Source organism: Castor canadensis, chromosome 6, assembly GCF_047511655.1.
Source record: "Castor canadensis chromosome 6, mCasCan1.hap1v2, whole genome shotgun sequence".
NCBI classification, from domain to species: domain Eukaryota; kingdom Metazoa; phylum Chordata; class Mammalia; order Rodentia; family Castoridae; genus Castor; species Castor canadensis.
In genome coordinates, this window is record NC_133391.1 from 77,126,719 (window position 1) to 77,198,807 (window position 72,089).

Here is a 72,089-nt window from a genome sequence, read left to right on the forward strand (position 1 = left end):
AGGCTGGTGATGAAGACAGGTGATGAGCAGGGAAAGTGGCAGAGAATTTAAGGCAAGCGCAGAAAGAAACAAGCAGAGGATAAAAAGTTCAAAGGATGCTTTGAAGACCTAAATCCACACAAAGACAGTGTGTGGCAAATCTTGTAATATAATACAAACAGCCTAAGGAAAAAAAAAAGGAGGCCGCAGTTTCAGCCTATAGAACTTAGGAAAGGAAATGAGAATCAGAGTTTATTGGATTTGTAGTGTTTTGATGTGACTGAGAGTTGAAAACTTATTTGCCAGGGGAAGAGGGGCTTTGGTTGTTTGGTGGTAAAGAATTCGAAATAATCCCTTTTATAGTAATCTGTGAGGATCAAATGAGTATGTACACGAGTTCCTATATAAACACATGATGGTCTTACTAGAAAAGCAAGAGTAACTCATACTCATAGGTGCTGCAGGGATTCAGGAGGAAAAGAATGGTTTGATTTATCAGGGATGGTCTAATGACAGCCTGTAGGCAGAAGGAATGAGTAAAAGGCAAGGCTTATGAAAGCTACATGACATGGTCCTGGGAAGGAAATGAATGCCCTGGGTTTGAATTGTAGGTTTGGGCCTTTAATGTCCTGGCCTTAGATTTAATGCTGTAGTCAGTTAGAGGGCTGCAAAGAGCTGTCTTCTATGTCCAGGCACTTTCACCTGCATTATCCTCTGTACAACTCAAAATGGCCCTGTGAGAAAATATACTGGCACACAGATTGGAAAATTTATAAGTGGAGAAGTGAGGGTCTGAGCCCCGACTTGCGGGCTCTTGCTCGTAACTACCCTCAGCTGCTAGTTTTCAGCTCTCAGACTCACAACCATGAGATGTTTCCTTTTCCATTCTTTTTCTGGGGTGGCCTCTCCAGGTAGCAATAACCTCTCCCTTTTTTGAGGGACTGAGAGTTGAAAAATTATTTGCAACTGGCAAAAACTAAATTGCCAGCAGGTAATCATAACCGGAAAAGTAAAAGGCTTCTTCTATCACTAGTCAAATAAGGCAGAGAAATATGATGACATGTTAAGATTTCTTAGGCAGGAAAGTACTTTATGCCCTGTCCACCCTCTCTACCCAGATCACAACTTCCTTGTGGCCAGAGGTTGTTTTAAACAAACCTTTGTGTACACTATATCCAACATAAGGTAATACACATCCTAATGGGTTAATAAATATTTATTGAACTGGGGGTTTGTAGCTCAGTAGTAGAGTACTTGTCTAACACATGCAAGGTTCTAGGTTCCATCTCCAGCAATACATGCCCACACATATTAATATTTACCAAATGGAGGCCCAAAACAACTATATTCAAGAAGTCACAAGCTAGATGTGATGATTCATGCCTATAATCCGTTACTCAGGAGGTGGAGGTAGGAGAATCACTGAGGCAAAAGCATGAGCACCAAACTGAAAAACAAACTAAACCAAAAAGGACCTGGCAAAGGGCTGGGTGAAGTGGTAGGGTGATCACCGAGAAAACCCAGGGTCCTGAAATCAATCCTCATTACTGCCTACCCTCAAAAGAAGCCAGAATGTAAACGTTTATATTTTTCAAAATTAGAACTTTATCACTACTAACACAAGTTAATTATCCAAATTTCACTTTTAATTCTTTCTAAAGGTGAAAATATACCACAGATGGAAGCAAAGCCAAGGCAACTTGGAATTTGAAGATGTAGGGAACATTTCTTGGCCTCTCCTCAGCTTTCTAATGTCACCAATGAAGTGCTCTCGAGAGTCGGCTTGGATAAACTTATGACCTCTATTTGTCCCTGGGTTCCGAAGAATTTTATGGGAAGGTCACTAATAAATTAAGTGTGTAAATGCTCCGCCATCTAGTTAAAAAATAATAACTGCTACTGGTGCTTACACTACATATTTTCTGCAAAACACATTTGTTTACCTTTCCCTCCAATAAAATACACCCAGCAATAAATAAAAGGCAGTAAAAATATCCATGGCTTGCTATTAAACTTGATATGTTTTTAATGACGTTTCAGTGTAATGTTTTTGGATGGATCAGGTATTATGTGAAAACAGGCACCAAATAAGGACATGACTGAGATTAGCACCAAGTTACAAACACAATAATTTGTCCCAAGCACAGTGTCTACACTGAGAATTTAAATGTCTCCCCCTAAAAAGATCAGATTGCACTTTAAAATGGTCAATATACTTCTAGCACTGAGTCACTCATATAAAAATGCCACCATAAAACACATTAGACTTTGGGGGTTTTGTTTTATTAAGTTTAAACTACAGTCTGGTGAATTTAGTTTATCACGCTCTCTTGCAAGAACCACAGTGGCAGAGTCTCTTTGGAATTTCAGAAACATTTTTTTTCTTCATTTTTTGTGAAGAAAACCCCTCAAGTAGGTATCCAACCACTTCTTGGAGACATAAGCATGTGTAAAGAAAAGTAATGGGAATAAAGGAAAAAATTAAACAAAAATCCTTACTCTTTCTTCAGTTTATGCTGGCTCCCTTTTATAGGTGGTTCCTAGCAGTCAGTGGGTAGTCTTATCCTGTGGGTCTACAGGATCACAGCAGGAGCAAGGAACAAAAGAAGCCCAATTTGCTGTCCTCTCCAGTCAGTTCCCCTTTCTCAGCCAATCAGGCTTCATTTCCTTGGTGCCCTCCTGGCCCACTTCATCTTTGCAACACTACTAAGGTGGGGACTTAGAAGGATACCATTGTAAAGCTCTTTTTTTCTTTTCTTTTTTGGGAGCAGTACTGGGATTTGAACTTAGGGCCTCATGCTTGCTAGGCAGGTGCTCTACCACTTGAGCCACTCTACCAGCCCTCCCACCTCAACTTTGTTTTCTCTATTCATAGTCCCTTAGGGGAAGAATTCTTAAGATAACATTAGGGAATCCATCTAAATAAAATTCCTTTAGAATCAACAAAGGCTTGAAATGGTTTTGCTTTGTCAATTTAGAATTCTGGGCAAAGCACAATCTTTTTGGATCATTGGGTCTTCTCAAAACAAAGTAGCAGTAGGTAATAAGTCACCCAAATTAGGTTTACCAGAAGCTTAGCTATACTCCTTTTACCTCTTGCAGACAACTTAGGACAATACTCCCAGAAGGTCACCACACTACAGGAAGCACAGCCTGGGAAAGGCAGACCTCACATCTGTTGATCTTACTGTCCAGTCTGTCACTGACTTTGGCCACACACAAACCTCTAGAACTCCTGGTGTCTTGAAAGGGCCTGCTAATCCATTCCTTCTTCTTTACCCTTAAACCATTCCAAACAGAGGAGGATATACCCTGTTTTTAAAGACCTCCAAGGAAGAATCCACAATTAGTTTTAGCCAAATATTTAGAAATTATTTCCCCGTGGCCTTTCCCCGTTGCTCTGGACCCACATTCCTTCTCCCCATAGTGCTGCCACTAAGTAGAGGAAATGTAGTCATGAGTTTGAGAAGACCTACAGAAAGCCCAAAACAACTTTTTCATTTATTTTCTATGGCGCTGGGGAACAAACCCAGGGCCTCTGAGCTATATTCCCATCCATGAGACAAAACAATTCTTGCTCTTACTCAACAATTAATGGCATAAAAATATTTTAATGGAAAGTTAACTCATAATTTATTAAGTATAGGTATACATGTTCTGCAAGTTTTTTCTATTCAACCTTCCATGGAACTGGAGATTAAAGATGATGGCTATGGCATTATTCACAATAGTTAAGCTATGGAAACAGCCAAAATGCCCCATAACTGATAAACGGATTAAGGAAATGTAGTATTTATACACAATGGAATTTTATTCAGCCACACAGAAGAATGAAATTTTGCTGTTTGCAGGTAAATGGATGGAACTAGAGAACATCATCTTAAGTGAACTTAGCCAGGTTAGAAGGCCAAAGGCCGCATGTTTTCTCTCATATGTGGAATATATACCCAATACAAATACAAGCAGTATTATGAAAAACAGGTCATGCTAAGAGGAGGTCACTAATGGGAGAAGTAAAAGAAGGAAGTTAAGAAAGTGAATACAGTTGATGTACTTTCTATACAAGAGTACCTATAGAATTTTTTTCCTTTTTTTTTGGTAGTACTGGAGTTTGAACTCAGGGCTTACACCTTGAACTACTCCGCCAGCCCAATTTTTTGTGGTGTTTTTCTCTGAGATAGGGTCTCGTGAACTATTTGCCTGGGCTGGGTTTGAACCTCAATCCTCCTGATCTCTGCCACCTGAGTAGCTAGGATTATAGGCGTGAGCTATCAGCATCCAGGACAAGAATGAATACAGAATTTTTAAGTCTGTTGAAATCATTATAAGAAGGGGCTAAGGCAGAAAAGAAAAATAGAGGGGATGGATGAACGAATTCAGGTTATAATACATACCTACATGGAAATGTCACAAGGAAACTCCCTGTATAGCTATCTTAAACAAAAATGTCCTTTCTCAAACATGATTGAACAGGAAGGTAAAACAGGTCCTGTCTGGAGGTTGTCACCAGTGGGACAGGGGAGGGTATAAGGAAAGGGTATAGGTGGGTGAATATGGTAGAAATATTATGTACTCATGTATGAAAATGGAAAAATAAGACCAGAAATGGGGAGAAGGGGAATAAAGGAGAATGATGGAGGGGGTAAATTCAACTATGATATATTGTAAGAACTTAGGTAAATGTCACAATATACCCTCAGTAAAACAATAAAGAATTTTTAAAAAAATCAAAAGAAATATCAAAACAAAAAAAAAATAAAGACTGCTATAGAAACTATGTCTGACATTCATAATTCAATTGGATGGGCATTCAAAAAACATAAATTTAATTTGAATACCTAAATCTAGGCACTGCTAAGTCACCAAAGAGGTGACCTATTATATATGGATTAAACCCCATTTCACACCCATCGCTTCAGAGATGAAATAGATGACTAACCAAAAAAAAAAAAAAAAAAACTACTATTGTTATGCATGTGACCACAGGTACACCAATCCAGGGCTTGAGAGTCACTGGGTCAAACCTAGAAAAAAAATTAACCACTACTTTTGTTTCGTTAGGCCACCAATGACAACCACATAAGTACCAACCATGCTAGCAATAAAAGGTTTGGTGAAAATGTTGATCTAGGGGCTCAAATTATATATAATGCCAGTTAAAATATAAACTGAAATGAATCATTATATGTAAAGCTCCTCAATGTTGACAATCAGGGAAAAAAAGCAACATACCAAAAATGACCACAATAACATCTAAATACAGTGCCTGCTGAATACTGACTGTCAAAATAAAGATGTGAAACCAGGATGCAGATGGCAAAATTCTAAAACCTCACGTAAGGAACAGTTTAGGCATTTCTGACTTCTGCATATGAAGAGGGGTGTTCCTTGAGAGGTAACTGGCTGGGCTGCTCCATTCCTCTCTACTGGGCTCAGGAAGAACTGGCTCCAAGGATGCAAACCCCAAGTGTGCAAGGTGAAATCGGCTGCAGTCAGCCTGGCATTCTGGATGAATTTGAGAGGGGCCAGGCTGGGTTTCATAGTTACAAAGGCAGTAGCACATTTTTGGTTCTACTTTTTCTAATAATGCTTTGTCAGGCAAGCACTTTCTTTCTGCTATTCTTTTAGGTTTGTGTTCCACTTTCTTGTTTCCTAGGCTGTGTATATCACTCTGGAACCCTCCAGACAAATGAAGAATAACAATGTACACTGCCTTTTTCCCAGACCTCCAGCACCAGTCTTCCTAAGACTTTAAGGAAGCTATTTTCCTCAGTTTTGGTATGAATAAACCTGTGATCACTAACAGTGGCAGAAAGTTCATTTTCCACATAAATGACTGGGTTTTTATTTTTTGGGGGTGCTGGGTATCGAACCCAAGGCCTCACAAATGCTAAGCATGTGCTGTATCACAGAGCTACATCCCCATCTCATACATGATTTTGATTGCTTTTAGAGCAGGATGAGCAGTTTACAAGGCAGGTTGAGTAATGTGGATTTCATCAGAAACTACCTCAGTTTCTGACCTATGTGAATGCAAGAAAACCCTCTATATTTCATGTATTCTGTATTTAGTTTCACAAATTAATTTTATTGTCAATTGATGAACTTAGAATTAAAACTCTCAAAACCAGATAAAGGAAAAAAAACAGGCTTTTAAGTAAAAAAAAAGGTATCTAATTAAACTGAAACCTTTGAGTAAAGTATTTATTCTACAAGTGGCCAACTGAGAATAAGTGGACGTGTGAGTGGGTTAGAACACTATGCAGTAGATGGACTATCTCCAGTCTTAGACAGGAAAGTGGCCTCAGGAGGACAGCTCTCCTTTCGTCTATGTTACACAAAAGCAGTCCTTGCTACAGACCATAAAGTTGGAGGTGATACAATCTGCTGGGCTATAAAATCGTCTCTTCTTAGAATGGGGATGATGCAAAATCAGTTTTTGTAAGTACCTTTTCTTTTGAAAACCTTTGCTTTCAACCTGAACTTCCTCTCCCCTTCAGGAATTTCTGGTATATTTCTCTGAGATGCTTCCAATTTAGTAGTTGAGCCTCCAAAGAACCAATATTCAGAGCACACTTATTCAAGAGCACTTTAACATGGCTTAATAAATGTTCGCACTCAATCTACCTACAGACCATAAAATATGCAAGACAAAATTTAAATAAACCATCTATGGAAACACATTTTACATGTTGTTAACCACCCTCATCATTCCTCCAACTCTCTTCAGAAAAGCCTGCAAGGTAAAATCTAACTAGCTGAAAAATAAGGACCAATTAAACACCAGCAGAAACTACAAATTATTAATCTACATTTTGCACATGGCTTACTTCATCACTGAAGTTTAACCAAGAAGCAGATCCAATAGATAGTAGGAGCCACAATGATTTTTTCTGAAAGTATACTCCTCTCATACTTTATATAGATGCAGTTTTATGTCTATTCTTGGCATGCATTAAGTTAAAATTTGATTATAGATGTTTACAAAAGTCAGGGCCAAGTACGTTTTCATTTCATGTCGATATCTGCCGTGCCAAACCTCAAGAAGATGGGGACAGTGGGAAGAGGGGTGGAGTTGGATTCAAAGTGAGGTCAGGGCTGGGGTCTATTTTTGTTGATTCTCATCCCAAATTCTGTTGCCTCAGGTGACCACTCAAATTGAATTATCACTTTTATTGGCTCTGATACTCCATGTCAGTAGTTATTTCTTGATTTATTTCTTCCATTAAATATAAACAACTTACAGCAATTTATAACTAAGTAGAGTAGATTTTAGTGTAAGACCATGGTGAAAGCCAAAAGCAATTTCATCTGTGCTACTAATGACTTAAGTGGGCCAGAGCATAAATTGAATACTTACTCTTAACAAGAAAATATAAAGGAAGAAAGGAAGAAAAAGAATATTATCATTTTTTTCATTAAAAGTTTAGTTATTTCTGGGTTAAGGATGTAGCTCAGAGGTAAAGTGTTTGCCCAGGACCTGGGTTCAATCCCTAGCACTGTATAACAAACAAAAAAACTTGAGATTTCTTTAGAAAAACTCTAAATAAGATTAGAAAAGATATTCATTCTTTTTTTTTTTTTTTTGGTGGTACTTGCTAGTACTGTGTCCCTTGAGCCATGACTCCAGCCTTTTTTTTTGCTTTTTAGGTTAGTTTTTTGATAGGGTCTTGAATTTTTGCCTGGGGCAGGCCTGGACCACAACCTTACCCACAAACTCCCTCCTTTCTCCCACAGCTGGACCACAGGGGCATGCCACCATGCTCAGCTTATTAGCTGAGATGGGGTCAAGAAGCAACTGCAGTGAAAACATTCTAACCCTGAGTAGGAAGGACTCTAGAAAACATATCATACAAATTTTATGTACCTCAAAAGACTTTAAGAATAAGGCACAAGGACCTAAAGAATAAATGTAAGGCTGGTCTACAATATTTGATTTAATGAGATTTCAGACTCTTCTGTTTTGTTCTGCAAGATAATTTAAATAGTTTTCTCTGCAATGCATCCAATTTATTCAGATTTTTAGAGATCTTCGCATTCTGGAACTTAGAACATTACAGCCTATAAAAATTTCTAAACTCTAGTGGTATTATCTGATTCAAAATTTTAAAAGTCTTCAGAGATTTTCATAAACCTCATCTTTATTTCAAAATACAGCTTTCCCTTTTTGGGGGGGTAGCACTGGGGTTTGAACTCAGGGCTTCATGCTTGCTAGGCAGGCACTCTACCACTTTAGCCACTCCACCAGCTTGCAAAATATAACTTTTAAACAAGAATGCACAGAGGGGCATAGTGGTACATGTCTGTAATCTCAGCACTTGAGAGGATCACAAGTTCAAGGCTAGCCTGAACTACCTAGCAAAACCCTGTCTCAAAAAAAAAAAAAATGTAATGCAATATACTCATAATAATCAATAAGCTAATTAGAATGATTACTGAAATTACAATCCAGGAGACTCTTACTGTCCCTGTTTGGCTTTCAAACAACTTACAATTCTGTGTATCACATACCGACACCCCAAACAGACTTCCTATGCTGATTCCAGATGCAGAGGCAGCAGATAAATGAACATTTAGAGCTATCACACCATGCTAGTGCTGGTTTATGCAGTAATTTGACTACCTTGCTGCATTTGTTCATTGTACTTCATTTGAGTAAGTAGAAAATGGAAAAAAAAAAAATCAAACGGCTGATATAATAAGAACTGCTGGTCTCTAAATTTAACACAACCAAGATAAGAATGAGATCAGGAAGAATGAGGAATCTTCAGTGCACATAGGCTTAAACCACAGACTGTGTTCATTGAGAAAAGGGAAAACTTAGAAACATGCAGAAAATATTGAAAGTAAGTTAGTCACAATTATAGCTGAAGAATGAAGCATACCTGAGAATTTCAGAATGATTTATCATCTCTACAACTCCTCCCTATTTTTGTCCACATCTTCTGCAAAGCAGTGTTCGCATACATTTTTTGGAATGTACAGAGCAGGATATGAAACAAGGGACTTCCTGTGATGAAAATGAGGGGAAAAAACTGACCCAATTTGTGAGTGCACAAATATGAATTTTGTGCAGAAATGTAGTTAAAAAAAGTCTTAGTTTTTGACAAAAGACCAGTTTTTTAATATTTACTGAATGATCCATGTAAGATAAAATTATTTAAGCAATCAATAAATGCCAACCAAAAAATTAAATACTACAGTGAAAGGTGCTACACAAGAGACATTTATTAATGTTCTGTTGTATTTACAGTTTTAATATAGCAAACCAAGGTGAATTACCACTTGGGCAGGAAAGCACATCATTCTACATTTATAACGCATAGGTTTCTGCTAACACATTGTAAAAGCAAGTAGTACAGTATGTTAGGGATCATCTCAAAAGCTTCAAACTAATTCTTTTCTCCTATACTTCTTCTGGGACTCTAATCATATAGTGTCAAGAATTACATTTTAGTAATTGAGCTGCATGTGTCTTTGTCCTTTCTATTTTATACACAGTGACAACACCTTTAGAATTCCTTAGGTACACACCACAGAACAAAAAGGTACTGCAAAATTCTGAATACAGACTATAAAAAATTAATGCTTATTTACCAATTAAGAATGTATTTTTTTGATCACACCCTAAATGTATTTTGTACTATGATTTTGCTTCCAGGTGTTCACACACAGTACAACTGTAAATATGGATTATGTGCAGAAATGCAGTCAAACAAAAGTTTTAACTTTTGAGAAAACCCCCTTAACATAGCCAGCCTTATACATATCTTACACTAAAATCTTTAATTTCAAATTTGATTTGAGATGGAGAATGAATAAAGCAAGATTGCCCCCTACTGACTACAGGGACAAGGCTCATGCTACTTAAAATGACTACAAACAATATATAAGGCATTATTAATACATCACAGACTTGATTGCAAGAGCTTTTTCAAACATTAACCACTAATGATTCAATGATTACAGAATTTTGCATTAACTATTAAAAGTTTACACCTAGGAACAAATAGAGAGAAATGATCTTTTCCAACAGTACTTTATTTTTAAAGCAGGTGATTATTCCTCTGTGTTCTGCATCTTGATTCACTTCCTGCAGGTGTTCTCTTGCTTCTTGAGAGGGAATTCATAAACGCAGGAAGGCCATTGCCAGAAAACATCTGCCAGAAAAGGATATTGAATCGTGAAACACTAGTTATCTTGTTAATTTTGACTGAGAGAAGGATGCAGTCACAAAGGAAGACAGGATGTTTGGAGACACAAGAAATGCATTTTCACATAGTATTAAGATTACTATACACTGACCTCACAGTACTCAAGAAACATTACATTTTCAATTCTTCATGCTACCAAGGCCTCCAGAACTAGAAAGAACTGGTGTGCTTTCTCTACAAACCCAGGAGGTCAGGAGTTTCCTTTGTTCTCTCTTCCAACAAACCAACAGGATGGAAGGAGCAATTCTTCATCCTAAACTTAACCCTGTAAGGAATGACTGAAACTTGGGGATAGAATTCAAGTGCACAGGCAGTTCTTTTAATACACCTGAAACTACTGTTTCCTGAACAATTCTACTAGAACTCACACAATGAAAATCTCCAATGAGGATGCCAATGATGTCATAGTATATTTAAATATCCTATAGCAAAGATTAAAAAAAAAAAAAAACCACTGGAAACTCAGATTCCACAAATGCTTTTAGAGAATAAATTTTCTTTAAAGCCAAAGTATTTATAGGGCATGTTTCTCTGAAAATAATAAATATTATATAGTCCCTAACTAATTTTAAGAAAGAAATGTACAATACTCAAATGTATACTTTCAAAAAATAATGTCTACTGTGCCTTTTCCCCTTGCTGGAAACTGGACCCAGTGCCTCTCACAAGCTAGGCAAGTGCTCAACCCTAGTCCTGTACATGTATTATTTTTGGGTTCTCATGGAAGTAACTTGGGAAAAACTACAAGTAACTCCCTATCGTAATGCTAAAAGAGGAAGCACTAAGGACACACATTAACCACTTTAACAAATATTTCTTGAGAAGCCACCTTATCATACATAGCCCTGAGTGAAACTGGAAGGGCTTATACAGGCCCTTACCTTACTTTTCCGTATTTCCAGATTACGGTAAAAGCCACAGAAACCTTGTTTATACCTCTTCTTCTTACACTACTGCATTTAAAAAGGCTGCCAAAATGCAGAGAAGCTACAATACTGGAGGAAATTAACATATTTTTTAAAAACTGTCAACATTTTTCTCCAAATTTAGTTGTGTTTAGTAAACCAATGATACTGATACAAGGGCAACTTTTATTTAGATTGAGAGACATAAGCACAATCCAAAGACCTTGGAATGTGGACACACACCAGAGAGACAGGACTATTAAGATCTATAAAAACCAAGCAGAAATAAAATGCGTAGACTGCTAACAAATGGAGGTTTTGGCGATGAGGCCTAATAAAGCTAAGCAGTTACATTTTTATCAGTTTCAACTAACAGATGAAAACTGATGAAACAAGGGCTATTAGGGCAAAACACTAGCGTTTCCAAGATCATGTACTAGAGTTCAGGCAGCTTTCACTTTCCTTAGTTCATGCTGCTTCATAAACAGCTTTAACAGTTCTCTCAAAGTCAAAGTCTGCCACCTGGCAATCATTTAAAATCTCTTAGGGGAACCAAGACAGGTTACTGTGAGTAATATTTCTATTACCATATAAACTCCAGATGAAAAAGAACTGCTCAAGAGGCACTGCTGTCTAAGGCCTGGAAGCTGTTTAGATCGACTTCACTGGAGTGTCACAAAGACACAACGGTACATGAGCTGGAGGACAGACAGATCTTAAGGACTTTGATCATTATTGCTGAACTGTGAATCACATTGCTTTGAAAACAAAAGTGATCCAGTAGCCTATACATCATTTAACTGAAAGAAGAAGATGACCAAACTAGTTCTTTTTGGACATTGTGTGAATTGTTTTTAGTAAAAAGTCCACTGCAAACACCATTTTTACAGTCTTGCTATTTTATAACACAGTCCATTAAATCAAACTTTATCTTCAGATTGATTTCCTTAAATAAAATGAGAGGAATTAAGGAACCAGGGGAAGATTACAGAAAGGGAGAAATGAAGTGTTTGTCATCATATCGAAAGTATTTGGTCTTAAAGAGGTATAGCTTACCAGAATATAGGAATCACTTTTTTAATTATGAAGGGCACTAGTACACTAATGCCGAGGTTTAAAAACTTTTTTTCCAAGAAGCCATGCACGGTGGTACACACTTGTAATCCCAAAACTCTGGAGGCCAAGGTAGTTCAAGATCAGCCTGGGCTACACTGTCAAGACCATACCTCAAAAGAATAAATTACTTTTTCAGATGAGGTCAAAATAATAGACTTTTAAGTATATTTTGCCCCATCTGTACCTTTAGTTGTGCTTTCAGTACAACACAAGTGGCTTTAGATAAAATGAACGTTTACCACCTTACAGTTATTTCATCCAAGACCTCATTTACCTCGCAGCATCAGGGAAGGGAGTATGCAATAAAAGTGTACTTTTTGCTGAACATGTAAATAAGAAAAAGTATAAACACTTTTCATTTTTTACCAATCAGGTAAAGATGTTTCTAAATGGTATGTTTTAGCTGGGTGTGGTGGTTCATGCCTGTAACCTGGGCATTTGGGAGGCAGAGGCAGGAGGATCATGAGTTGGAGGTCAGACAGGACTCTAGAGTACACACAGCAAGTTCAAGGTCAGCCTTGGCTATGCAGTAAGAATCTGTCTCAAAAAACTTAAAAAAAAAAAGTCTGTTTGTTTTAGAACAGTACATGAGGAGCATTTTGTTTCTTCTGCTTCCTCACAGTCACATACCTGATGCCACTGTGCACTCCCCTATAAGTTCCTTCTGGCTTTTGTTAGGAAGTGGGAAAAGAGTTAACTGAGCTAGTGAATGAGCCCGCCTGGGCTCTAAAAGGGCACCTAGCACTGCCCTTTCAATGTAATACACAAGCTTTGTAATGCCTGCTTTGGCTAATTACAAAGGGGTCTTTGGGGATCATTTTCAGATTGGTTTACTTGTACTATATTTTGGGTAACCTAAAGAAAAGTCATGATTCTTACTCCTTCTAGTAAAATGGCATGCCTTAGTACAGGATGGAAGGTAATTATTTTTCTGTAATGCCAAAGTTGTTTTAAAAATTTCCTACCTGTGGTCTTTCTGGCAAAAAGTAAACTTACAGTTAGCTTTTCACTAGTGATGTCACCATCAAAGAAAGCAGGAGTCAACAAAAGAAATAAAGCCTTTATACTTCACTCAATGGGTTTCCAGTACATCTCCTAACTGAATTAAACTAAACTCCAAACTACAGAAAGGAGGTTTTCTATATCAGGAACTGGAAGGAGAGCTCTTACCCCTTTCAGTGGACAAAGGACACCCAATCCCATAGGATAATGTGGCTTTTTAGGTTCCCTCAGGGGATCCCCAGAGAACTGTAAACACTGCTTTAAGTCTCCCAACCCCTTAATTTGGAGCTCTGAATCCTTTGGGTATATGAGGAATGATTTCAAATTACCCAGGGTATTGATGCTGGGCAGAAAAGCAAATAAACGGTACCATGCCATCCAATGGGATGGGCACTCATTTACCTGTGCCCAGATTTCTCACAACACCTAAAACACCTAGTGGAAGCTCTGTCAGGCTCCTGACCTTAAAACAACTCCCTTAACTCTCCCACAGCACTGATACTGGGGACTGTCTGCTTCAGAACATAGCCCAAAAGCTGCATTCTCTAAGTTAGTATTTTTAAAAATTTAGAAAATCAAAACAAAACAATAACAAAATTCTCATTAAAGTCCCTAATATGGAAGGCTGTACTTCAGGACTTCTCTTCAGCTGGCTGCTATTTGTTATGTATTAGAAGGAGGATGAAGAAGATATGCAGTCTCCTAATAAAGATTCAAATTTCCTTCTAACTGAAGAATGAAGAGAACAGACAGAGGGGTGATGTCAGTCCACTGAGAAATTCAGAGCTACCATTATACACACCTACAGAATAAGAACAAAGAAACCTGTCCTCTCAGGGTATTTCCAGCAGCAGCAATGCTTTAGGGGAAATTTGTAGGTGATTTCAGCACTGCTTGTAAAGAGGACTTGTAGAAACCCCAAGGTATTAACTTTTTTGATCCTTGGTAGGTAAGAGTTAAACCTAACCATCTAATTATAATCAGACATGTAGATGAAAGATGACAACAGTAACTGGAAAAAAATGTACAGAACATTTGCTAAACCTCTTCAAATTGTGTCCTAGACACAAAGATAAACCACAGACCTGGCTAGTGGCTGATGTACATCTGTGTCCAGACTTTGTATCTGAGTTCAAATTCATGACGTGCTACACATTTTTAAACATATAAGTAAGAGTCCCACTTAAAAAAATCATAATACAAAGTACATACTTCCTTGAAGAAGCTTAAGCCAGCTTTTATTTATGTAAGTACATATAGAAATATATATAAAATGTTTAATACAGTACCTGACACATGGAAAACTTAATGTTAGCGTCAGTTATTTTGACTGTATCATGCTTAAAAAATTTTTGTTACATTCAACCAAGTGTCATCATATTATTCTTGCTCAAAACCTTTCAATGCTACTGTATTACTGGCAAATTAACTCTGGCGGATACTTTATTTCCTTGAATCATATATTCACCACAACTCTTCAAAACTGAGAACCCACTCTAAGCATATGATTACCTACACAAACTATAACGCACAACAACAAACAGAACAAGATGATGTTCACATGGGCTTAGTTGTACTGAGCCAACATGTCACTAGGATAAAGGGCAGCTCTTTGAACTTAAAGGAAGTGAAAATAGGCTTAGTAGTCATTTAAGAACACTGATTCGACCTGATTGTTCAGCCTTGACCCTATTCAATACTTACGTTTCTATTGAGCTATAGTCGCTTGTACTTCCCTGTCTCTATTTCTTTCTTTTCTTTGGTGGTACTGGTGTTTGAACTCAGGGCCTCACACTTGTAACACAGGCACTCTACCACTTGAGCCACTCCACTAGCCCTTTTTCATGATAGGGTCATGAAGACCCTTTTGAGATAGGGTCTGGAGAACTATTTGCCTGGGCTGGCTTTAAACCATGATCCTCCTGATCTCTGGCCCAAGTAGCTAGGATTATAGGCTTGAGCCACCAGCACCCAGATCCCTGTCTCTATTTATGCTCTTTACCCTCCCTAAAGTGATTCTGAAATTCTTCCTCAAACTTTCCAATTTCCACTAGTTGAAATTCTACTAATTATTAAAGGTTTGTCACTACTAAACACATGCATTGCCTGGGGCTTTTAACTGGACTGGCCACTAGGTGGTTTTCAAGGTTCCACTCCATCACCCACACAAAAGCCCAAGGAGGAAAGAGTCAAGTCCAAGAAGGCCTAGGCTGCTTGTCAGAAAGGTCTCTCTGGTGTACTCTTTCTGAAGTTTCCCTATCTCTTCCTTAGGATAGCTGTTGATGTAAGTTGGAGTCAGCCTCTGAGGAAACACGTGCATCAAAGAGCCCTGGCAGGGCTTAGTCCTGCTGCAAGCAAAGGGAAAAAGTCCTTTCTCCCCTTACTTCCCTTAGGTTTTATTAATATCTTACCACCTCTTCCTCATATCTGGTTATGAGACTAAAGAAAGGCACCAAGAAAGGCACCAGGAAAGGCTCCATGACTAATTTTAAGAGATGAAAACCTTGGTAGGTTTATCAGTAGCCCAAGCAAAAGGAGTTCCTAAAGTACTCTTCCAATCTCCTCACTGTGGGTTAAGGACTCTGTATAGAGAAGAGTGCTTAGGCAAGAAGGATTTCTTTGTGATGATGTTCTCTGAAACTGGTACAATAATAACAGTGGTTCCAGGATGCTAGATTCAATCAAGCATCCTTGACCCCTGGTGACTACTAAGAACTTTGCCTCCTTCACATTGTCAAAACCGGACATGTTTTCTCCTATGGCAGTTTTTCTCACTTACCCTTATCAACAGCTTTTTATAGCCCCCACCACCCACCCTAAACTAGAAACCACAAAAAGGCAGTGAGTATGGAAATCTGCAATGTATCCCATAAGCACACTGGGGCTAGAACACATTTTTTTTTTTTTTACTTTAATACCTTTAATAAATAAAGAGAACTCTGGTCCTGGGGAGATTTGAGAAAGTTTCAGGCATCTTCCGAACTTTTGCATAATTGATAAATCCTCTGAGAAACAGGAGAAAGCCTAATTTAAAAAAGAAAAGTCAAGAATGAATTTAAAATTTCCATGTTAAATCCTGTCCCCAGAAATATCCTTCCTGATAGCAATACTTTGTCATTTTTCTGGTAAAGGCTATTAAAACATGAACAATTTCCTCCAGAATTTCCAAATGATCTCTGTAGTAAATTATCCATCCCTCAACAGAAGGCATAATCTCAAGAGTCAAAAGTCTATTTTGTACATTCAGAATCGAATTGGCCTAAAAAGGAAATAAAAAATAAGATGGGCCAAACATTTGCATTTTGAGGCCTCACTGAGGAATGTATCAAAATCTACCCGTTTCAAAAAAAGTATTCCAAGACAATGAAATCAAAAAAAGGGGGAGAGGTTAGAATTCTGTGTTTATCAAGTAAAAAATTCTAATCTTTCTTTGTCATGATCTTTTTCTGCCATCAGTACATAGTGTAGTGTTGTCCACTAGATGTCAGTATTTCCTTACCCATTACAGCAATTCTCATTTTTCTCAACTATTTCTCTACTCTTAATGACTGTACCAGAATTTAATTATTCATTGACATTTGCACCTCTTGACAGAGTCTGTGGGGTGGTGATGTGCCCCCTCCAAGGAAAACCCACACTCCTGACCCTTCTCCTTCAGAGATGGCCCCTGAGTCTTAAGCACATTTTAAACACCGTTATTGAGGTACAATTCATATACTATCTGTTCACCATGTAGGATAAACTGGGTTTTTGTGTATTTATAGACTTGTGCAACCATTCATCTACTTTCTTTTGGAGACATTTTAACTACACTCAGCAACATTATAAACCCAAGAAAAGATATTAACAGCATACTTGGGCATATTTGTAAAAATGGTCATTCAGGCCAGAATCCAGATCAGTAAGTACAATGGAATTCAAATTAATTAATTAATTGATTAAAGAACAATTAATTCATTCAGGAGTGGAAAAATGCTTTGAACCCAGACAGGAGAAGGGATTCTGGGCAATGACCAAGAGTCACCTATGTTGAGCTAGTGGAACACCATTCTGTTTGGCACAAAAAGCATACAACTACTGAAAAGGGTCAGGGGATCCTCCTGAAATGGAGAGCACAATCTGCTACAACCCAGCTCAGCTCTCGCCAAAGAGGGCCATGTAGGAATGCAGGCTACTTTTGCTACATATTTCAACTTTTTTTTTTTTTTGGCAGTACGGGACTTTGAACTCAGGGCCTCATGCTTGCTAAGCAGGGGCTCTACCACTTGAGCCACTCCACCAGCCCCACATATTTCAACCTTTAAGAAATGTGTAAAACTTCCAATGTTTTATATGAAAAAATTTTGCTTTTGAAATGTTGGCAAATACTCAAAAAAAAAAACAACTTAAAAATAACTGGGGAACAAACAAATCACAACTGCAAGCTAAGTGCGCTCCCAAGCTGCCAGCAGGAGAGCTCTGCATAGACATTCCATAAAGCTGGTTCTCTTTAAAGAGAAATTCCAAAAAGGACACAAGCATTGGGTACAAATGCACATTAGAGTATATAAGGTCTTAATATTTTGGCTTACAATTAAATATAGTACACAACAAGAATGGTCAATCCATTGAATTTCTTTAAATAAATTTCACTACAATCTGAAAATATGCTTACTATCTCTTTTTTGGTCTATTCAGGATTTGATTTAACTTTGGACTCAGAGGAAGAGGGTGACCAGCCTTTTTCTTATTTTATTTATTTATTTTTTTGGTGATGCTGAGGATCAAACCCAGGGCCTCCAGCATACTAGGTAAGTGCTCTATGACTGGGCTACATTGCCAGCCCCACCCTTTCTCTTAAGCTACATTATAGAGAACAAACAAGCCAATGAATTATTCTTCCTAAATTACTTCTGTCAGTTATCTTTATAACTAAACTCCTGAATAACCAAGCAAGGATAATAAATCACTAGTCTTCTTTCTGGAATTACTGGAATTCCAATGTACAGTAAGTATAGAGTAGATGATGCTGCTGGGTGAGAAGGGCAGGGAATGATGTGATGGGTGGCTTGTATTTTCTAAGTAAAATTTAGGATCAGCAACACATAATTTTGTCAGGAGATTACTGAGCATCCGCGGGGCATGGGTACTAGGCTGAGCTATCCAGACCCTCAGCAGCAGCACCACCAGTGACCTAACTACAGGAGGAAACACAGCTCAAACAAGGAGATAGGAAAAAGTGATGCCAAAGATGTACACTGAGGCAATCACATCCTCTTTCCCAGCTATAAGATGATCCTCTTATTGCTTTGTAGAAATGATGGCAGTGATGGTGATCTCTCTTATTATATCATATACATTTTCTTTATATATAAAACAAAGAAACCACAGAGAACAATTCACCCCAATGTTAATTTCTTTGCTTTAATAACTAGAAAGAAAGGACTGTAAAATAAGTTAAGGGTAAAAACTATAATCTGAAGACTGACACAGCCTGAACTGCCTGGAGATAATTATATTTGAAGTCTCTCCCCACTACAAAACAATTCTTATTCTCAAAGAATTCTGGAAACCTCAATTAATCTAGATGTAACTTCTGGTTATATCTTTACATTTTCATTTAAGGCCACATTTTCTGTTATCCACTAAAAGATCTAACCAGAGATGGGCTACATACACTCATGAGTTACCTTGATTGGCTATAGCATGCCAACAAGTAATTTGGGATTAAGTTTGTGAACCCTCACAAACTGAGGTTGTATTGGTGGCAACAATTCACCAAGGGAAAAACATCCACAGACTGTAGCGTCATCTTATCATTATGCTCCACTGACTGATCACATTGCACAGAGACCTTATTAGCATGCAGATTACTCTAATGGTAACAACAGCCTAATCTTTGAGAAGGAAATGTTTCAAAAAATACATTTTTAACAGATCATCAGTATAGTATTATATTATGTGTATAAGTGAAATGAAGGTTTACTGAAGTAATTTTAGTTGTAAAATTTAACATAACCTTTTCTCTCCTTTTCTTATGTTAAAAGCACTTACTTACCTAAAACCAAGAACACCCACCAGAGCCAGTACTGACCATCAAAATATCCAGGGAAATAGGTGGAGAACTGAAAAAAGAAGGCAAACACTTTATAGCAGCTTAACAGACATAATTTCCAATACTTAAGGGCATACAAATACAAGGCTTTTGTTATACTACTGTCATTTCGATCTTAGAAAAATTTAAACATACAAGTGTTTTATATAGTACTGATTTGAAATTGTTATGACAAATGTAAATCTATTTCCTTTTAGAGAAAAGCAACCTTTATAAAAGTATACAAATTCTTTTTCTTCTTCTTCTGTGGTGCTGAGGCTGGAATCCAGGGCCTTGAGTATGCTAGGCAGATGCTCTACCACCGAGTTACATCTTTGGTTTTTTTTTTTTTTTTTTTTTTTTTTTTTTGCGACCTTACTATGTAGCCCAGACTGCCCTGAAACTTTCAATCCTCTTGCCTTGGCCTACCAGTGCTGGGATCACAACCATGTACCACCATGCCCAGTATGGTGGCATATACTAGTAATCCCAGCACTCAGGAGGCTAAGGCAGGAGCATCTCTACTTAGTGGCCAACCTGAGCTACACAGTAATACCCTGTCTCAAAAAAAATTTTTTTTGACCACACAATATTTGCCTTTCTAGAAGTATGTTTCAATGATCATTTTACTTTGCTTATTCAGTGCTGAATAAAGGCAATTGTTTGGTGACATCATTGCCTCTTCTTTAATGAGGCCTGATTTTTTTTGGGGGGGGGGACAGTTTTGGGGTTTGAACTGAGGGCCTCATGCTTGCTAGGCAGGCACTCTACCACTTGAGCCACTCCACCAGCCCTGTTTTGTGTTGGGTATTTTTGAGAGAGGGTCTCACCAACTATTTGCCCAAGCTGGCTTTGAACTGTGATCCTCCTCCATCTCTGCCTCCCTGATAGGTAGGATTATAGGGGTGAACCACAGATGCCCAGCCTGAGGCCTCATTTTGATCCTTTCCTTACCCTGGAAACTTTATCATGTATATTATGGTAATCCCATATCTTTGCCAGAAACTGGTTCAGGAATGGGCACAGGGTGTCATTCTGACCAATGGAAATCTAGGGCTTCTGAGAAGCTTTTAATGAAAAGAGGAAGAAAATGTAGATGGTCTCTGACAGGAAGTTTCAACTTCATGATGGTGCAAAAGCAATATATTCAGTAGAAACTATCTTTTGAATTTTGATCTTTTCCTGGCTAGTGACACGTGGCACAAAACTCTCTCATGATGCTGGACAGCAGCAGTAAGCCATGGCTCCCAGCATAAGAGGACACCACTGGGACTCTAACATATACCGGGATACCAGGCTTAGGTGTATCAAATGAGTTTCTGACTTAACAATATTTTCAACCTACAAGTTATTAAGACTTGACCCCTTTATAAGTGGAGGAGCACCTAATCCATTTTCTTTTGTTGAGCACTGTCATAGTTCAGTGTGATATCTGAAACCCTGAGGGGAAACAGGAATTTTAGCAACTTGCTGAAAGGTCAACTCTCCCTGGTGACATTAATGAACTATTGATTTAACTAACCTCTATGTCAGGACTTGTTTTCATTGGAAATATTTCCTAAGCCATTTGAAGCTTGGTTTTTGCTACATACTAACATATGCATATGTTATACACTAACATATTAACATATCCTAATATATGTTGATTCATTTTGAAATTGTTAAAATTTTTAACTCTTGTCAAGAGTTTAACACAGTTTGAGAATTAAAATATAGATGTCCCTCCTTGTCTACAGAAGGGACCTTCCAAGATCCCAAGGACATACATTATGTATACACAGTGTATACCTACATATACCTTTAAGTTTAATTTATAAATTTGATAGTTACTATCAAAATAATATAATTTTAAGAATATACTGTGATAAGTTATATAAACATAGTTGTCTTTCTCTTCTTACTGTACTATAGATCTTAGAAACCTTAGTATATGGCTTTTTTCTTTCCTTACTAAGTCAAAATTTTCATCTTTTCACTAAAAGGAAGCCCTTTATGGCTTATCTGTGGCATATCCAAATTGTCATCATGGCTACTCTTGTGCTTTGGGTCACTACTAAGAAAAAAGGATTTTATTGCAATATTAGCAATTTGATAACATGACTATCTGATAACTGAGATGGCTACTAAGTGACCACTGGGCAGATCTTGACCCAGATGATTCGAGATTTCATCACATTGTTTAGAATGACATGCAATTTAAAACTGATGTATTTATTCCTGAAATTTTCCGTTAAAGATACTCAAACTTTGATTGACCACGATAACCGAAGAGATGAAAAGCAGAGATAAGGGAGGACTATAGTAGAGTATTTTATTTGTTAATAAAGTAACAAGATTTCAAGAAGAAACTCTGGAACCCTAAAAAAGGTTAAAAAGTGCTTTTGAATAAATAAAGTGGAACTAATTTTAAAAACTGCAGTGGTCCATCAACATCCATTAATCAGTTAAGTATGCCAATTTACGATGAATAAAATAGTTTTGTCTATCAGGTGATAATAGTAATAAACTGATCTGAAATCAAAGAATATTTTAAAAGCCGAGATCTTCTAGAACATAAATTACTTCATGCAATTTTAACTGGGGATTCCCAAATCACTGAAGACATACATCTCTCTAATTTACTTCAGAGGTAGATCCCTGATGCAGCAGTATTTGTTAAACACTTTTAGCTCCCCAAACATTTCAGCATAACTATTCCTGCAAGGCAGGAAGGGAGGAAGAGGAAGGGGAAAGGGAAGAACTAGAAGGAGAAAAAAAGGAAAAGACAGAGAAGAAACCAGACTGAAATTTCAGAACAATCAATGAGAGGAATGCCTTCTTTTTATGAGACAACAAAAAGGTGATATCCTTTTGATTATAAAAACTAACTTCAGATTGTACACTCCCACTCTCATATTATAAGCATTTAAAAAAAAAGAAAGCAGCTGGCGAACAATCTATAGGATCCACTAATAATTGCTAGATTTGACTACAAATTGCTAGATTTGTATGCAGGAACCATTTGCAACTGATTTTGGTTCAATTTCATCATGAAACCAGAACAAAGACAAACAAAATATCATTTTAAGTGTTAAGATAACTCAAAACATGCAAAAGAAATATCAAATATTCAAAATCATCCTAATTATTGTCTCTCTGCACAATCAATGTTTTGCATTGGACAACTTACCCTGACAATCAGGATCCACTTAATTAGAGAGAGACCAAATCCTGAGATGGCCCCATACCTTCCTGCAGCCGAGGTGGTCAGGCAAAAAGACAGGAAAAACCCAATCCAGTTGAAAAGGAATGCCACTATAAAAGTAGAGGAGGAAAAACGGTATCTCATTAGCCAAGGAACAAGAGTGCTCTTAATACAGGCTTCTGCTTAAGAGGCTCTCTCAAGAATAAAAGATGGCCTGCCTTTCGCAATCTTCCCCCCACCCCCAAAACATCCCTCCCTCCTCCTGCCTTCCCCCAAAGCAATGACATCCTCTCTGAATATCAAGTTTTACACTGCGTACTGTGTACTGCTGTGCACTGTCAAAAATGCCTTAAGGTTCACCAAACTGTTCATGACTTGTGCTATTTGCTATTATATACTTCTGTAAATAAAATGCCATGGACATTAAACTGTAGGACAAATCAGATCTTCTAGACAACTTGATTCAAGTTACCCATCTTCCTGCCCTGTGAAACCTGACAGGTTACATAACATCACATCTAAAACCACTGCATTTTCTTTATGGGTTTTTTGCTTGTTTTTCCTTGAGTCACATCTCTAGCCTTTTTTGTTTTAGTTTGTTTTTCAGACAGGGTCTCCCCCAGATAACCTCACACCTCAACGTTCTCTGCTTCCTGAGTAGCTTGAATTATAGGGATGCACCACCACACTCAACCCATTTTCTTTATGCTTTTAATAGAGCAAATAAAATTGTTGCTGAGTTCTAAGTGAGGTGCACAAAAAGATAACTATATAAAACATCAAAACATCAAAGGGGAAAAAAAAATCAGGCTAACTTTGACCTATCAGAAAACAGAAGTTTGTAGAACAGAATTCCTCAGACAAGAATATTTAATTTCTGTTCTACAAGTTGGGTATGAGCAGCAGTAATGCCCACGGGTCCTGAAGACCTGGATGATGATACTCTGCTCATATAAAAATGTAGCACTCTCATAATTACTTTAATTACACTTTCTATGGATTAATCCAAAGCACACAGGTTTGTAGAAAGAGAATGATGTGTGTATACACTTACTGAAGAAAGTTAACATGAAAATCCCATCATTTCCTATCCTCAGCTGGTCAGCATCATCAAAATCATCCCGAGCCACAAAATCCTCATCCTAAGTAAAAAGAAAAAGAATAAGGTAAATTCATAATAAAGTATTTCTAGGCAAAGGAATGACATCCAAAAAAATAAAGGAGAAACTATGAGTACCCACGACAAAACTTATTGCTATGGCTCAATTCAAAACTATGAGCATTAAAGGCCCAGTAAATGTTAAAAAATATTTTGCATTAGACGTAAAAGATAAAACTAGAGCAGAAATAAATCTTTTTTTAGCTGTACTGGGGTTTGAACTCAGAGCTTCATGCTTGTTGGTGCTTTTACCACTTGAACCACTCCACCAGCAACAAATATCTTTTCTAGCCACAGTTTTCTAGATGAATTTTTCATTTTATGACCCAGATTCTTTGTTTTTTTTTTTTTGGTGCCAGAAATTGAACCCAGGACCTTACACTTTTTAACCACAAGCTTACCACTAAGCTATACCCCAAGCACCACACCAACTTCTTATAAAATACACTTCAAAACTTAAACATCCATAAGCTGGGCACTGGTGGCTCACAGCCAGCTCAGGTAAGTAGTCTGCCACACCCTATCTTGAAAATACCCAACACAAAACAGGACTGGTAGAATGGCTCAAGTGGTAGAGTACCTGCCTAGCAAGCATGAGGCCCTGAGTTCACCATAAAATAAATAAAATAAATTTAAAAAATAAAATAAACATTCACAAAGAACTATTTATTTTTCTTTTTTCTCCTTTTTTTTTAATTTTTTTTTTTGGTGGCACTGGGCTTTAATTTAAACTCAAGACTTCGCACTTGCTAGACAGGTCCTTCACCACTTGAGCCATGCCTCCAGCCCTTACTTTTCCTTTTAAAAAAATATATCTTAAGCTGGGTGCCAATGGTACTCACCTGTAATCCTATTTATTTGGGAGGCTGAGATTGGGAGGATCATGGTTCAAGGACTGCCTGAGCAAACAGTTCAAGAGACTCTATCTCCAAAATAACCAGAGCAAAATGGACTAGAGGTGTGGTTTAAGCAGTTGAATGCCTGCTTTGCTAGCGTGAAGCCCTCAGTTCAAACCCCAGACCCACTCCCCCCACAAAAAAAAGTATCTTGAGAAAAGAAAAAATTACACATTTAATTATACATTTGGCTAAAATTTTAGAACATCAGTAATTCAGGGCCTGATTAGGGTCTATAATATTAGTAATTCTGGACCTACCTAGGAGGAGATAAAATTAACTAGTTTCAGTGCTTTCTAAAACTGACACGGGAGACAAAGGACAGAGTGATCATACATGAAGAGACTATAGAGCTGTGTTCAGATTCATAAGCACTACGGGTAAACACATCTGAAACATACTCACCTCCAATCTACCTGCAGTAGGAGCTTTTCCTTCCCAACTTAAAAACACAATATTGAAGATCTAGAAGGAACAGGATTCCTTCCTGACCAACATATGTGACCTGTCTTTTCAACTGATTGAGGTTTGTACTGAGATATTTAAAAGTAACTGAACATAACTTATAAGTGAAAGTGTAGTTCAACATTGTTCAGTGAGGACTCCTCAAATGAAAAATAACTTTTAGGGACAATTAAAACTTGTTCTACACAGCAATTGGGCTGGGATGATCCATCTCAAACTGTTACCAGTGGCACCCTGGGCAGTGGGAACTAGAGAAATGGGAAGTGGCAGTGGCAGCTTCCTTTTCTAACTTAACACCCTTCCTTTAGTATTTGAAAATTTTACAAGAACGCATTTGTTTTATTATTATTATTTTTATTTATTTATTTATTTTTTTTTTTTGCAGTACTGGGGCTTGAACTCAGGGCCTTCACCTTGAGCCACTCTACCAGCCCTATTTTTGTGATCGTTTTTTCCAGATAGGGTCTCTTGAACTATTTGCCCAGGCTGTGATCCTCCTGATCTGTGCCTCATGAGTAGCTAGGACTATAGGCATGAGTTGACTATAATTATTTTTTAAAAGACATTAAATGTCTAGTATTCTGACATTAGCAGAGTAAGATTTTTACCGAACTAGAAACTAATTCTGTTTTTTGCTCACTATTCAAAGATATTCTTCAAAATACATGGAAGTAGCTTCTAGTAATACTACAAATGCCTCCTAGCTGCTCTTCCTGTCCTTGGTATCTCTTCTATCAGGGTTACGCCAACAAATTGTTGCCACCAGGTTAATGTTTCTAAAATACCAATGGTTCTTCACGTTCTTGCTCAAAGATTTTTTTGGGGGGTGGGGAGGGAGGAGGTTGGAGGTACAGGGCCTCTACCACTTGAGCTTTTTAGTTTATCACATTGGGGTTCCCCATTGTTGCCCAGACTGGCCTTAGACTGCAGTCCTCTTACCTTTGCTTCCCAAGCAGCTAGGATTACAAGGATTTCCACCACACTTGACCTGTTTTTGAGATAGCCATTACTAGCTTTTTCCCTGGGCTGGCCTCAAACCTAATCCTCCTATCTCTGCCTCTGAGTAGCTGAGATTAAAGGCATGTACTACCATGTCCAGCCTATGCTTCTGGGATTCTGCATGAGCTACATACTAAATTTCAATCCCTTAGCTTAGTGTTCCAAGGATTATACAGTCTGGTCCTTTATATTCTGCCCATGCAAAATCAGTTACAACATCCACAGAACTGCCTTGTACTTGGTTGAATTCATACCTGCTTTTTGCGCTTTTTCCTTCTGGAAAGCTATTATCAATCAAAACTCCAGGCCCACTATAAATTCCATTTTCCCCATGATCATCTAGTAAAAAGACATACTTCTTGACATCACTGCTCTTGTGCAGCACTGATATAAGCATTTGAGAGTCTTTTATCTAGCTGAATGTTAAGCTTTGTAAACTGATTTATACAAAACTTGTTACTTATATACTGCAAAATACCTAGCATCTTATGTTAAACAGAACCCTTTAAGAAGTTCCTAAACGTGTACACTTGTCGAATACAAGAATGCATGGCAGTTACGACTTTCATCCTTAGACAATAGCTCCATGAGAGTTCCTAGTTTCCCCCTGGCACTGAGAAGGTCTAATAACGAAGGATCAGCCTAGGCTAGGCTGATAAACTATTCCCGCCAGGCAGGGGCTTTAGAAGTTCCACTCCTTACAGTAGATGCAGTCTATAAACAGTCCACGACCCTAAAGCCTAGAGGTTCCCCTATGGCCTATGCCATTGCCCTGCCAGACTGGCCTTCTGTTCTTGTTTTTATCATTCACTCCAGTTTCCTGCCAGGACTAGGGCCTGGAACCAGAACTGCTTCCATATTCCTGGAGCTGTATATAATATTGCCCACATTCTCCCAGTATCTGGTAAGGCCCTACCTGCACCAATCTTAACCTGTGTGAATGTTCTCAAAACCACATCTACATCACTTACAAAGTCTAACATCAGGAGCTAGTGTGACACAAAATCTCACCGCTTAATGTCACATCTCACCCCCTTCCCCTCCAAATGGCATCATCTGGACTGCTGGAGATATAGGATTTATCTAGATGACTGTTATAGTCCTTCTTAGGAGTTTGATTCTATGAAGTCGCATATGGTTGCTCTCTCCATAGACTTTCCTAGCAGTTACCCACCTAACACCAAAATATTAAGTATGCAGAATCAAGGCAAAGTCAGTGTATTTCCTAAATCAGCTCCTGCTCTAATATGCTTCAGCCATACCAGGGGATTTAAGAAAGTGATGGCAATAATCTTAAAGATACAGGAAAAATAAGCAGGCTTAACTAGTGATTTTCTGTTCATTTATACCTCTTTATCTCATCACTTTCAAGAAGATATGTTTATTATCCCAGAAGGAAATGCATTCATTTAAAATTAGCTGTACTTTTACTAATGAATATAACCCTACATAATAACTTAAAATTGGATCATGAAAATAACCTAATTCTCATAAAGCAGCCCATCAAGTAACATGGATGGCAAATTATACTTACTCTTCCAGGAACCAAAGGGATTGTAGCTTCCGCCTTGGTTCTCTCGGCTTCATCATAGCTGGGCAGTGTTGTAGCCACATTGTAAGATGGGGGCTTTGGAAAACTGGACTCATCTTTATAGTCAAAATATGCTGTAGAAAAAAAGGAAGTCACAATTATCTGATGATTTGTTGATATGAAGGAACAAAAGGAATTTCCACTAACTGTGGCAAACAAAACCCAGACAGTTCCCTAAGAGTACATACAGAATAACTAAAGCAAAAGACATTTATAAATGAATGTGAAAAACTGAGGATGATTTTTAAATTTATTCTCTTTTCAGTTATTTAAAATCCAGACTTACTTTGTATCCTTGCTTCCAACTACTTTTGAAGCATTAATACTTTATCACCATTCTATAGGTTCTTAAAAGGCATTTAATTTTAGTAGTGAGTTAAGGAAAACATTTAAGCTAAAAATACTTCATGTGAGCTGGGTGCAGTGCTTCACACCTTTAATCACACCTATTGGGGAAGCCGAGGCTAGAGGATCATGAGTTTGAGCCCAGCTTGGACAGCACAGTGAGACCTCATCTCAAAAAACAAACAAACAAAACAAAAAACCCTTCTCATGTCATGTAAGTTTGCATTGTGGTTTCCTCCTATTAACAAACATGAAAATTGACTTTAAGAGAAAAAAAAAAAAATCCTAAAATGTGTTTCTTAAAGGTTTGTTTCGGCAATGTGATTTACTCACGTTATTTTTTATCATATATTATTTTCTTGGATGTACTTCAGGTAACTAATTCAGTTATAGAACATTATTTATCTCAAACCTTTCATTTCGTCTTTTAAACATTGTATTTCTACTTTGATTGACCTCTGTTGTAAAAGGGTCAGTATTTTAGAAAAGATGTATTTGTAAATAGATTAAACTCCTACATAATTTTTGGAAAAACTTTAAAAATTTGAAGAACAATTCCTATAGCCCCTCAAGGTTAACATTTTTCTTTAGTTAATTATAATTAACTTCCAGCAAACAAATTTTTTTGAACAAGGTCTTTCTATATAACCCAGGTTGGCCTGAAACTTGTCATCTTCTTGCCTCCAATTCTCAAGTGCTGGTGATTACAAGCATGTGCTACCACTCCCAGCTAACTTCCAAATTTTCTACTGTAATATACTGTTTAAACTGTTGAGCAACATAATGCACCTTAATAATAGGAAAAAAAATTCTACTTTGTTTTTGAGCCAGGGTCTAGGTATGTACACCAGGCTGGTATAGACTCACTGTGTAGCCCAGGCTGACCTCAAACTCATGAATCACGATTTTTTCCCCAAGTCTTGGTGTTCTAATCCTTTTTTTTTTTTTATTTCCTGTGCTGGGAATCAAACCCAGGGCCTCACATACACTAGGCAAGTACTCTACTACTGAACCGCATCATCATCAGCCCTGGATGGTCTAGCATTAATTTGGTTCATAAGGTAACCTAGAATTCTCCTAAAACCTGTTAGCACAGTTAGTTTCAGGTGCTTACAAATAAAAGCTCATAACTAGTACAAGAAGATAGTACTGAAAGGAGACTTATACCAGTGAGCTCAGAGGAACTGAAACCAGAATGGCAGTGAAACACTGACCTGTGTCACCCATCATTATCATGAGAGCCACAGAGATCACCAATAGATTTAATCTCCTATCAACCGACAACGCTGCCTAAACGATTATATTGAAAGGAATCGGAGGTTGTTTGGGATCTACAGTGATGAACAATGTCTTTAATTTGCCTAGCTAGCCTGGGGTAGATGGTAGGTTGGGTTTAGTTGTGGCACATGGCCAGGTATTTGTCACTCTGCCATAGTCCTGTTTTAGAGAATATGGAAGAGTTTTTACCAAAACTGGTCAACTTTGAGGAATTGTAGCAGAAACTCTAGTTACCAAAAGCCATATTGACATTTTCTTTCTTTTCTCTGAACCTTTCCACATATACACATGAAAACCAAAAATATAATCTGGCATAAAATGAGAAGACTAAAGGCTAGGCAAGGAAAGCTACGAGGAAAGGGAAGAAAGAGTTGGGAGACTTACTGTTGGGCAATATGGTACATGCCTGTAATCCCAGCTATCTGGGAGGCTGATGCGAAAGGATCAAAAAGTTCAAAGTCAGCCTGAACTACACAGAGAAATCCTGTCTCAAAACAAAAAATCAAAAGGACTGGGAATGTAACTCGGTGTTGAGTACTTTTCCCAGCATGCATAAAGCCCTGGGATCAGTCCCTACCACCACACACACACACACACACACTCTCTCTCTCTCTCTCACACACACACACACACACACACACTCTCTCTCTCTCTCACACACACACACACACACACACACACTCTCTCTCTCTCTCTCTCTCTCTCTCTCTCTCAAAATAGTATATTCCTGGTTATAGGTACTGGGATCATAAAGGGTGAATTAGCTAAATGAAGAAATCATAAAAAAGAACAATCAGGTGATCACCCAGTTCCTTAATCTCTGCTTCCTTTCTATTAAGAGTCAGCTGGAGCCAGGCACTGATGGCTCAATCCTATAATCCTAGCTACTCAGGAGGAAGAGATCAGGAGGATTGTGGTTTGAAGTCAACTTGGGCAAAAAGTTCTGATAGACTCTATCTTGAAAAACCCTTCACAAAAACAGGGCTGGTGAAGAGGCTCAAGGTGAAGGCCCTGAGTTCAAGCCCCCCAAAAAAGTGTCAGCTGGAAAGAGATGAACTCTATGAAAAAGCGACATTGAAATGGGTTTTATCGGGTTTGCAGAACATATTGGTGAGAGTTTTTGTTTGTTTTTAACCTCAGGCTACAAACTAAAAACAAGGCCAAAGACAATTTATGGAACCTGATGTGAAGGCAAACACCAATAAACATCTACTAGGTAAGTCTATGATTGTTATCTAAGGAGTTCAGTGAGCACCTGGCCCAGTTACATACCTGCACTCTCTGCAGAGATGCTGCTGTAAGGGGGAGGAGCATCACCTACTGCCTGTTCGGGTTCCCCAGGCTCTTCTTCATTCTGCAACTAAATAAAAATTGCAGATCTCAATGAATGTATAAACCAATTAGAAAGATGAGAACCTGAAAACCATAATAGCCTTTCTAGAAAGTTATTTACCAATGTATTTCCAAACCTTCAAATGTGCAATTTCTTTTTAAAAATAACCTATTCCTAGGAAGTTATTCTATAATCAGACAAAAAAAAAAAAACCAACCAAACAAACATACAAATGCTAATTGAAAGTGGGCATGGTGGCACATACATGTAATTACAGCAGTTGGGAGGTTGAGGCAAGAGGATCCTGAGTTCCAGGCCAGTCAGCCAGGACTACATAGTGAGACTCTCTCTCAAAAAACAATAGAACAGAAGAAAACAACAAAACAAAACAATGCTATTGCAACCCAGGTTTGGTAGTTCATGTCTATAATCCTAGCTACTTGGGAGGCAGGCATAGGAAGGATTGCTGTGAAGCCAGACAAAAAGTTCAGGACACCCCATCTCAACCAATAATAGCTGGGAGTGGTGATGTGCACATGTCGTCCCAGCTACAAGAAGTATAAACAGGAGGATCACAGTCCAGCCCAATCTAGATATAAATTCGAGACTGATTTGAAAACTACCTAAAAGCAAAAAGGGCTGGGTGAGTGGCTCGAGAGGTAGAGCACCTACCTGGCCATGTGCAAGGCCCTGAGTTCAAACTACAGTACTATCAAAAAGAAAAAAGAGAAAGAAAAAGAAAAACCTGCAATTGCTGCAAAAATTGGAAAAAATCTTAAATTCCAATCATAACAAACTTACTTAATAAATTCCAGTACATCTCACAAAGGACTACTAAGTTAGCCAGAAAAAATAAAAATAAAAATGGGTGCAAGTATGGTAGCATAACCTTAAAATCCCAGTACTTGGAAGACTGAGGCAGGATGATCTAGAGTTTGAGGCCTGTCTAGCCTACATAAAAATGTAGACTGTTTTTACATAAATAAAGAAAATTTGATGACTTAAGAAAGATATTCATGGTGAGCTGTTCCATGAAACAAACTTAATGTGGGCTGAGGGCATGACTCAAGTGGTAGAGCACTTGCCTAGCATGTACAAGGCCCTGGGGTTTATAAGCAAAAAGAAGAGAGAGAGAGAGAGAGAGAGAAGGAGAGAGAGAAGCAGCAAAATTTAACAAACAGAATGCATCGTGTAACTTTGTTTTTAAAACAACAGGTATATAATGGAAAGAAGATCTAGAATGACAGACAATTCAATTCATTACTGCTATCGGTAGTGGAAGTATAAAGGAATTTTCCCTTTTTTGTTGTTTGTATGTATGTTTTAATTTTCTATGTTTATCACTTGAACAATTTTTTTAAAGTTAGAAAAATAATCTGTTAGGACAAAGGCAAACCAAAGTTTACCATTATATCTGTTCACACACAAAGGTTAAATCTTAAATAACTGAGACCATTATGAAAAGATAAAATTCTAATTGTCAGCACACTTTTCTCTTCCCTATCACAACAACTTTCTCAATGGTCAAATCTTGACTCATTTTATTTGCTTTTTTGATGTTGGGACTCAAATTCCAGGCTCTAGGTAAGTGTCTTACCACAGAGCTAGTCCCCAACCCCAATTCAGGTATTTCAAATAACTCGTAGTCAAAGTATGTCTTCCAGTGTTGCTACTGTGACAATCTACACAAGTCACTGTCATAAAGACAACTATCTCACTGAATTGTTCCCGTGTGACAATAGGCTACATTTATTTAGAAGATGAATTAGTTGATACTAGGAGCCACTCTATAAAGAAATACTTTATTGATGTATCCAATTTGGGGATCCATCCTGGCTTCAGCATTATAATGATATCAAGTGAGATACGTGTAAAATACATATCACTTCTAAACCATCTGTTGCAAAGAACTCTACCATGAACACAGACAGAAGAGAGAACCTGAGGTGTCATAACATGAAGTAGCACTCCCTAACCCATTAAATTTTAACTGACCATCTCAAATCTCAAATCCCTGTGCTATTCAAAACCAGAGGCCAAATTGTTTCTGATTAATATTTCAAAGCATTCAGCTTCAAATGAATTCTAGTATCATTTTCTCATCATCCACCATCTGGGTATATTTTTTAAACCCTAGCAATCTAATCTTAAGCTTAAGGCACCCCCTAAATAACTCTATAATTAATTAATGTAATATAATGTAATGTAAGATAATTTTTCTTGTAAATGAAAGTATATGAGCAAAGTAGCTATAAGAAAGCCAAATGTTCCTGGGATGCCAAATCAGAATTATATGCAGAGTTTCTGTGACCATGGTTTACCTGAATTACTGGTTTTAGCATTATCTGAAACCCTACAAAGGGTATTCTCAGCCTTTCACAACTAACCAATTTTGTGCAGAGAGAAGGTCAAGAAAAAGGCATAAATGACTTTTGAGAATGTCAGTTTAGTATGTGGCAGCAGTAACGATCTTTATTTAAACATAGCTTGACATTTTTAACCTGATTTATATTTCTAGAGCTTGGTCAAAATAGTCATGTTTCCTCCGCATAATTTAGGTTTCAGAAAGGAAGCATGGCAATTCTAAGAAATACAGACGTTCAAAGAATAAAGAGGTAAAGAGATCTAACATACCAGTATTTGTAAGATAGGCTGCCTGTCTCCTAGCAACCTGGAAATGTGAAATCTGATCATCCCTTACCACAGCAGCAGATAACAGAGCAGAGAAATTCCAACCTTCTCAGAAACCCCAATTTTCTCTTTAGTGAGGAAAAAGAGAAGAAACATTACCAGGTGAAGATTTTTGCTCCACTAAAATTCACTAGTTTAAAACCAACTGCTGACAAAAAAAAAAAGAAAGAAAGGAAAAACAAAAGCAATTAAGAACACCACCACCCTTAACTACAGAGGCTCCACATACTAGGATGATCCTAATCCTAGCACTGCACAGCTTCCCTGCTGGGGTTTGTTTCTGGAATGCTGGTGATAAGATTAGGCAGTGTTTTAAAATAAAACACTATTGTGGCGGGAGAAGAGGCAATCACCTTTAACAAGAGGTATTTAGCAACTATCACTGATGCTGTGTTGAGTAGTAACTTGCTGGGCAAAAGAACCTTAAAGATACACATTTTTACAGTGCACTAAACCAGAGTGGTCAGGAAACGGTTTCCTGGCTCCAAGTGTGTTTTTATGATCCTCCTTCTTGGCCCTGGGAACCTTTCCTGAGCAGCCCTCCCTTCTGTATCCTTGGAGTTGAGCTCTTCAGGCTCTCTCCTGATGTTCTTGCAGAGAACATGTGTCACTGCTGCTTCAGGGCCCAGGATCAAGGCTGGCAAGGTTCCCAGTCTCTTCTATCACTTGGGCTCCAAGGGAGCGCAAGTCCAACTTTAACTGCCACACTGTCTGGGTTGTAGGGGGTCCCCCAAGAGGCAGGTCTAAAGGGGGGTGACAACTTTTGCTCTCAGTGCAGAATTCTGTTGGGTAGGGTAGGAGGGGGCCTTTGTGACTGTGGTAGATAATAAATAAATAGCTGTTGGGGGCTAGATTCTTTTCTATCATATAATTTTTATTAAAAGTCTGATCAATTTCACTTATCTCTACTATGATTTAAATGGCATTCTTCCAAACGGAGCTATGTAATTACTTACAAATACCATATAAAGTACCAAGTTCAATACCTATAACTACCTATGTCTCCACAGGTATGGCAATAATCCAATCATCTGAAAATTCAGGTGGCCTTTGCTTTACCATACTCTACACTGTGCCTTTCTTTCTCATGCTCCCACTTCGGATGTGACAGAATCTGCCGCAATGCCCTTGGCCTTGCTCACCCTTGATTTTAAAAACTATTTATCTGCAAGTGGGTGATAATGTTTTGTTCTTAAGATTAAAAGCCTGTTTTTTTTTTTCTAAAGTACACATCTAAAATAAAGGAGTTTCTCTCCCTTTTTATCCTCCTCCTTTGCATCTAAATCCTATTGCTATTAGATAAATATGGCATTTTAAAGAATTTCCGGAGCCAGGTATGGTGGCACACACTTCTAGTTTTAGCTACTAGGGAGGTTGAGGCAAGAGAATAATTTAAGTCCAGGAGATAAAAACCAGCCTGGGCAATATAATGAGGTGCCAACTCAAAATAAAAATAAAAATCTTCACTATAAAAACCATACATAATTTTAGTTCAAATACAAGCACTAATAAGTTTAAAGACATTCCTACTATACAGGTTTAAATTTGTATTTGAGTTCTCACCCAGGTAAGAAAACTTTACCACTACTTCTCCTAGGTAGTTCTAAAGATAATCTTCAGTTCAGAAATGAGTTGTTTCTGAGCAACAGTAGAGCCAGGGCTAGCATGAGAGCTTAGCAAGGGACAACATTTGCACCAGCAGCCAACAGCAGTACCAAAAGGCCCTGAGGAGTCATTCTTAGATCCTCTATACTTACTAAGAATGAGAAAAGACTGAAACCCCTACTAAGTAATTCATACTCAAGGAGTTATCAACATATAGCTCTTAAATCATACAAACACAAAAATGTAACAAATTATACCATGCTAAATGCCAGTAAATCCATAAAGGTGCAAGTATTTGTGCCACTTCATTTTGTTGTTGTTGGGTCCTATTTAAAAAGCAAGAAAATCCTTGTAAATTTTAAGTTATTTCTTTTTGTTATTAATTATCAATTCAGAAAATCCTGGGCCAATGTCTAACTTCTATCTGTAAATGTTATTTACAAAATTTAATTCTTGAGTCAATTTTTAAAAGTTTTATCTTAAAATGCAATTTCTAAACCTCTTATTACCAACCCACTACTTCTGCATCCTCTAAATCCTACTAGACGCTGAGACAGTATAATTACCAGGAAATAAACAAGCACATTTCTGTAGGTAAACAACTGAGTATGCTATTTTACTCTGCTATTCAGAAATAGCAAGAAAGTTTATGAGAACTGTAATTTTTAATTGAATATAATCTAACTAAATTGTGTCAAACATCATCAAATTCTTCACACTCTAGAAAAGGTTTTTACTAAATTTCTGTTAAGTAGGAATGATATTATATTTTATTTTAACCTTCTAACTAAGCTGGTTTTATATTTTAAATGTTTTTATTAGTTTATAGAAGTTGTACAGGAGGTTTCATTGTGACATTTCCAAGTACACATATAATGTACCCCAGTTTGGTTCATCTCCATTATTCTCCTTCCTCCTCCACTTCTTAAAATGACTAGAACAGATTCCAATGTTCCATATTCATACATATGTAGAAAATACATCAGCCATAGGAATGACATTTTAAATAATTCTGACAGGTTAAGAGAGATTCAACAGCAAAAAAGTAGCTCTGTTTACAAACAGGCGAAGAATCTGAATGGGAACTTCTCCAAAGACAATACACAAATGGCCAGTAGACACTAACTGTTCAACACCATTAAGTCATCAGCGAAAGCTGTGAGATCTCACTTCACATCTACTAAGATGGCTAAGATTTAAAAAAAGCAGGCACACAGTCAGTAACAAGTGCTGCTGCAAATAAGAGCCCTAATAGGCTGCTGGTGGGAATGTAAGTACTGCAGTGGCACTAGAAAAGTTTGGAAGTTTCTCAAAAGTTAAACCCAAAGCTATAAAAGACAGCAGCTCAGAAAAAACGAGAGCAATTCCATTCTAGGTATACAGCTAGAAATATGCTCACACAAAAACTTGCATATGAATGTTCACAATATTATCCATAACCAAAATATTCACTGATTTACAAATGGATGAATGATATATGGTATATCCATACAATGAAATATTGTTCAGCCAGAAAAAAGGATAAATTACTGATACATGCTTCAAAATAGATGAACCTTGAAAACATTACATTAAAGTCACCTGGTTTGCAAGTGCAAAGCCCTGCGTTCAAACCCAGCCCCACCAAAGGAAAAAAAGTGGACACTTTAGCACTGAAAAACCCTGTGACAACTCTGAGAGGGATTTAATGGCACTTCACGTACTAACAAAAGCAGACTTTTTTGTTCCAGAAAAAAAAAAAGTTGAAGATGAATATCCTTATAAATATCATCATTTTTTTGGTATTTCAGGAGTAGAAATAAGAAAGCCAGGCATGGTAGCATACATCTGTAATTCCAGCTACTCAAGAAGTAGAGGAAGGAAGATCACAAGTTTGAGGCCAGCACAGGCAAAGTTAGCAAGATCCTATCTCAAAACAAAATAAAACAGGACTGGAGACATGGCTCAAGTGGTAGAGAAATTTGTCTAGCATATGTGAGGCTCTAAATGCAAATCCTCTTAATACAAAATGAAAACACAATTAAAAGTCAAAATTCACCAAAGCAAAGGAAAAGCAAATGATTAGAGTGATTTTAAAAGTCAATGTAATAGCAGATGAAAAGAATACTCTAATGCTACAGTAAATCTCCTTAAAAGGCCATCAGTTTAAAAAGCTCTCTATTTAAAGATTTTTGTGGCTGTCACTGTTAACATAAATACAGCTGATGAATAATCCCTGATTTGGCAGGAGAGAAAATACTCTCAACATTTATGTAAGTCCTTAGATAAGAGAGCAGTACTTCGGACTATGATTACCAGTTTTTGATGGGTTTTCTTCTTACTTTCTGTTCTTCACCAAGTAAAAGAGAAAAGAGGATGTCAATACAGTAGGCACTCGTCTCCAACTCAACCTTCCTAGGAAGCCAAGTCACTGGGAGAACTCAGTCTGCATCCATGAAAGCACAAATGAGCCAACCAAAGCCACAGTACGAGCATTTCAAAATTTTTGAGGCACCAGAAATTTATCATCAGCCTGCCAATCCTTGGAATCTGTGTCACTATGCTCAAATATTTCCAACACTGATAGCATTGTGAAGCAAATGGTCCCCAGTGTGTTCTGGCACCCGCTTCAGTAAAATCTGCAGCCAAGAGCATTCCAGATTAATGGCTGCCCACAGTGGGTAAATTACAATTTTTTAAGAGTAGAGAAATTAGGAGGGACAGTTCTCAAAGTTTTCAAGTAGGTAATAGCAGGCCTCTGCTCCCAAATATAGTATCATTCGAAAAGCAGCATCTGAACCATTTAAAACCAGTCCATGTCCTTAAGACTGCCCCAAGTCCTAATCTCTTCTCTGCTTGGTTCCATAAGAAAAATCTAGCCTTAGCTCAGAGCTCCAGGGCTAAGTGGAGAAAAAACTAAGTCCCAAGAAAAGACAAACTGAAATACAGACTAAACACTTGGCTTGTTGCCCTTGATAGCAAAAACCATTCATGTTTTGTTTACAGAGTAAACAACAAAAACAGTACCTAGACCAGACTCGTTTTAAAATAATTTGTAAAATCTAGTCCATAATTTATATGTGAAGGGGTAAATATATTTCATTAAAACAAACCTACATAGTATCTTCAACTAAGATATATCAAACTCTAAAATAGAAACATGGAAGTAAAAACAAACTCCTAATTATTCACCATTTAAAATAATGTATGAACAGTCTTTATCAGAAAAAAAAAAGGTCATAACAGAGCATGGACTACAGCTAGCATCTGTTCAAGAATTCTTTTAGGCTTCAAGAACAATTTAAAAAATTTTTTCTATTTATAAACTCAAAATAGAACTAAGAGGATTCTGAACTTGACATACAAAACATTTCTAGCTTCCATTAAGACTCATACACATATACACATCAATACACCTGTATATATACACACATTAAGACCTATATTTAGGATACTTATAACATCTGACACACAGATGTATGCTTAAATCTTAACTCTGAAGCAAATTAGATATTAAAATTGCAAAAGGAATCAACTCTTTTACAACAGTGAAATGAGAAGTTCTGTTACTCTACATGCCCATCTAGTAATACACTTAAGTATGTGTCGGATTTGTACAGTTTTCTGAAAAACAGCTGTACATAGTACTAAAACTGGGAATCTAACCTACAGGAATGGGATCAAATGTGAATATTAGGCCAAGCTTCCCACTGCCCCAGTGTCTTTTCTTCTTCCACAGCCTATAACTATCTTCATGGATAGCCACAAGTTTGAGTATTTAATTCAATGAAATTTTACCCAGTACTGTTACCTGCCAGTACATGCCAATTTTCTTTACTCCTTTGTTATTATTCCCCTCAATGTCCCTGAAAGAACACTTCTATTTTTTCATTAATTTATTACAAACTCTGGTTCCTATTTTAAGCTGTAATAATACTATACAGGCAAATATTTTTGGAGGTTAAAAGTTAATTCAATGAGATTTTTTGTGTACAATTATTAGGATCAACATTTGTTGAAAAGGACTAAGTAGTTTTTTTCATTAAATCTACTGACAGAGAACTATTCCTATGAATCATTATACTAAAATACCAAAAGTGGTTCTTAGGTACAGAAACTGGGGTTCCTGCTGGGCTACACTCATTTTTTACACATCAAAGTTCTTTACCCTGCAGTTAGTTGAGTTTCTGAGTTATCACAGGTGATAGATAGCATGTTTTTAGCAAAGAGAACCAATGTCCATCTTCCTGCAGAAAGCAGACATGTGCATCTTACTATTCTTCACAAGTGGGTTATCAATGCTATTAGTGTTATGGCTACTAGCTTTCTTATATCCAAGGGCATGAACACAATTACCCACATTTGCTTCTCAAATTAAGAGCTTTTACTATTTACTCAAAAGACATCATTAGCTGGGGATGAAGCACTTGCCTAGCGTTCACAAGGCCCTGGTTCAACCCCCAGCTCCTCCAAAATCAAAAAAAACCAAAATAAAACCCTCTACCTTTAGACGGGCATGGTGGCTCATTCCTATAATCTTAGCACTCCAGAGGCTAAGACAGGAGGATCAGGAGTTCAAGGCCAGTCTAGGCTATACAGTTCCACCACAGCTGGGCTACATGGTGAGACCCTGTCTCGAAAATCCAAATAAATAAATAAAATAAAATAAAAGATACTATTAAGGGCAGGGCATGATAGCGCACACCTGTAATCCTAGCACTTACGAGGCAGAGGCAGGAGGATCACAGTGTGAGGCCAACATGGGCAAATCATTTGTGAGAACCTATCTCAAAAATACCCAACACAAAAAATGGTCTTGCAAAGTGGCTCAAGTGGTAGAGTACCTCCCTAGCAAGCACGAGACCCTAAGTTCAAACCCCAGTACCACCAAAAAGAAAAAAAATGAGCAATTGTGTTAACTTCACAAAATGGAATACAACAGTGATGTAAATGAACAAACCGTAACAATATACAAAAATAACACTGAGCAAAATAAGCCACACACAAAAGAATTTTTACTGCACAACTATATAAAGATTAAAAAAAAAGATAGAGCAGGATGGGGATGTAGCTCAGTAGTAGAAAGCTTCCCCAGTAAGCACAAGACCCTGGGTTTGATCTCCAGCACCTCAGGATCAAACTGTGGGAGGGAGAGTTGGATGGAAGGAAGGAGAGATGGTTGGAAGGAGGGAGGGAGAAAGGAAGAAAGGACAGACAAACCTAACAAACAAATGAGTGGTTACCCTGAAAAAGGTGTAACTAGAAAAGCACTAAAGGAAGTCTTGGGAGTGTGCTGGTAATGCTGCTTTCCTGATCTGAGGACTAGTATGTTTGGTTTGTAAAAATTCACTGAGCCGCACACTTATTATCTGTGTTTCTGTATGTATTCATCTCCACTGACAATTCAGAAAAGGAGACTGTCAAAGAATTAGTGATGTGGACAGTGAGCCTTTGGTGAACTGGGATGTTGCCTGGTATACTAGCGTGCTCACCCTAGCACTCAACAGTGAGCAGCACATCAAGGAAACATTACCTGCATATGCTGACCAATATAGGCGAGAAGGTATAGTTCTAACACACCTATCTGAAGAAATGGCAGCTAATCTTAATGGTCGTAACTTACCAGTTTGCATTTATCTTAAGTATGGACAAGCACCACGTAACAACATTCTCTTATTGACTAAGAGAACATATACACAACAGCATAGATCCCATACAACAGTATACATCATCTGCCTAGGTATGCAGCAGGCTATACCTTGTAGTTCTGTGTAAGCACTCTCTACAATGCTCACACAATGACAAAATTGCCTAACACATGTGTATAAACATATGCCCACTGTTAAGCAACATATGACTATATTACTTTACAAATCACCAAATAAATGTACAAGGTAGGGCTGTACATGTGGCTCAGAGGTAGAGTGCTTGCTTAGTGTGTACAAAGCCCAGGGCTTAATCCCCAACACCATGAAAATTAAAATAAGTAAAGGAATTAAAAAAGATTTATAGGATAGGCATGTAGTCATCCACAGATGAATGCCACAACTGTGGAACGGACAGTGACAATGGCTCCAAGAGTGATCCTCAGCAGTAGCATCCCCATGACTATTTAGTACAAGGAGCACATTAAATAGGAGAAAACTGAGATGGAAAAGGCTTAGAAAGCAAGGACGCTACTATGTAGTCTAGAAGCAGAGATGTGGAAGAAACAAACTTTCCAAAAAAAGTTGCTAAGATCTGGGCAGTGCAGCCACAGGTGTTTATTATCATGCTCCATAAAGATAGATGCATTGTATTCCTTTTATTTTACATGTATCTAATAATAACAAAAATGAAAAGATTGTGGTTATATAGTTAAAAATTTCTAAAAGAAATTGTGACGAATTAGAAACAGACATCTCCAATCTTTGTCTCTTTAAAAAAGAAGAAACATTTAATGTTTACTTAGCATAGGCTACCGGATACAAATACCTTGGTATTTTCATCACACTGTAATTCCTAGAACGATTTTCCTCTAGAAACAACCGGTGGCATATCCACTAAAAGCAATATTCTACACTGAAGGCCACAGAAATTAAATGTATAGACTGAAAAACAACGACAGAGCCTTGTCTAGAATCCAAGCACCCATGTTGGATGCAGCCTGCTGAGCTCTGGCAGCATCAAGCACTACCGAAGCTTGCTCTCAGGCTGCAAAGTTTCAAAAGCATGCTTGCTTATTCCTGCAGGAGGGTGTACTCAAGCAGATTATGGATGGGAAAGACAGTCTATTCAACATGGACTGCCCTGACTCAGGCAGGTTATGAGGTCCCCTTCTCCGGGGAACAATGAGAGCCAAGAATTGATGTATCAAGCATACAGAACATTTCATTCTCCAAGTGTTTAACTGTTAGATTAAAATCTGTCAGGCCATGACTGCTGTGGAGTCCAAGCACACAGTGGTTAACATGGCTGGTGTCTTTTTGTTTGCTTTGTTCTGAGGCAAAGTTTCACTATGTAGCCCGGGTTGGCCTTCAACTTGTTATGTTAGCCCAGACTAACCTTGAACGCACATTCTCCTGCCTCATTTTCCAGAGTGCTTGGGATTACAGGTGTATACCACCAGGTGCAGCCAAATCATTTTAAACATAAACATTAGTAAATTTTTGTTCATTTAAAGGTAAAAATCTATAAAGACAAGAACATGAGAGGAAGCAGCACTAGAATCTGAAAAGCTAGAAGTAGGATGACAAGTAATTCAACAGACCCTAGTAGAAAGTGGAGTCCTAAGCCAGAAAGCAGAAAAGCAACCCTAAAAAGCCAAAAAACTGATGGCATCAGCTACTGATAAGTTGGACTGAAAATGAGATTTGAAAACAGAAAGGAAGATTGGATGAGCAGTAAAACTCATACAGCTTCTAGGATCCCATTAAAAGACCAGCGGTTTGGGCTACTGATCTAGCTCAGTGGTATGGTGCTTGCCTAGCATGCCTGAGGCCCTGAGTTCAATCCCCTGCATTGAAAAAAAAGGAAAAAAGAAAAACTAGAGGTGTGTTTTCAGGAGAGAGGAATATAGGAGAGCTGGGCTGGTGACATCAGTTTAAGGAAAAGGGTAGCACACCCTTTTTCTTAGTATATATACTAAATGTTGAGATCTCCTAACCTTCTTCCTCCAATCATGTCCCAGGATACTAGCAGCCAGGTCTATTTTGTGGGGAAACTAGTAAGCTCATGAGAAAAGACACAAAGGCGTATCCTGCAGGCCACAGTGAGAAGCTTCTAAACTGCTTTACTGGTATGCCTCTCTTAATGACATGCAAGGATCACCTCAGAAAGCTTCTAATAACAAAGGTCATGAAAGGCCAACACAAAGGGGAAAAAAAGCAATGTGATATACAACAAACTATGCAGGAAAATGAAATTCAACAAGGACAAAGAGGGTTATGAATGTAACCTCGTAGTAAAACATGCACAAGGCTTTGGTTCAATTCCTTAACAATCTTGGAGAATTAAGAGGAAAAAGCAGAATATTTAAACAAGAATAGAAGCAGACATGGTGGCACATGCTGGTAATCCTAGCACTCAGGAGGCTGAGGCAGGAGGACTGAGAGTACCAGACCAGCCTGAGCTGCATAGTGAAATCTTGTATCCAAAAAAGAAAAAAAAAAAACCCTACATGGGGTAAACAATTAGAAAAGGTTTTTCGAAAATTACAACAAACTAAAATTTGTCTCATAGAAGAGAAAGAAGACAAAAATAGGAGCTAGGAGAAAAAAGAAAAATAAACAAAAATAACGAATCAATGTAAGGTAAGGGACCCAAGATTTAAATAAATCCAAAGAGAAAATTAAAAAAAAAAAACCAAAAACCGCAAGACAGAGAAAAATCAAATAAGTACTTTTAAATTTTTTCCAGAACTGAAGAGCATAAGTTTACAGACTAAAAAGGCCCACTGAGTACCTAGCACAAATTTCAGAACACTGGGGACAAGGAGGAACTCCTAAAAGCACACATGGAGAGGGGGAGTCAGGGACAGAGAACAGACAAGAAGAGGGAGAGGTCACATCTAAAGAATCAGACATCATAATGACTTCAGGTTTCCTAATAGCAAACAACACAGGAAACTAGAAGACAAAGGAGCACAGTCTTTCCAAATTCTAAAAGAAAATGTTTTCAACACAGAAATCTAATTAAGTGTAGAAGTAGAATATTTTATTTGTTTGTTTGTTTTCTTACTGCTAAGGATGGAAATCAGAGGCTTGCACATGCTAGGCAATCACTCTATCACTAAGTTACCTCTCCAACCCTTAGTTTTCTAAGGCAGGGTGTGGCTATGTAGCCCAGGCTAGCCTCAAACTCTGCCTCTCAAGTTCTGGGATTATAGGTGTGTACCGCCACATCCAGCTAAATGGTTTTTAGATGTATGAAATTGTAAAAAAAAAAAAACAAAAAAAAAAAAACTGAAAAAACAAAAACGGTTAACCTCCAATGCTTTTTCTTCCTCAGAAAGCTACTGGAGAATGCACTCTAAGAAAATGAGGCAGGGTAAATCAAGAGAGAAAGATGTGAATAAAGGAAATGGGCTTCGGTGTTAAAAAGACTGGGAAAGGAAATCCCCAGGATGACAAAGGAGGAGGTGTTGAAGAGCCAACCTTTCAGAGCAGATCAAAAGCTAATGAAAGATTCCCAACCACCACTACCACTCAAAAGAAAATCAGTAATCATCCTGTGTTTGAACATATCAAAAAACAAGATTTTTAGGTAAGTCTGAGAACAAATCAGTGCTATTAGCAAACTTCTGTATGGCATGCACAGGGAAAACTAAGCAAAAAAATTTCATAATAAAAATTATTAATTTTTGTTGAAAAGAAAGTCTATTCCAGCAGGGAACCAACAATACACTTCTATATTTCAGCTATGTATAGTGTTTATTATCGTTAATTACTGTAAATGCTAAAATGTTAGCTATTTTGGATAACACCACATCAAGAAAATGAAGGGACAGGAAGTCTGAGTATATGCAGTTGAGGGTGGTACAAGAAAGCTAAATCCTTATACACCATAGCAGCAAGTCAATTTTTAAAAATGCTGGAAGGTCAAGAAGGAACATATTAGGTTACTTAGCTACAGGATTAATCGCAAAACAACAAAAGAAACAGCTAAATTCCAGAGCAGAAGAGTGAAGCAGTCAGTTGAGCAGAAAACTGCTCTAAGATCTGTGCATTTATAACTCTGACATAAATAAAAAGTAAGTAAGGGCTGGGATGTAGCTCAGTGGTAGAACACTAAGCTTAGCATGCACAAAGCTCTGGGTTCCATCTCCGGCACCATTAAAAAAAAAAAAACAAAAAACCACAACAAAAATACTAACTAGGCTGGTGGAGTGGCTTAAGTGGTAGAGTACCTGCCTAGCAAGTGTGAAGCCCTGAGTTCAAACCACTGCACTACCTAAACATAAAATAAAACACTAAAATGTAAAAATAAACTGGGTATAGTGGCACACACCTATAATCCCAACACTAAGAGGCTAAATCAGGAGGATAGAGAGTTTGATTCCAATCTGGGCTACATAGCAAGGCGATGCCTTAAAAAAAAAGTAAAAATAAAGGCGATAAAATGTGATTATAGGGCTAGAGGAGTAACTAGGTGTGGTGTGCTTAGCATGTACGAGGACCTGGTTCAATCCTTAGGAACAAAAAAAAAAAGTGATTACAAAATGTGTTAAAAAGAGGATCCTGAGCTCAGGGAAGACTAACTTAAATTGGAGGAGGGAGAGGAGCAAAGAGCTAGCATGGGGCTAGCAAGAAGAGGGCATTCCAGGTAAAGGAAGGAGGGGTGGCCTCTAGGTGGGAGGGTGATGCACACTAGGAAATGAAAAAAGTTTGGTGGGTACCAAATATATATGGAAAACTGTTCTGAGTGCTATAAAGTAAACAAAGGAAGAAAGGGATTCTCAGAGGGAAGGAGATTAAGAGAACAATTCAGCAGTCCACAGACACTGAGCACACTAACTAGGAAGGCTATGGCACACAGTGGTTTTTGTTTTGTTTCTGTGTTTTTGGTGGTATCAGGGTTTGAACTCAGGGCCTCATGCTTGCTAGGCAGACACGCTACCACTTGAGCCACTCCACCAGCCCTTATTTGTGTTAAGTATTTTTGAGATAGGGTCTCATGAACTATTTGTCCAGGCTGGCTTCAAACCTCAATCCTCCTGATCTCTGCCTCCTGAGTAGCTAGGATTACAGGAGTGGGCCACCAGGGCCTGGCTGTATGGCACTTAGTTTTGAAATCCATAGTATTTAAGTAGACAAATAAGCACTTCCTAAATGAAAAATTATTCATAAGGTAAAGACATTTAAAAAAACATTTTGCATACAAATTTTTGAAATAAAAAATATTCTGTAAGCCAGGCATGGTGGTGGCAGCCCTATAATCCTGGCACTCAGAAGGCAGGGAATCACAAATTTGAGGATATGTAGCAAGATCCTGTCTCAAAAAGTAAAAAATGCTTTGTACTTTACATATTCCAAGACAAGTATAGTAACATTTTTATAATAATGAAACAGCAAAGAGGAATATTTAAAAATATTTTTCTTAATTATAAAATTTGAAAGTTGTAAGAAATTTGTCAAATACAGAAAAATATAAAGAGTAAGATTTTAGGCTGGGTGCCAGTGGCTCACACCTGTAATCCTAGCTACTTAGAAGGCAGAGATCAGGAGGATCGTGGTTCGAAACCAGAATGGACAAATAGTTCTAAGACCCTATCTTGAAAAAACCCATCACAAAAATAGGGCTGGTAGAGCGGCTCAAGGAGAAGGCCCTGAGTTCAAGCTGCAGAACCACAAAAAAGAAAAAAAAAATACGATTTTAAAGCTACCATAATTATATATATTTTTCCACTTAATACATGGTGGAATTTTCCTTCATAACTAAACATTCTTTTACAGTATCAATATAGTATTTGAAAATCAGAATATAGTTTTAAAAAGGGAAAAGTTCATTTCTCAGAAATAGATTTTTAAAAATCTAAACTTCAGGATTAACTAGGGACACCTAGATAAGATTACACCAACCTCTAAGAGGGAAAAAGATCAGTGTTAGAAGGTATACCCTAATAATTGTTGAGACCCCCTTTTAATATAATTACAGATTCTCATTGAACTATTAAGTCTTAAACCTAAAATGGCATTTAGATTACATTAAATCTATCTGAAACATAGAACATAAAAGATATTTTAATCTTCCAAACAAGAGTAGATGCTAAGATAATACACCAAAGATTCCTTGCATGCCAAACACAGTTTGATCTTTTCTCTCCCTCTTCTTGGTCATTTTGACAGGAGCTGAATGGTGACAAGATGGATATAAAGCTCACAACAATCCAATGTCTAAGTGATCACCTCTACTGACTCCATCTGAGAAGAAATTGGACCCACGTGTTCAACAGCATTTATGTCGCCTACCCTGCTATGCATGACTGAGCAAAACTGATTTTAAGCACTCTTTAAAATAACATATCTGAACATGCAAAGTATTGAAAATGATCTCTTATCAACCATCAATCATGTATAAGATCCCTAAGGTGGCAAATAACCTTTAAACCACACTTAAAAGGGCTATTTCAAAAGTAACATGAGATTTTCTAAACTTCTGAAAATGCAACTGCTAACAGAAGTGGATAAGAATACTAGAAATTAAAGAGCCAGCGTCTTCTTTTTGTTGCTGTTGTTATTTGAGATTTGAGATAGGGTCTCACTATGTAGCCCAGGCCTTGAACTCATAATCCTCCTGTTTCAGCCTCCCAAGTGCTAGGACTACAGGTATGCACCACCACTACTAGCTTAACAGACAGTTTCTTTAAAAAATAATTTTAAAAAGAAACCTTTAAAAACCAGTATTTTCTTGCTTTTAAGATCACTGATGGGGGGGAGGGACAGGTAGCCCAAACAATGTATACACATATGAATAAATGTAAAAATGATGAAATAAAAAAGATCATTGATTTTGCTGTGAACCAAAAGTTACTATAAAATAGTTTATTTTAAAATTTGATTAATTTTTCTGATTTCTAAAATACTGTTAACTTTTTGTTTGTTTAAAGTTGACCAGAAGGTGGACTTATAAACAGAATGTTTTTATTTACTCCAAAATTACAAAACAGTATTTTGTACTTATCATTGATTCATTCTTTTAAAATATACTATTAAGGAGACAGTTCCCATGTCTGAAACTCCATCTTAAAGTTATCCATCTATACATTAGTGATATCAGTTTAAAAAAATTTAGCAGGGCTAGGGACACAGCTGAGTGGTAGAGCTCTTGCCTAGTATGTATAAGGTCCTGGGTTGAATCCCTAAAATATTAAAAATTTATTTTATATTTTATTTTGTTATATTATACATTACATTGTATCTTCATCAAGAAATTTGCTAAATATAATGCTACCTGTAGATCAAAGGTACCAGTTTCTACACAAAAGCAATTATAAAGCTGGAAGGAATGGTCAAAATTAAATGAATCCAACTATTTTATTTCACAAAAGAAAACAAGATTAGGCGAGGTTAATGTGCTTTTTCATTATCACATAGCTACTTACTTTATGACAAAAGTTTGACTAGTACCAATTAAATGTATTAATAGTCCTTTTATGTTCTCCTCAGTTACCCTCTACTTAGATAAGGCCCAAGGTGAACCTTCTAGATAATGAAGTCTGTATTATGAGCTTCAAAACATCTAGTGCTTGCCTAGATGTCCAAGGCCCTGGCTTTGATCCCCAGCACAAGAAAGGAAAGAAGGAAGGAAGGGAGCAAAGGAGGGAGGGAGGGAAGGAAAGAAGAAGGAGAAGAAGGGAGGAAGAGAGACTGACATTAAGAGAAGAAGAGGAGGATGAGGAAACACTGCGTAAGGCAAAATTTTAGATGAAAAGTTTGGATGCCATACACAAAACTCCTAAAGAGAAAACTTCAAAATTCTAAGAATGCTATTGCTAATTTCCTGGTCCATGAAATTTCTTCAAAATTTTATAAAGGCAAGGTAAGTAGGTTTTTAAAGGTACTTTAAAAAGAAAAGGCTAGCCTGTGATGATATGACAAGAAGTGTCTGTTGGCTGAGGCCTGCCCTGTCCTGACCAAGCCCTAGCCTGGGCTCCCCAAAGGCCCGAGCTGTGTCTGTTACCCTTTGTGCCTGGCAGCTCCAATGCCCACAAGTCAATGAATAAAGGTTTCTGAGACCTGATAAAAGAAAAAAAAGAAAAAAAAAGGCTAGTATGATCATTGATAGACAATTTGGAAAAGAAAATTATTTCATAATTTTTCTTAAAATGTATTATTTAAAAAGAAAAAAAGAATACCATACATTTGTCAAAATCTGCAAAACTTTACAGCACAGAGTGAATCTTAATTATGCAAAAGTTAAAAATCCACTTAGCTATCTGGGAGGTCCCAGAATGGTATGCAGAATGTGACAAAACAATGTAAGTGAATTATAAATTAGGAAACCACCTCACTCAAGAGGGTGGAAGAAAAGATGCTGACCTAAGTAACTCTGGAAATGAGTTGTCTGTAACTGTATACACAGCATGAACTCTGTGAAGTCTCTCACTTGTACATGGATTAACAATTCTGATACCACTACACAACCATATAAGAATTGAAGAATTAAGTTAAAAAATGCCATATGGTGGGAGCCAAATTTCTCACTATTGGAATACGAGTTTACAGATGAGGGGAGCAGGCTAAAGTGATCCATGTGGTAATGGATTAGACTTGTAGACATTAGCATTATCTTCAGATAGATGATTACATATAGAAATAGTTATGGGACTGGAATGTAGTTCAGTGGTAAAAGACATACTTAACATACGTGAGGTCCTGGGTTCAATATCCAACACTAAAAAAAGAAAGATAGATTAATGAACTTATAGATGTTATACCCACAGGATAACACATGCACATAGATTTCCTTGCTTCATTGTTTCAGAAGGTCTACAAACAACAACACCCCAGTAACAAGGAATACGGATCAGATTTCTAGTATTATTCTTTAATAAAAGTAAACTAAGGCTCCTTTGGAGAAACTACTGATTTGAGAATGATGTGAAAAATACACAATGACTACTGGCACTGAAAAATACAGAAGTACTTTAAAAAAAAAAGTGCACAATGATGGAGGTCTGTCAAAGGGTCACAACTGAGAGTTCCCACTGGCCAAGGCTAGAAGAATTTGAGCAACAAAATAAAGTGGTATTGAATTATGACCCCAAAAAATTATGCATTTATGTTAACAGAATGGCTGAATAAATTAATGGAGAAGAGACAAATAATTAATGCAAATACTCCTCCTTCAATGTTAACTCCCCATTCCTTACGCGTGGATTGTACATAGTCACTTTGTCCTCCCAAGCAGTACAGCATGTTTTTACAGAAGAGAAACCTGACAAACACTACTTGAGCCAGGTGATCAAGGTCAACGTCAACAGCAGTAACTCATGTTGACAGTACACATTCTTGATACGATGTGATGAGATTGGCACTTTACCTCTGTGGTCTTCCTCTCAAAACCCAATCTAATAATGAGAAAACATCAAACAAATTTCAACTAAGGTATGTTCTATAAGGATCTGACCAGTAGTACTCAAAACTGTCAAGATCATCAAACATAAAGAAAGTTTGAGAAACGGTCACAAGCACAAGTTATAGTAACTAGATATAATGTGGTATCTTAGATGGGATATTAGAACAGAAAAGAACATTAGGCAAAAACTGAGAATGTCTGAATAAGATATGACTTTAATAATATATTTAATCAATATATTAAAAATACATTTAATATATCAATATATCAACATATAATTAATAGTATATCAATATAATATGAAAAATTTACCATATGAATGTAAAATGTTAATAGGGGACACTAGGTGGAGGGTGCATAGAAACTCTGTACTGTTTCTCAATGTTTCTGTAAATTTTAAAATGTTCCAAAAAGTGCATTTGAAAATATGAAAAGAGGCTGGAGGTATAGCTCACTGGTAGAGTGAATGCTTAGCATGGCCAAGGCCCTGGGTTCAGTCCCAGAAAGAAACAAATAAATAAATACTTGATTTCAAGAGAAAGGTAAGAAAGTCTAAAGTATGAATGCCAAACTTAAGCAGTTAAACCTGTAGGCAGAGACTAGAAGGAAAAGGGAAATCGAGTTTTCCTTTAGAAAATTACTGCTTGAGTCTAGCACACAAAGAATGTATCTATGTACTATTGTGCAACATGAAATGTTTAATCTTAATGCCACAGTAAGCGATGAAAAAAAAATCATTACTAAACAGAAGCCAATCCCTGAGCCATTGTATTTCTATGCATAAACTGTCTAATCTCCAGAAAAAATTCCAAATTCTGTCGTTTCTGATTAGAGTAATGACTAATTGATATCACTACCATTTATTAATTTAAAAGCAATGGCAGAAAAGCTGTCAAAGATTATGCTGAATTACCAGGGGGAATATGAAATTAATACATTATATATGTGGAAGGAACTGCTATAATCAATAGGAAATGTTCCACTAGAAATATTTAAACTTGACCAGTAATGCTAGATTTGAGACTTTTAATATAAATTATGTTATTCAGAAAACTGAGGCAGCCTAATTACAACAGCAGGATGAGCTGAATGATGTTTAATTACACTTGTTTTATTACCATGCTTGAAGTTAACAATGTATGTTGTACTTCCACATAAGTCAGTTACTAGAAGCAATTACAACTGAAGTTTGTGAAGTCCAATACATTTGATACATGACGTTTACTAATTGCCTACCTTATTGGCAACAATGACTTGAGAAAAAAAGGTAAGACCCACAACTTGATTTTCAGCATAACTCTGTAATTAAAGTAAATTAGTATACTTAATGACATTGTCCACTACTACAGGAATATGGTTCTTGCTAAGCAGTTGTACTTACACAAAGAAAACATGAACAAACCAAAGGCTCACATTAAAAGCCCTTAGAACAAATAAATCCGAGGATGTCACTTGAATCTCTTCAAGCCTTCTTTTTTTTCTTAAAAAAAAAAAAAAAAAAAGGATTTATCTTATAACATAACATAATTTCATGTAAAGTAATGTACTAATTGATGTCTGGGATAAACTAATTTGAAGCTATGTATAGGAGTACTGTTGGGTTAAGCAGGACTCCATTGGGTCTTGGTTTCTACCCAAACCAGGAAGTTCTACCCTGCTTCTAGAGCACAGTTAGAATAATTAAGCCAAATGAATCTACCCTAACAAATGGTCACAAGGAGAATCAGGCAAGAAAATAAGAATGGGTCATAAGAATATACCATGAAGACAGCTTGCCAGCCATGAGTCAAATCAAATATAAACAACAGTTACAGATCTATGGCTCCTGACATTCATAAATCCTGCTTCCATATTCCTAATGGATTACAAAAGAGCTCTCACAATATAATGCTTAAAATATCACACCAATCTTTATGTTTTAGATATTTCACACAGAAATATTTATAAATGAAATACTATGATTTCTTGATTGGCTTCAAAATATGGTGGGGAGTCTCAATGAAACAGGAATTCATTGATAATTGCTGAATCTGAGAGATAGGTTCATAGGTTTACTACACTACCCTATATTTCATATGGGTTTGAAATTTCCATAGTAAAAAGTTGGAAATATAAATATCAGTAAGAAATAATTCTAATGCCAGGTACAAGGGCATGACTATACTCCCAGCTACTAGAAGGCTGAGCTGGGAAGATTAAAAGTTTAAGACCAGCCTAGGCAACACAGAAAGTAAAATCCCCATCTCAAAATAATAATAATTCTACTTCTACAACTTAACAAAACAAAAAAAGACTTGACTAGACAATTCACCAAAGAAGACAAACAAATGGCCAGTACAATGGAAAGATGCTCAACACTGCTAATCTAATGAAAAATGGAAATCAAGTCTACAAGGAGATACCACTACACACCCATTAGATGGCCACTATCAAAACACCAGACCAGTGCTGGGGATATGACTCAATGGTATAGTCTTCCTAGCATGCACAAACATGTACATATATATTATATTTTTTATATATAATATATATATGTATTTGTTGTTTTGTTTTGTGACAGGGTCTTACCATGTGGTCCAGCCTGGCCTTGAATTCACAATCCTGCTGCCTCAGCTTCCCAAGGGCTGGGATTACAGATGTGCATCACCACACCTGGCTTCAGTATCTTTTATGGAAGTTGTTTTTGATCACTGACCAACTAGGCCACAAATACAGCAAATAACTTTAAGAATCTTGGCATAACATTGTAAGAAGCATTCCATAACACAACCATGACTTCTAAAACTAAAAAATACACCAAAATATTCCCACATGGACACTATTTTGCCCTTTCTTCATGTCATGACTTCATGTAATTCTTTAATATGGGTATGGTTTGACCTGTTGAGATGTGAAATGTTTCCCTGTCAAAATTTTCTTCCACAATCCTCAGTGTACTTACCCAAAAGGCATCATTCCCAAATCTGCTGTCACCAGACTGCAATACAAACTCACCAGTGATGCTTAGAAATGGGAAATGGACAACTTCTTTAGCAGGCAATGAGTCCAAAATCAAATGGTCTGCAGTTTTTCAACCTATATGGCAGCACCACCCACTTATATTGGATTCAAATTCAACTAACTCAAAACACCAGGCACACTGAGCATTGGTGGCTCACACCTGTAATCCTAGCTACTCAGGAAACAGATATCAGGAGCTTCTCAGTTCAAAGCCAGCCTAGGCAAATAGTTCCTGAGACCCTATCTTGAAAATATCCAACATAATAAAAGGGCTGGTGGAGTGGCTCAAGAGTTAAGAGCGCCTGCCCAGCAAGCATGAAGCCCTGAGTTTAAACCCTAGTACAACCAAAAAAAAAAAAAAAAAAAAAAATCTGGCATGAAGTGGCAAAATTCATGATAGGGAAAAGATCTAATGCAGAGAGGCAAAAAGGGTTGGGAATGGATAACAGTAATTAATGTCCTCTGAGTGCTACACGAAACAGTTTTCTCAGCACTGGGTATGGGTCCACCTAAACCTGTCTGAAACAGTGCTTCCATATGTTTGTTTACACACCCTCAGTATCAAAGATGCAAAAAAAGGAAAAAAATTAAAGAAAATCATGATACAAGAAAACTGTAAGCCCAGCCTTCCTATCAAGTGGGTCACTGTGCTTAGTTAAAGTTGTGCACACCAATAAAAAACCATAAAGGCAAACAAAACTACGTTTGCATTTCAGAATGAAGCATACAACGTTCTGTTACATTTACCTGGCTGGAAGACCACCTCAATTTGATTAACTAGATCAAAGAGAAGTCAGAATAGCCTTTTGAGATGACCAAAGAGTATCATGCTCCTACTGAGTTGCATGGACAATTCACTAACATTTTATAACTCAAAACTTACGTATTTCTCTGACTAAATGTTGTCACACCTAGAAATTTATAAAAGAAATAGTTGAAGATTTATTTAAAAGAAACTGCGGTCAATGAAAAAAGTTACAAACATTCTTAGTAACCACCAATGGGCAACTGAGTAAATTAAATTATGGCTCAGTCATATAATTCCATGCCATACAGACATTAAAAATATCTGATACAGGGGCAGGGATGTAGCTCGGTGGTACAGTGTTTGTCTAGTACACTCAAGGCTCTGAGTTCTAGCTCCAGCACCACACTGGGAAAAAAAAAAAGGATACAGAAGTATAATTAAAATATAATTATGCGAAAAAGCACGGATAGACTACAAACCCAACTGTACATATATGTGTGCAGGAATACACATGTAAATTTGCGAATGCAAATGCCTGAGCACATGATACACTGGACACATGTGCAAAAGTGTATGCAAGTATGATCAGGAGCCCATGGAGTTGCATGAGGGTATAAAGATGTGCTTGTATACATACGCATTAATGCATAAAACACACATGCACACACATACGGCATATGGCCTATAACTGGACCCTGAGCCTGTTTTAGGTGAGTGTGTGTAAATCCTTGCAATCACAACTTAGGAGCTTTGCCACCTTGAACAAGTTCCTCAGCCTGTTTGAGACTTGATTTTTCCTCTATACAACTAGAACAAACCATCACTCACAACGGTTTAACAAGGATTAAATGAAAAAGGTGGATGTAAACCACTTAGTGCTGTGATTGGTGCACAGTAAATCAGTATTAGTGGCCCTTATCTTTATCTGTGTATACTGATCTGTTTGTGTATATTTACCTAGCCACAAGTCCACAAGAATACACATTAAATAGTGACGTTAGTTATTTATGGGCAATAGATTTTTGCTTGGGGAGGTTTTTATGACTTTCTTATTCAATAATTTTTCTAGGAAGAGTATTTTTTTCATGACTTTATTGACGATTTCCCCAAAACAATTATTTTTAAAACAATGAAATAAAGATGGCCCATTCCTGACACGCCTCAATTCTGCATAATTAAAAGCTATTAAGCACTACCCCAAGGAATGCATAATTTTGATTCTCCAACAAATTTCCTGTATTCTAGCAGTCTTTCAGCTTTACCCAATAGCTCAAGAAGATGGCAGTACAAAGAAAAACCACAGCTCTTTTACTTGTTTGTCTATCCAAGTCAGGATGAAAATGAATGAATCCGATGACACTATAGGGTACAGGTGATATGCAAACACGCTGGTGACATTAAGTGACATCTGTGATTCAAATTTTATTAAAGGAAAGAACCCAGCGTCTTGCCCAAGGTCATACCGAAAAATCATGTACTAACCCCTAGGATGTGAGGAGGTGTTAGGATCAGACTGCACTGCCATAATTTTGGGTGTGTTTATGAAACCAAGAAGCTAAATTCTTAACTAGTCATTCCGGGAGTCCGAGCTGGAGGCGGGGGCGGGAGGAGGGAGCGCGCATGACAACACCAGGCGGAAGGCAGCAAAACAAACCAGTAAGTGACCGCGCCAGGGTTAATCTGCACGTCCCGATCTGATCGTGCAAAATACAGAAAACGCAGATGACCGAAGTCACGACGTTTGATTTCACGGACGCCAAGACTGACATCTGTGTGCAAATTATACCAAAAACATTCGAAACAAAACACCATCGACCCCAGTTACTACCTGGCTCAATTCCCACAATTACGATGTGTTAGATTAATGCCTCTTTAAAAAAAGAAAGAAAAGAAAAGAAAAGAGAGCACTGCAGAAGGTCTCTAAATTCCGGAGGAAAGCTAGTTACAGACGGGGAGCAAAACCTGGGCCCTTTTCCCTGGGGCCTCCATTTACAAATCACACCCGAGATAATAACGCAACCCTGCCCTATACATTTCCTCCCTAGATACGCTATTAAACCTCTTCAAAGGTCACTTCCAAGCGAGTGGCGGCCACCCGGACCCCCGCCCTGTGGCTTCCCCGAAGCTCTACATTTGGGAGCATCACCTCTCCCATCTGCTGCGGACTGCGGGCTGGTCCCGCTCCATTTTTGACTTTCGTCTTAAAATCGAGGGGGATGGGTGCGGAGAGCCCCCAGGAGGCCCTGAAACCCTGAGTAATCGCATCTCGCTGCGGGGGAGCGATCGGCCGCAGGACCAGCGCTCTTCATCTTTTCTCTCCACCCCGTGTCCCTTTCCATTTCATTTTTTCCCCTTTTCTGTATTTCCGATGACATCAAACCAAGGGTTGAAAAAAGAAAGATGAAGGTCCCCCGGTCGCTGCCGCCCGACTCGGGGACCGCCCCTCCCCACTCTCTTCCCAGTCCTGGCAATGGCGGTGGTGTCCACACCCGGGCGCGGAGGCCAAGGCCCCACCGGCCCGCTCGCCCGGGCCCAATGCGGCCTGCCAAGCCCCGGCGTCGAGTGGACCAGAGGCCGGCCCGGGAGGCCTCGAGCGGCGGGCGGGTGGGCGAGGCCGGGGTCCCGGGTGCCGCTCACCTGCTGGTACCGGCTGCCGCAGGCCGGCTCCACCGCCGCCAGTGCCGCCAACGCCAACGCCATGGCGCTGCCGGCCGCAGGGAAGGAGGGCGAGCGAACGAGCTCGAGGGGCGCGGGCGCTGCGGCCTGGAGGCGCTGGGAGGCCGAAGGGGACGCGCGTCGGGCGGGTCTCGATGGCCGCCGCTCGGGGTGAGCCGCTCTCCTCCGGCTGTGAGCGCCGCCGCCGCCGCCGCCGCCGAGGCTCCGCCGCGGCCCCTGGGGAGGAGGCGGGGACGACGACGACGCGGCACCGCCGCCCCGCCCCCGGCTCGCGCCGCCCTGCCCCGCGCGGCCGCCACCCCATCGCCAGCCTGGCGGGCGGAGGCCTCGACCTGTCCTGGGACGCCAGGGAGGCTGAGTCACCGAGCCGCGGCCCAGCCCTGGTCCCCACCTGCCCCGGGATCAAGGTTCTTACCCACTCCCTTCTCAACGACCACCCTGTGGGTCAGGGGTCAACCAGCGACAGGATGAGGTCACCCTTCGTGGTGACCGCGGAAAGTGTGTGGACTTCAGAGTGCCAAATTGAAACGCGGCCGCTCCGGTTTGGTGTGATCCGCAAACCCTGAAGTACTTGCTCGCTGACCCTTTGCAGAAAAAGTTTGCTGATCCTAAATCCTAGGTAGAGTGGTAATAGCAGCCTCATGTTTATTCGACCCTTTAGTATTTTAACAGCCTCCTCTGTGGATGCAGAAACCCTATTTTCTGTAGCAAAACTCTCTAAGGAAGTCAAAATTTGCTAAGTAAGAGCTTTCCAGGCACCAGGAACACGTGCAAAGGTCGTGACTAGGGAGAGCTTGCCTTGCAGAACTGACAGGCGGCTGTGGTGTGGCCCCGAGGGTAGGAGACAATGACCAGCGTTTCTCAGATGAGGAAACTATGCGTGAAAAGATTACTTTACCCTGAAAAGAAGTAAAAATGGAAGGCACGCCCATTAAGCCAGCTTTCTTAACCGTTATCACTACTAAACTGTAAGCTTTGTGAAGACAAGAGTACTTGGCACAGTACAGCTGCGCAGCAGGCATTCAGCGTCAGTCTCTCTTCATCGTGTTCAGCCATCTGGAATTGCTTCTAACCACATGACCAATCCAGAGGGGGACCCTCACTCTTGTTGCCTTGAAGCCTGTTGGAATTCCCATTTCTTCTGGATTTCAATTTTCCAAGTTGGTAGGCTACTGTTAGTAGTAATAACATTATCTTAGCTTTTGATTTTCAAGCGTAGGTAACTATGTTTTAAGAACAGAGCTGCGTTTTGAACCACCCTTGAGATTTCCGCATAGAGGAGCAAACTGTAATCAATAAAAATTCTAGATACTTACTTTTCTCACTTTGAGGTCTCTATCCCTCTCACAAATTCCAAGTGTACCCTCACCCATACACAAGTGTATGTATACATGCATAAAGAACAAAATTCAGCAATATGCTAAGCTCTGAGGTCTCCTTTCTTTAAATTGTTTGTTTGGTTTTTTTTTTTTTTGTGGTGTTGGGGATCAAACCCAGGGCCTTATAAACAGAAGGCAAGCACCCTGCCATTGAGCTACGTCCTCAGCTGTACCATTATCACTACAGAGAAAAGGCTGTACCTTTAAATGCAATCATATACAGTTAATTAAACAAACATAATGACCTTCCATGTGGTCTTCTATAAGAAGGAAAAGTCTAATTTGAAAAAAAAAAAATATATATATATATATATAGTCAGTGGAAAATAGAAATCCAGGCTCCTTTGTCTAATTTACATGTAAGAAGGAATAAAAAAGAATGTCTGTCCTACTGCATATGGCTATTGGAGCAACAACTGCCATCTTATTCATGTCTGCTGCTCTGTGGCTTTTTCTGGAAAAGAAGTTGCTGCCCTCCCCATCTATTTCTTTCCTAAATTGCTTGCTTTCTTGTTATCTATATATTGCTTGCATGTGGACACAAGTATTATCATGATGGCAAATAACCTTTCCTGCAGGTTATTATCTCTCAAAAGCAAAGAAGGTTGAGTTCTAATTTCCCACAAATACTCTTTCCTACTTCTTTTCAGATGTGTTCAACCAAACTGTTTTGTAGTAACAATAAAGATTTTGGTCTCTTTTTTTTTTCTCTGAGTTTCCCAAAGCCTTTAGTAAGTAAATTGAGATTATTTGTCCAGATTCAATGAGTGGATAGATTGGAAATTGAAAAATCAAGTCACTGCTGAATTAGGCCTTTAGTTGGCAAGCAAACTGTACAATGAAGAGGAAAACTGAATTTCTTGTCCTGGGGATCCATGCCTGCCTGGTACAAGCCAAGCAGACAGAAAAGATAATCCAAGGCTGTAAAAACTGCACTCGGGCTTCATCACAAGTTGTTGTCAAGAGAATTTCCACCGAGAAAGTTATCAATTTCAGATTGCTGCACTTAGAAACTAATTTCCCCACAGAATAACAGTAATACTTTCCATGTGCAATACTTTTTATGTGAATTGCTGACGCTGAATCATCCATCCTGAACAAGAAGGGAAACATTACAGACAAGTAAGAGCATAGCTCATGTCTCTATTGCTTTTTTCCTAGGATTTAAATAAAAATCTCCAGGGTAGATGTGGTCTTCTGTCTTTCCAATCCACACCAGGCTTGACCTAGGCAGTGCTGAGCTCAGTAAGTAACAAGTGTCTGTTAAATTTGTTCAAAGTTTCATTAATATCTCATTTGAGGTCTTGAATGTCTCTAGTTAATCTTCACAGAACTTCATAAAACCATGCAGTTTCATTTTTACTGACTTACTACTTCTTTTAATTCTCACTACATTACCATAAGTTTCATTAAGAACAAAAGATAATTTCTTCATATTACCAAAATGTTATTCACGGCTGTTGTGGAACACCTCCTGGGTCTTAGACTCTATCATAACTCATCTCCTTAGTCCTCATAACAAACCCGTTGTGCAGGTGAAGATATTCTCAGCTAGAGAGTGGCAGAGCCCAAATGCAAATTCAAATCTGTCTGACTCAAAAACATGAGCACTCCTGTGTGCATGGAAGGAAATATGGACACAGAAGGCCAACCTTTGGGTCTTTCCAATGAAATAGAGAACATAGTAAACATATATTCAAGACTTTTTAAAATATAAAATTTACAAGTTGAGGTTGGGGCTAAGCTCAGTGGGCAGAGCACCTGCTTAGCATAAGCAAGGCTCTGAGCTCCCCAGCACCACATAAAGGGAAAAAAACCTAGTTAACTGAAGCTATATTAAGTAATGCTGAGAGACAGCAAAGCAAATTATGTCACTAGGTGGGATAATCAGGTAAGGATTGGGGAGAAAGGGTTTTAAATGAGAAAAAAGGCTTTGCTGTGGTGGGAGGAGGGGAAGGCATACCAAGTGTGTGTTTACACAAGAGCTGAGCACAGGCTACACAAACTTTTATGTAAAAGGATAGATAATAAATATTTCAGGCTTCAAGGACCATTAGCTCTCTGTCACAGCTACTCTACTTCGCTATTATATTGCAAACACAACCATAAACAATACCAAACAAATTGGCAGGACTGTTGCTATGGTTGGAATATGTCCCCGAAACTTCCTTCTCAATGCAACAGTGTTGAGTGGGGTGTGGTAGCATCACCCTATAATCCCAGCACCCAGAAGACCGAGGCAGGAAGATGAGAAGTTTAAGAACAGCCTGATCTACATAGCAAGTCCCTGCCTCAAAAAACCACCCAGCCGAATGAAAGTTACACATGGCATAAACGCACATCGAACTGTAGTCTGTGAGAATGACCTCCCACCCTGGTTTTGGGCAGCCTAGGAGGTGACCCCATAAAAAACATTTGAGTGATCTCTCTTCGGACCAATCTCTATACTTAGGGAATGGAGGAGACCAAATTACACCACCCCAACATATGCCTTTTTTAGGGTGAGGATTATTTTGATACAGAAGAAGCTATGCAACCAGAGTAGAAGTGAGTTTTTTGTAAGGGACGTTTGCATCTGTAAAGGTGTGGAGATCCCCATAAGGGATAGAACAGTAGCTTTCGGGCTGCGCCTTGCCCTGAGTGACTCCATTTTATAAAGCATTTGAGTGTGAATACTGAGGCAGAATGACTCTGTATCTTGCTTGTACAAGTAAACAACTACCATCTTTCCCAAACAAACCATGAAGTACAGACTGCTAACTTATTTATACAAATAAAATTACCAACTATGAATTATCAAATTAAGTCAGGGACACATGGACATATCAAAACCACATCATAAGATAAACCAGGCCCATCAGCATATCAAACACTCTGAAGGAATGATCCAGTCCCCTTACCTGGATCACATAAAAGGGAGGACAAAAAATGCTAGGGTATGGCAACACCCACCAACTCATCCTCAAGCCATTCGGTGTATATGTCATGGGATTCACAGGTGACAAAGTCCTGACTTTGTCCCTGGGGGCTTCAGATTAGCACGATCTCCCTGCCAAACAGGCACATGGGCAATTCAAACTGCTGTTTGTCTGGACCCACTGCACCTTGAGCCAGCTCTGTATCTTGAACCAGCTGTGCTTTGGCAACCCTGTGCCTGTACATCTTTGTGACTGGGTTTGTTATTTAATATCTAATCACCTGCAGTAACTCTCTGCATCTATATCAGTTCTGTGCCCTTGCCTTCAGCAAGTCCCCTTTGAACCCTTCTCAGAGACCTGTATAGCCACTTCAGTCCTTCCTTAGCTTCTTCTATAACCTAAATATCGTTATGTGATATGTAATCGAGAGTTAATATAAGTAATTAAGATTAGAGTGGAATTAAAAAAAAAACTGTGTTTACCAATGGTCATGAATGCCAAATAAAATCAAGAATATTCAGAGACTTAAAGCTAGTGAAATTGACAGATTGTTAATTTATTGTTATTCAGGAAATTTCGGCATTGTGGAAAAACATGTCCATCTACCAGGCTTGCTCAATTCAAAAGGAAATCTCCATTTGTAAAGATGCCTCTGTCCCTACACTAGGACGAGAAGGATGTTCTAAGATACAGGAGGCCCTTACCAACTTAAATCTTACCTGTGTTTATGCTACTTTTCCTGGTCACTTTCTCATAATTTACCTCCTTTGTTAGTCCTCTTTTTCTTTGATTTAGCTGAAGATAGTATTTCAACTTGAATTCTAAGCCACCAGTTATCTGGGTATCCCCTATGTACAGTATGAGATATACCTGGTGGTAAACTTGGATGGTTGGTTTTGGTGGGACTGGGGTTTGAACTCAGGGCTTCATACTTGGAAAGCAGGCACTCTCCACACCTCCAGTCCCATTTTGCTCTGGTTAGTTTGAAGATAAGTTCTTGGGAACTATTTGCCTAGCTGGCCTTGAACCATGATTCTCTTGATCTCAGCTTCCCAAGTAGTTAGGATTCCAGGTGTGAGCCACTAGGCATTAGGCTGTTTTTCTTTTGCTAATCTGTCTTTTGATACAGGGATCTCAGCAAAGAATTTAGAAGAAAAAAGAGAAAGTTGTTTTTCCCTTCCCTATAAGTTGTTGGGGGTAGCTGGAAAGTGAGGAAGAGTGAAATGTCCATCCACAAGGAAATCAAGTCTATGATCCTCATCTTTGGACACAATGTTCCAACCAGGTGAGTTAATCAAGCACCTTGAATAAAGAACAAGGAAAGTAGGTAAGATGCTTAACTCCTCCAAGCCCTCAGGCTGACTGCTAAGGTAAATCAAGGGTTTCTAGCATTTCCCAGGATGGTAGTTTTCTCCTTGTGTTTAGGGACTTTCATAAGAAACACGAGGGAAATGCTGAAGCCAGGAACTCAGCACTGCCTGGGGTGTGTCAGGGGAGAAAGAATATGTGTTAATTATGACACATAAGGGAAGTCACCTGCAGAGGCCCCCACTGCACACATTCTGCTTCCTATAGGTCTTCAGGGAACTCTGCCCAGGTGATTTAGAGCAGGCCTCAGGCAAAATACTAGAGAGAATCTTCAGATCTGAATAAGAATACACAAAGGCTGGGAAATCATAGTTTTAGTTTTTAAAGTAGGGCTGAAATCCTGGCCAAATTATTCAGGACTTCCTCTTTAACATTATCTCTGAGTAGGGACTACCTACCCTTCATCCCATCTTCAGTGACCAAAGCCCAGAGACAGACTCTAAAGACAGGTCCTCTTCCATGTCAAATTCTCCTTTGGAGTGAGCAGAGAATAGTAGAGTGATGCTATAATTTGCACCTTAAATGTCTCCCAAAAGCGCATGTGATAAAGGCTTGGTCCCCAATTTGGCACTATTAGGAAGTGATGGAATCTTTCAGAGATAAAGCCTTAAAAAAAAAAAAAAGCCAGGCACAGTGACAAACTCTTGTAGTCCCAGCTATTTGAGAGGCTGAGTCAGGAGAATCATTTGAGTCCAGCTGTTCAAGGCCATCCTGGGCAACATAGCAAGACTCTGTCTCAAAAAAAAATTATAAAAATAAAAAGAGATGGGGCCATTTGGGAGGTTTTAGGTTATTGGGGGGTGTGCTTTGAAGGAATTGGGAAACCCTAGTCTCTTCCTCTTTTTCTTTTTTGACCCAGCCTCAAGGTCAGAAGTTTTGCTTTACCTTGTGTTTCCACCATTTTGTACTGCCTGGCCCAAAAGCCACGAGAACAACCAAGCATGGATGGGAGCTCTAAGCTGAAATAGTCATTTCGTCCTTATGAATTATCTCAGGTATAAGTTACAGTAATGGGAAGCCGACTAACATGGTACTACCCGGTAGAATAGCACCGTGGGAACGAGGCCTTTCCACAGCTTGTTAGGACAAAACAGGTCACAAAACCTCACATTTCATCTCCAGCTGGTGTAGCAGGCACCTGCCTTCTGACTGAGCGGGGCCTGTGTTCTTGGCTCTTGAATCACCAGCCACTCTGGCCTTCTCTCTCTTTTGCCTGGTAAGCCAGCGCCACCCCATAAGCAACGTGGTCTAGATACTGGCACATCTGGACTACCAGTTCCCCTGGCCCTTGAGGACTCCATCAAAAGCACATTTGTTATTGTCCAGTGGCCTAACAAGGGATCCTCTGATGTCACTGGCCCCGAGCACTGCTTTAATGACATAGGGAGCACTTCCTTTATACCAGGGACTGTGCAGGCAATCTACACACATTAGCTTTTTTTTTTTTTAACCACTCATAATAAACACATAAGGGAGAACCTATTTCTATCTCATTCTATGGTTGAGGGAACAGTTAATATAGAGGTTAATTATCATGTGGGGTGTGTGTGTGTGTGTGTGAGAGAGAGAGATTAAGAGGGGGTGTGTGTGTGTGTGTGTGTGTGTGTGTGAGAGAGAGAGAGATTAAGAGGGTGTGTGTGTGTGTGTGTGTGTGTGTGTGTGTGTGTGTGTCCCTTCCTTCCCAGTCTTGGGAGTGGCTCTTCCTCCACCTGGAGAGGAGACATCCTTCTTGGGCCAGGAAGAAGAGTATCTCTTACCAGGTAGGAAAGTCCTTTCCTAGCAACTTTGGCCATACCTGACTTTAAGAAGGGAATGAGTCTCTGGCGAGTCTTCTACCTCCTGAACGTCAACTGAAAGCACAGTGTTTATTAAAGCAAATCCCAGGACCTACCATTCACCTCTGCAGGTATTTCCTGCCTCTTCAAAATCCTAACAAGTGAGCTGGGGATGTAGCCCAGTAGTAGAGCACTTGCCTAGCATGGGCAAGGCCCTGGGTTCAGGTTCCCAGCACCGAAAGAAAAGTTCACAGTGTGTGGGAGACATCACTGGTGATGCTTCTACTGACACATATTTTCCAGACATAAACCCCAGGGAATTTCCCTGGCCTGGGCCTCTTGTGGGTAACGTCTTGTGTGCTGTGATTAGAAGTCCTGAAGCTAGGCTCATGTCTAGCTAAAAGGAGTTTCAAGTCAGCCACAGAATTAAGGAGTAAGAGACAGAACTTTGTTCATCATGGAAGGATTCTGTGCCACGTTAGCTCGAAATTGGTTTTAATATAAAGACTTGTCTACTGGCTTCTTACACCAGGGCCGTGCAATGCTTCAGTGCCATGTAACCTATCATGTTAGAGATGTTTTCAGTTCTTTTATTCATGTGTTCACTAATTCAACAAATAGATATTTAACTCTTACTCCACAGGCTAGCATTGTCTAGCATTCTCTGAAAACTCCATTTGCAGGGCTGGATGTGGAGGTCAGCCTGTACAAGGTCCTGAGTTTAATCTCTAGCACCCTCCCCCAAGAAACCCTTCCATTTTCTGCCCACATGCACTGAGTATAGTTTGAAGGGAAACAGACAAGACGTTGTTTATGTACAAAAAGCAAAGATAAGCTTATTTCCATCACACCCATTCCGGGCCATCCTTCCTGCTCATGGCCATTAACCAGAGTTCTCTGTGGGGATATTTTCTGTTCCTGGGAGCCATTGTGCTCTTGAAAAATACTATTTCCCAACAGCCATCATACTCTTCTAATACTATTTGGGGGGGGCAGTGCTGGGGATTGAACTCAGGGCCTTCCCCATGCTAAGCATGCACTGTATTGCTAAAGCACACCCCCAGGCCTTATAATATTTTTATAGTATTATCATAGTATTTATTAAACACCATGTGCTTACCACCATGCTAGGTTCTGAAGGAATATTAAAGCAATAGCAACATAAACACATACCATTAAGAACAAGATCACTGGGTAGGGTGATACACATCTGTCATCCGAGCTACTCTGGAGGCAGAGACTGAGAGGATTGCAGTTCCGGCCCAACCCAGACAAAAAGTTAACACAACCTGATCTCAATACATAAGCCAGGCATAGTGATACACATCTGTAACCCCCACTACTCAGAAGGCATAGATAGGAGGATCCCAGTGAGGCCTGACCCTATCTGAAAACTAACTAAAGTAAAAAGAGCTCCAGGCATGGCTCAAGTGGTAGAGTGCCTGCCTAGCAAGCATGGGCACCCCCAAGTTCAAACCCCAGTACCATCAAAAAAAAAAAAAAAAAAGATCAGTGCTTCTTTCTTGGATGGCCAAAAAGAACAAGACATGGAAGTTGTGCTGTCTGTGCCTTCAGTACTTATCATCACACCCACGTGAGGGTGATGATTACAGGAAAAGATAATGCCCACACGGGACAGAGACAGCATATGTGATTCCCCTTCCCTACACCATGACAAACATTGATAATCCATCACAACACTCCCACTGAGGTCAGGTGCAGCCAAGAATCCTCAACACTATGCTCCAGGTAGTCACTGCCAATTGTCTAGAGTTGGCAAATAAAATACAACCCACCCGGTCACCTCCTCTTCCAATTCACGTTTTTTTTGGTCAAGTTCGACACAAGTTCAGGAAAGGAAGTAATGGCCACAAGTGCTGAAGTGATTTAAAAGAAGTTATGGGGAGGGCAGTTTGAGCTAGATTCCAAAGGATTGACCACACTGAGGAAGAGTGGGTAGAGAAGAGGAGGGAGGAAGAATGAGCTGCCATGGAGAAAGGACAGTAGCCTGACCAGAGTGGACGTTTCTTGTTGTTTTGTTTTTGCTTTGGTTTTGAGACAGGGTCTCATGTAGCCAGGTGAGTCTTCATCTTCCTGCCCCAGTCTCCAGAGTGCTGGGATTACAGGTGTACACCATCATACCCGGATCAGAGTGAATGCTTTAAAGGTTATATTACTTTTCCACTTGTATTTAAAAACATGTTTACTTATTGATTTCCTTTTTGTTTCTTTATTTTTGTCCTCTTCCATATTATATGCATGTTTTAGGGCCAACATAAACCACTGTGCAGGTTGTCCAGGTGCAAAGGAACCCCCCTAGAGGGGCAAGAGGAAGACAGGTTCCAGCTTGCACCCAGAGCAAACCTTTCACCCTGCTGTGGTACCACACCTCCAGGAGGATGGGTACCCTTTCCTAATCTGTACACAGTCTCCATATGAGCTGCTAGTGTCCTACAAGTAATTAATATTTATTATAGAAAAATAAGAAAACAAGCCAGGTGGTGGTGCCTCACACATAGAATCCCAGCTGCTTAGGAGGTGGAGATCAGTAAGATTGAGGTTCAAGGGCAGCCCCAGACAAAAAGGAAAAGTTAGTGAGACCCCCATCTCAACAAATAAGCAGGGGGTGATGGTGTGCATCTGGTAATCCTAGCTACATGGGAGATATACGTAGGAGGGTCGAGGTCTCGGGCCAGCCCTAGACAAAAAGCATGAGATCATATCCAATAAATAACCTAAAGCAGAAAGTGCTGGGAACATAGCTCTAATGGTAAAATGCTTTGCCTAACAAGCATGAAGCCTTGAGTTCAAACCCTAGTACTGCCAAAGAAAGAAAGATTTAGAAAGCACAGCTGGTTATAATGAAGAAGAAAATAAAATAGGCCTGAAATTCTACTGTAAAAGATATAAATACCTTTAATTTTTTTAAATTTTTTTTTTTTTACCTCTAGACTTTTAAAAGTGTATACACATATTTTTTTCTGATTCTAGGGACCAAACCTAGGACCTTGCACATGCTGCAGCAGTGCTCTACCACTCGACTGTGCGCCCAGACACCTCCAGGACGCTTTCAGCTTTTTAAAAGCTTAAATGTTTGCATATCCTTTTTATTGTAACAGCTTGACTGACATACAATTTCCATACCATATAATTTACCCATTTAAAATGTTCAGTCCTAGAGATTTCAACATATTCACAGTTGTACAACATTCATAGCAATTTTAGAACTCTTAGCAGGTCCAAAATGGACACACACTAAGGTTCCATATCACCAAACCAAAATGTTAAGTTTTATATTTCTTCCCCAAAATGTAAGTTGTTTTGCTTGTACGATCTGGCTTTCAAGAAATCAGAAGAGAGATAATAACCAAATCCCATTAAGGCAACATGATTTCCTCTATACCTCTCTAAGGAAAGTATTATTTTTCTGCCTAAAGTTTCTTTACTTTTTTAAATTTTTTTTATTGTTGTGCTGGGTGAGGATACATTGTGGTATTTATAAAGATTTTTACAATATATCAAATATATTATACTTGAATTTACCCACTCCACCATTCTCCTTTATCCCCCACTACCTTTTGTTTGTTTTTGTGACAGTGGCTCGCTATGTAGGCCAGGCTAGGCTCAAACTCACGATTGTCCTGTCTGTACCCTCCAGAGTGCTGGGATAGCAGGAATGTGCCACTATTCCTGGTTTAGGAAGTATTCTTGAAATAATCCAGTTGTCATTGTTCCTGTTGTTGGTGAGAGGAGGACTTCTCTGTAGGTGTTTGTTTGCACATCTGTTTATTTGTTGGTGATGGGGATGGAATCCAAAGCCTCATGCATACTTAGCAGGTGCTTTACCACTAAGTTACACTCTCAGATCCCCCCTTACTGGATTCTTTGGCTAGGTACAAACTAAATGGACTTAAGGAAGATTAGCAGGAGATAAAAGGAAACATTTTAATTACCTTTGTATACTTGGGAGTCCCCATAAACAGGAGCCTCAAAGAACAGCAGAGGAGTGGAGTTTATATAACATCATGGGCCACACTAAAGAATGGGGACAGACAGGCATGATAACACACACTTGTAATCCCAGCACCGCAGAGGCTCAGGCAGGAGGATGGAGAGTTCCAGGCCAAAACACAACAAAATAAAAAAAACAGAAAAACAAGAAAAGAGAGGGGAAGAACAAAGGAAGGAGGAAAGGAAGGGAGGAAGGAAGGAGAAGAAGAAGAGGAAGGGAGGGAGGGAAGGAAAAGCCAGAGAAAGGGAGGGGGAAAGAAAGGGAAGGGAAGGGGGAAAAGGAAAGGAAAGAAAGAGAAAAAAAGAAAAGGCAAAAAAGTAAGAAAAGTATGAAGCTTGGGACTTGGGGCTTCAAGGGTAGAGGTGACACAGTTACAAGAGACTGAGGAAAGAAAATGCCTAGTGAATAAGGCTGACTTGTTACTCCAATAAAAAGTCTCTCGGGTAATAAAAGTTGTTTCAAAGCAGCCCTAGGAAAAGCAGTTGACTGGGCATGGAGTCAAACTCCAGTCAACTCCAGTGCCTTTTTTTTTTTTTTTTTTGTAAGATTCATGTAACATGAAATTAACTTAGGGGGAATCAAATCCAGCACCTCATACATGCTAGGCAAGTATTCCAGGCCAAAATTAACTACTTTAAAGGATACAATTTCGTGTCATCTCAGTTCATCTTTCCTGGTTGATAAGACCTTTGGGCAGGGAATTCATGACAACCAAGCTCCTTTGGAAGGATCCCTCTTGAGGCAGATAAAGGTAGCTCAGAGAGGCCAACCACTTATCAACTTTCTGTCTCTATGGATTTGCCTGCTCTGGACACTTCATGTAAATGTGACCTCGTGAGACTGCTTCTTTTACTTAGTATAACATTTTCAAAGTTTATCATGTTTCAGAATGTTATCTGCACTTCATTTCCCAGTATTGCTGATCATTCCACTGTACGGCCATACCACGCTTCATGTATCCATTCATCAGTTAATGGACATTTTAGTCATTTCCCTTTTTTGTGCACTATGAATAATACTGCTGTGAACGTTAATGTTCAAGTTTTGTATGTACATTTCTTTTAAAAGGAGCATTATCTTTTTTTTGGAGGGAAGGGTTTTTTTTCAAAGCAGGTCTCTACTACTTGAGCCATGCATCCAGTCCATTTTGCTCTGGTTATTTTGGAGATGGGGTCTCAAGAACTATTTCCCAGGGGTGGCCTCAAATTGAGATCCTCCTAATCTCAGCCTCCCAAGTAGCTAGAATTACAGATGTGAGCCACTGGTGGCCAGTGAGCATTGTCTTTTGTGTGAAGTCATATGCCTTATGCAATCTCCAGTCCTGTGAGCCATCTTTCAGGATGATTAAAAAGTTTATTTGCTCACTGCCTTGTTTCTGGAAATACAAATGTAATTTTATTTGTGAAGACCTTAATCCTGTCAGTCTATGCTATTTAAACCACCAATAAGAAAACTAAATTAAGAAATTACTTAAGGCACCCTACCACTTAAGCCACTCCTCCAGCCCCATGCCTGGCTTCTGAGGGAAAATTTGAACTTCTCTGCACTATCATTGTCACTAGTGGCTCACACCTGTAATCCCAGCTACTCAGGAGGCAGAGATCAGGAGCATCGTGGTTTGAAGTCAGCCTGGGTAAATAGTTCTGCAAGATCCTATCTCGGAAATAAACCTTCACAAAAATAGGGCTGGTGGAGTGGCTCAAGGTGAAGGCCCTGAGTTCAAGCCCCATTACCACAAAAAAAAAAGGAAACTGTAATCTGATGATGGCCAAGGATTGGGTGGGTGCTCAAAGGGGTTCACTGACAGTGATAGTGTAGAGAAGTTCAAATTTTCCCTCAGAAGCCAGGCATGGGGGTGGAGGAGTGGCTCAAGTGGTAGGGTGCCCGCCTACCAAACACAAGGGCCTGAGTTCAAACCTCAGTACTGCCCAAAAACAAAATAAAATAAGAAGCCAGGCATGGTGTCACAATTCTTGAGTGCTGATAGGGCACTCAGGAAGCTAAGGCAGGAGGATCATGAATTTGAGGCCAGCCTGGGCTATATAGAAAGACCCTCTCTCAAAGAGAAAAAAAATCCCTCTAAAGGTTTGGTAATTGAGTGCTGAAACAATCTGATAAAACATACATTAATAAGAGAAAAGCATTCAAATTTATTGACATTCATATGTACATGGGAACTATTAAAAAATATGAAATTCAAAGAAGGGACCTGCTGAGGATGTGGCTCAGAGTATATGCATGTGAGGCCCTGGTTTCCACAAAAAAGAAAAAAGATTATATGGCTAAATCTTAAATCCTTCTTCACAGGGCAAATGGGGGAGCTATAAGCGCCTTTCAAGAGTGTCATGGTTTGGATCTTAAGCATCCCCTTAAAGCCCCTGTATTAAAGGCTTTGACCCCAGTGCAATGGTTTTCAAGGTGGGGCCTTTGGGAGGTGATTGCATCTTGAGGGCTCTGACATCATGAATGGATTAATTCATTTATGAATTCATAGCTTAATGGATTTGAGGGGAGGGGCATTGTTGTAAAAACAATGTCTCTCTTTGCTTCCTGGCCACCATGAGGTAAGCAGTTTTACTCAACTCTGTCCTTCCACTTCATCTACTGCCTCACCACAGGCCTAAAAACACCAGGTCAAGTGACCATGGACCAAAACCTCTGAACTCATTAGCCAAAATAAATCTTTCCTCCTGTAGGTTGATTTCTATCAGGTATTTTGTCAGAGACAGAAAGCTGACTAAGAGAGGGTTGGAAGTGAGTTTTAGGAGAAATGAATGTGTTTGGAGAACAGACAGTGGCTTGAGAAAAAGCTCCTCTGGGTTCTAGATGTGGTACTTGATTTTCAGTTTTTTCCTGTGATAGGAGTTTAATCTTCTTTGGTTAATGAAATTTGAGCAAGAAGATTTGAAGGCAGTTGTGTTCTTCTTGGCAGATCTAGTCTTTATGTAGGTAAAGGAATTTCAGAGAAAGGCCTTTCCTACATTTCAGGAGAGAAAAGAGATCAAAGATGGGGGGAGGGAGAATTCAGAGAGACTTTAGTTTCTCAGTTCAACATGTCAAAGCACCATGCTTTGGGGTGTCACTTTCTGAGCACAACAATGCTTATGCCTGTAAACCCAGCTACTCAGGAGGCAGAGATCAGGAGGATTGAGGTTTGAAATAAGCCCCAGGCAAATAGTTCACCATACCATCTTGAAAAACCCACCTCAAAAGAGGGCTGGCAGAGTAGCCCAAGTGGTATAGCACTTGCGTAGCAAGTGTGAGGCCCTGAGTTCAAACCTCACTACAGCCATAAAAACAAAACAAAACAAAAAAAAACCCAAAAAATGGAGGTGGTAATGAAGAAACTCCTTTATTTGTTCATGTAATTAAGGTAATGTTATTCACTAGTTTATGTACTTGACTTCAATTTTTAAGATGCTTGAAAATCAGGACTGATAGAGTGGCTCAAGCAGTAGAGTGCCTACCTAGCAAGCGTGAGGCCCTGAGTTCAAACCCCAGTACTACAAAAAAAATCAAATACATTTTGCCTATGAGTCCTGCCATTAACAGGACTGCCACAGATAAGGTACAAAAGATTAAAGAAGTAACACATTGGACAGACACAATTTTTAATGGTCCTGACTTCCTCATTAGACTTTAAGTTCTTGGGAACAGAGATTGTATCTTGTTTGTGATAGGGCAGTAGGTGCACCATAAATATTCTGTACTTGTTAAATAAAAGAATGAGAGAAGGTGTGTCCAGAATCAGATTTTCTAGCTTTTGTCTCCCCCAGCCCCACCTATTTCTGAGGTACACGATGGCTGACGTTGCTCATGGTGGGGCCACCACCTGAAAGGGTGGTGGTGGTCCTTTTGTTCAGTTGGTCCTGAGTTTTTCTCTGCTTTCAGTTTCTATTCTGATGAAGTGATTGTGATTTCCACCCTGTCTCAGAACAGACAGAACTGTGATACATTTCCCTGTGTTTGCTGCTAATTTCATGCACGGATAGGTTTCCTGTAATCTCGTTTCCATTAGACTTTGCTTCCCTTCTCCGCCCCACTGGGATGCTGAAACACTGTGGGGAACACAGTGTTACGTGGTGATACACTGAGGTAGGGGAGGCCATAACTGACTCCAGAGAATTTGTTCCTTGGCTACTGCCACCCACACTAAGCTTGCTCTCCAGATAAGGGAATACAATCACTTCACTCGCCAAATCACCCCAAGACAGCCAGGGCTCTCCAATCACAGCTAAGCCCCAGACAGGCTCAGAATTCTTCTCCTCTTCCTCCTCTTCTTCTTTTTCTTCCTCTTCTTGTTTTCTTTATCTTTGCAGAACTAGGGTTTGAACTCAGGGAT

General features: G+C 38.9%; 1 protein-coding gene across 2 annotated transcripts; it reads right to left on the minus strand.

Annotated features, from left to right (window-relative positions):
- Positions 1–9,184: 9,184 nt before the first annotated feature.
- On the minus strand, positions 9,185–56,490 carry Ndfip1 (Nedd4 family interacting protein 1). 2 transcript variants are annotated; one of them, XM_074076767.1, is made up of 10 exons: positions 51,253–51,280; positions 49,152–49,187; positions 48,474–48,529; positions 30,479–30,566; positions 27,527–27,657; positions 23,528–23,615; positions 22,459–22,583; positions 19,254–19,320; positions 16,135–16,240; positions 9,185–10,139 (listed from the first exon to the last, which is right to left on the minus strand). In XM_074076767.1, the coding sequence occupies exons 1-9, from the start codon at positions 51,263–51,265 to the stop codon at positions 16,137–16,139; spliced, it is 708 nt and encodes a 235-aa protein (XP_073932868.1). In that variant the 5' UTR covers positions 51,266–51,280; the 3' UTR covers positions 9,185–10,139; positions 16,135–16,136. The 2 variants fall into 2 exon arrangements, with proteins under 2 accessions (XP_073932868.1, XP_020033688.1); XM_020178099.2 differs by lacking the exons at positions 48,474–48,529; positions 49,152–49,187; positions 51,253–51,280 and adding an exon at positions 56,257–56,490.
- Between the last annotated feature and the right edge of the window lie 15,599 nt (positions 56,491–72,089).

Coding starts and splice junctions, on each gene's coding strand:
- Ndfip1 (XM_074076767.1), bottom strand. Junction 23,616..27,526: donor TCCCTTTGGTTCCTGGAAGA/GTAAGTATAATT, acceptor CTTTTTACTTAG/GATGAGGATTTTGTGGCTCG. Junction 16,241..19,253: donor GTGGGTGTTCTTGGTTTTAG/GTAAGTAAGTGC, acceptor TTTTTAAATTAG/GCTTTCTCCTGTTTCTCAGA.